Source organism: Triticum urartu, chromosome 6A (genome assembly GCF_056163025.1).
Source record: "Triticum urartu cultivar PI428250 chromosome 6A, HENAU_Tu73, whole genome shotgun sequence".
Taxonomy (NCBI): Eukaryota; Viridiplantae; Streptophyta; class Magnoliopsida; order Poales; family Poaceae; genus Triticum; species Triticum urartu.
In genome coordinates, this window is record NC_141878.1 from 149,137,922 (window position 1) to 149,210,010 (window position 72,089).

Here is a 72,089-nt window from a genome sequence, read left to right on the forward strand (position 1 = left end):
AATCTAACATTTTTAAGTTTGAGAGTCTATAAAAAATAAAATAAGATCCTAAATACCAAATATTTATCATATATAAAAATATATGTCATCATGAACCTAATGAAACAAATTTGGTGTCATAGATGTTGTAATGTTGATGTACTTTTATATAGACTCGGGCGGACTTTATGAAGTTTGTCTCGGGACAAAATATATAACTTCAATTATTTTGAAACGAATGGAGTAACCATGTTTGAAGAAAAAAATGTTCTCTAGAATTGGTCGGTAATGTAAAAGGGTTAATTTTATTTTTTGTAAGAGTCCTCAAACTCCTCATCTAAAAATTTAAGGCATTTTTTCTTTTAAAAAGAGCTTCAACAACAATTACTCTATTGACATGTGATTTATATGGTATATCATCATACTCATAATATTTTAATAATTCTAACCTAACTATCGACATCACGTTTATGGCACATAGTGCATCATAAATTAATGAAGTAATTATTGATGAAATGATCATCTCTCTGGATGAAAATACCGAAATATCCAGATCAGTAAAAGATGGTTATACAATAATTTTATCACAATTTACTGTGAATATGTACACATAAAAATAATTGGCAAGATACATATTGAAAGCTATGTCAATAACTTAGGAAAAAAAATCTTATACTCCTTTCTCTCCTCACGTGAGACTCGCCTTACTAGATGCCACGTGTCAACATGAATGTAGGACTGTTTGGGAGAACAAGCTTGCTCGGTCCACTCGAAAATGCAGGACTGTTTCGTAGTGGGCTGCTACTGGCTTGGCGTCTGCGGATGGAAAAGACCGACCAGCTAGTGGACAATGCTTCGGTGCCTTAGCATAGAACTCGGACTCCAGCTAGTGGAGCGGCGAGCGGGCGAGCCCACAGCATAGGACTCGGACTCCAGTGGATATGCCATGCCTACATTTGACGATCTTTTTCGCGGTAACTACGCGTAAATATTGTTGAGTAAATAGGCAATTTTTCGATTAAATTAATTCATGAGTAAATCACTAGCATGGCATTGACTAAGTTGATGACGTACTGACTCTGATCTAAACATGCACGTACTAAGCAAACAGTAGACAAATCTACACACACTGCTAATACTGCTAATATGAAAATAATCAGGAGCGGGATAAACGAGTTATACCCTCCAGTAGGCCACGCAGAGGCCACGGCTTTGGTGGCAGCAGCGGCGTCCTCGGCGGCCTTCTTGTCGGCTTCAGCTTTTTCGGCGGCGGCACGGTCGGCGTCAGTGAACATGGTGATGATGAAGGCGACGCGGATGTAGAGGAAGTAGACGATCGGAAGCGAGCAGTTGCGTAATCACTGCCCAAAAACCTATTCGCCCCTAACCCCGTACAGGAGCCAGAAGGGTGTGGTTTCGGAGACCTGCTCTCCTGTCGACCGTGTACGCGGCGAACGGGATGGAGTCACCGGCGGCAGCAGCAGCAAAAGAACGATGGTGGGCATGCGCGTGAGTAGCAGCAAAGGAACGACGGTGGGCGTGCGCGTGAGCAGATGTGATCTGTTCGTGGCGGCTAGGGTTAGGAGACACCATATACTTATAGGCGCAGCCGCGTGGAGAGACGTGGGCTCGACCCACGTCCGAGTCCGTGACAGCCCACGATCCTACGTTTCAGATCGTGGCCCAGCTGTCAGAAAACTCTCCGTTAGTGACTGGCAAAAATAAGCGCGTAGGTGTGAGCTCGGCTCGGCTCAATCCCGCAACCCGCGGCGCGTCGTGATGAGGCGTAGCGTGGCGAGGCGGGCGGCGGAGGAGGAATGCGCGAGGGCCTCTTCTCTTCTCAAGCTCCAATAGCATGTAGAAGAGAAACCCTTATAAGCCACTCCAACTCTCCTTCCACTTCCGGAGTGGGACTAAACTTCCCACTACACCTAGTGCCATATAACCCACATGGGCCCTTAGAGACTTTTCAGAAATTGCAATATGGGCCTAGAGCCCATCTCAGATTTCAGCAATCCCCCACCAGATCTCGAGGGCCCATTGTGTCCTCTGCTCCAATTGCTGTTTCGATATACCAGTGTTTCAGTGAAGACCTGTTAAGGTTGAACTTCACCTAGAACAAGTGGCTACACTCCTTCACAACTGAACAATGGACTATGCCTTGAATTGTCAGTTTGGCGTAAAGTTTCACTACATGTCTTACTAGTACTAGGCTGCCGAAGGCTGACCCCTCGGGTGGAGCATATAAGTCACACTCCTGGCCTATTCATGAGCTTACTAGAGATCACCCCAATCTCATAGACTGTGACCAGCAGTCGGGCTCATATAGGTGTGTTCCTCCAAAGATCGCTCTGTAGGATAGCATCTTGCTTTTATAAGCTTTGGAACACATTAAGACCGTAGTCATCCTACCATACAGTATCGAGAGTATTGCATCTCCAACGGAGTGGGTTAGTATAGTTACTCTCCTCAGTTCACCACTGGCTTGTTTTCCCTGGTCCTAGTTCACGGGATCTCCGATCACATAGGTTGGGTTACCACCATGGCAACTCATGTGGGTCTCATACCCATCTCCCTCGATGCATTATCTATCACAACACGTGATAGCCGTTTTGTAAAGGGATCTGCCAGATTCTTAGCCGTATGGACATAGTCCAACGCTATCACTCCGGAGTTTCTTAATTTTCTGACAGCTTTTAATCTCATTCTTATGTGTTTGGTGGACTTCATGTTGTCCTTTGAACTCTTCACCTTGGCGATGACAGTCTGATTGTCACAGTTCACAAGGATAGCCGGAACCGGTTTATCAACCAATGGCAAGTCCATCAAAAGATCTCGAAGCCATCTTGCTTCAACACCAGATGTGTCTAATGCCGTTAATTCTGCTTCCATTGTCGATCTCGTTAAGATCGTTTGCTTGCAAGACTTTCAGGAAACAGCGCCACCTCCAAGAGTAAACATATACCCAGTTGTGGCCTTCATCTCATCAGCATCAGAGATCCAATTCGCATCACTATACCCTTCAAGTACCGACGGGTATCCGGTATAGTGAAGTCCATAGTTCATAGTACCTTTCAGATAGCGCATAACTCTCTCAACAGCATGCAAATGTACATCACCCGGTTTGGAAACAAACCGGCTCAGTTTGTTCACAGCAAACACGATGTCAGGCCTCGTTGCGCTCGCTAGGTACATCAGTGAACCAATGATTTGAGAGTATATCAATTGATCTTTAGCCATGCCTTTGGACTTTCGAATCAATACGCTAGGATCATATGGTGTTTGAGATGGTGTGCAGTCCGAATATCCAAAATGACTCAACACCTTCTCAACGTAATGGGATTGCAGAAGTGTGATCCCACCCTCATTATCTCTCAGTAGTTTGATGTTCAAAATAACATCAGCCACACCAAGGTCTTTCATCTCAAAGTTCTGAGATAGAAACGATTTGACCTCCTCAATGACTTTGAGGTTTGTTCCGAATATCAGTATGTCATCAACATACAAGCACAGTATAACTCCTTCGCCCCCACCATGGCGATAGTATACACATTTGTCAGCTTTATTAACAACGAAACCAACAGATGTCCAATGACATCCTCCACAGAGAATTCACGCCTCTGATGTTTCAGAGTGGTGGCAAAGTTCCTCCAGGAATTAGGGAGCTTAGCGATTATGCAGCCTGCGACAAACTTGCCCGGTAACTCACACTTGAGAAGCTCAAGTTCCTTAACAATGCATATTATCTCATGAGCCTGCTCCAATACAGGACGGTTTTCAACCATCTTGTAATCGTGGAACTGCTCTATAATATACATCTCGCTCCCTGCATCGGCGGCCCCGAATTTAGATTCGAGCGCCTCCCACAAGTCCTTGGCGACATGCACATGTAAATATGCGTCGACCAGTTTATCTCCGATGACGCTAAGAACTGCTCCGAGAAACACAACGGTAGCCTCCTTGAACGCCTTCTCCTGTACAGGAGCAATCGTTCCCGTGGAGACACCGGTGACCCAGAACACGTTCATAGCCGTGAGCCATAACGTGGTATTAGTCTGCCAACGCTTGAAGTATGTACCGGTAAACTTATCCGATTTCAGTGCAGCGGCAAAGCCACTTGCCGAGAAATTCCTACACATAATAGGTTTTTGGATTGTTGAGTAAATAGGCAATTTCTCGATTAAATTAATCCATGAGTAAATCACTAGCATGGCATTGACTAAGTTGATGACATACTGACTCTGATCTAAACATGCACGTACTAAGCAAACAGTAGACAAATCTACACACACTGCTAGTACTGCTAATATGAAAATAATCAGGAGCGGGATAAACGAGTTATACCCTCCAGTAGGCCACGCAAAGGCCGCGGCTTTGGTGGCAGCAGCGGCGTCCTCGGCGGCCTTCTTGTCGGCTTCAGCTTTCTTGGCGGCGGCACGGTCGGCGTCGGTGGACATGGTGATGATGAAGGCGACGCGGACGTAGAGGAAGTAGACGATCGGAAGCGAGCAGTCGCGTAATCGCTGCCCAAAAACCTATTCGCCCCTCACCCCGTACAGGAGCCAGAAGGGTGTGGTTTCGGAGACCTTCTCTCCCGTCGACCGTGTACACGGTTAACGGGATGGAGTCACCGGCGGCAGCAACAGCAAAGGAACGATGGTGGGCGTGCGCGTGAGCAGATGTGATCTGTTCGTGGCAGCTAGGGTTAGGAGACACCGCATACTTATAGGCGCAGCCGCGTGGAGAGACGTGGGCTCGACCCACGTCCGAGTCCGTGACAGCCCACGATCCGACGTCTCAGATCATGGCCCAGCTGTCAGAAAACTCTCCGTTAGTGACTGGCAAAAATAAGCGCGTAGGTGTGAGCTCGGTCGGCTCAATCCCGCAACCCGCGGCGCGTCGTGACGAGGCGTGGCGTGGCGAGGCGGGCGGCGGAGGAGGAGTGCGCGAGGGCCTCTTCTCTTCTCAAGCTCCAATAGCATGTAGAAGAGAAACCCTTATAAACCACTCCAACTCTCCTTCCACTTCCGGGGTGGGACTAAACTTCCCACTACACCTAGTGCCATATAACCCACATGGGCCCTTAGAGATTTTTCAGAAATTGCAATATGGGCCTAGAGCCCATCTCAGATTTCAGCAACCCCCCACCAGATCTCGAGGGCCCATTGTGTCCTCTGTTCCAATTGCTGTTTCGATATACCAGTGTTTCAGTGAAGACCTGTTAAGGTTGAACTTCACCTAGAACAAGTGGCTACACTCCTTCACAACTGAACAATGGACTATGCCTTGAATTGTCAGTTTGGCGTAAAGAAGGTTCACTACATGTCTTACTAGTACTAGGCTGCCGAAGGCTGACCCCTCAGGTGGAGCATATAAGTCACACTCCTAGCCTATTCATGAGCTTACTAGAGATCATCCTAATCTCATTGACTGTGACCAGCAGTCGGGCTCATATAGGTGTGTTCCTCCAAAGATCGCTCTGTAGGATAGCATCTTGCTTTTATAAGCTTTGGAACACATTAAGACCGTAGTCATCCTACCATACAGTATCGAGAGTATTGCATCTCCAACGGAGTGGGTTAGTATAGTTACTCTCCTCAGTTCACCACTGGCTTGTTTTCCCAGGTCCTAGTTCACGGGATCTCCGATCACATAGGTTGGGTTACCACCATGGCAACTCATGTGGGTCTCATACCCATCTCCCTCGATGCATTATCTATCACAACACGTGATAGCCCTTTTGTAAAGGGATCTGTCAGATTCTTAGCCGTATGGACATAGTCCAACGCTATCACTCCAGAGTTTCTTAATTTTCTAACAACTTTTAATCTCATTCTTATGTGTTTGGTGGACTTCATGTTGTCCTTTGAACTCTTCACCTTGGTGATGACAGTCTGATTGTCACAGTTCATAAGGATAGCCGGAACCGGTTTATCAACCAATGGCAAGTCCATCAAAAGATCTCGAAGCCATCTCGCTTCAACACCAGATGTGTCTAATGCCGTTAATTCTGCTTCCATTGTCGATCCTGTTAAGATCGTTTGCTTGCAAGACTTCCAGGAAACAACACCACCTCCAAGAGTAAACATATACCCAGTTGTGGCCTTCATCTCATCAGCATCAGAGATCCAATTCGCATCACTATACCCTTCAAGTACCGACGGGTATCCGGTATAGTGAAGTCCATAGTTCATAGTACCTTTCAGATAGCGCATAACTCTCTCAACAGCATGCCAATGTACATCACCCGGTTTGTAAACAAACCGACTCAGTTTGCTCACAGCAAACGCGATGTCAGGCCTCGTTGCGCTTGCTAGGTACATCAGTGAACCAATGATTTGAGAGTATCTCAATTGATCTTTAGCCATGCCTTTGGACTTTTGAATCAATACGCTAGGATCATATGGTGTTTGAGATGGTGTGCAGTACGAATATCCAAATCGACTCAACACCTTCTCAACGTAATGGGATTGCAGAAGTGTGATCCCACCCTCATTATCTCTCAGTAGCTTGATGTTCAAGATAACATCAGCCACACCAAGGTCTTTCATCTCAAAGTTCTGATATAGAAACGATTTGACCTCCTCAATGACTTTGAGGTTTGTTCCGAATATCAGTATGTCATCAACATACAAGCACAGTATAACTCCTTCGCCCCCACCATGGCGATAGTATACACATTTTTCAGCCTCATTAACAATGAAACCAACAGATGCCAGAGTTGTATTAAACTTATCATGCCATTGCTTAGGTGCTTGTTTCAGGCCATATAAAGATTTTATCAACCTACACACCTTTCTTTCCTGACCATCTATCACAAAGCCATCAGGCTGTTGCATGTAGATTTCCTCCTTTAGCTCTCCATTTAGAAAAGCCGTCTTAACATCCATCTAATGGACGAGAAGACCATGTGAGGCCGCCAACGAGAGTAATACTCGAATGGTGGTCAGTCTAGCCACAGGTGAATAGGTATCAAAGAAATCTTCCTCTTCTTGCTGGTCATAGCCCTTGGCCACAAGCCTAGCCTTGTACTTTTCAATCGTACCATCGGGCCTAAGCTTCTTTTTGAACACCCACTTACATCCCAGTGGTTTGCAACCATAGGGACGGTCAGTGATCTCTCATGTCCCGTTAGCCATGATGGAATCCATCTCGCTACGGACCGCATCCTTCCAGTAGTCAGCTTCTGGAGAGGCATACACTTCTAAAATAGAAGTGGGAGTATCATCCACGAGGTACATGAAGAAATCATCACCAAAGGTCTTTGCAGTCCTTTGTCTCTTGCCCCTACCAAGGGTTTCCTCGTCATCCTCCTCAGGATTTCCATCATGTGTTTGTTCATAATATTCCATAGGGATGGCAGGTTCAGGAGTCTCCTCGGATTCCTGTCTAGAAGTGCTTTGCATATCTCTCATAGGAAAAATATCCTCAAAGAATGTAGCATCCTTAGACTCCATAATTGTACCGACCTTCTGGTCAGGTACCTCAGATTTCACTACTAGAAATCTATAGCCAACGCTGTTCTTAGCGTAGCCCAAATTAACGCAGTCCACAGTCTTGGGTCCAAGCTTACGCTTTTTGGGGATCGGCACGTTGACTTTCGCCAAACAGCCCCAAGTGCACAAGTGCGAGAGTGTCGTCCTTCTCTTTGACCATTTCTCATAGGGAGTGATCTCATTATCCTTTGTCGGAACTTTATTCAGGACATGACATGCCGTCAATATAGCCTCCCCCCACCATGCCTTGGATAAACCCGATGTATCTAACATGGCGTTAACCAAATCAGTTAGTGTACGGTTTTTCCGCTCGGCAACCCCGTTTGACTGGGGTGAATAGGGAGGCGTCCTCTCATGAATAATGCCGTGTTCCGCACAGAAGGAATCAAACTCACTCGAGAAGTACTCTCCACCATGATCTGACCGGACTCATTTAATTTTCTTTTCAAGTTGATTTTCAACTTCTGCCTTATAGATTTTAAAGTAGTGTAGAGCCTCATCTTTAGTATTTAACAGATACACATAGCAATATCTAGTGGAATCATCTATCAATGTCATGAAGTATCTATTTCCACCTTTAGTCAACACACCATTCATCTTGCAAAGATCAGAATGTATGAGTTCTAATGGTGCCAGGTGTCTCTCCTCCGCGGCCTTATGAGGCTTGCGAGGTTGCTTAGCTTGCACACATGGAAGGCACTTAGAACCTTTGGCTAAAGTGAAACTCGGGATTAAATCCAACTTGGCTAGCCGCATCATAACACCAAAACTAATGTGACAAAGACGTGAATGCCAAACTTCAGATTCATTAACATTCGAATGTGTATGGTTCACGACTTTATTACAAAAATCTGCGAGGGAAAGGCGGAACATCCCTCTGCTCTCATAACCTTTTCCAAAAAAGAGTCCATATTTTGTAACAACTAATTTATTAGACTCGAAAACGAACTTAAACCCTTCTCTACATAGAAGGGAGCCACTAACGAGATTCTTCTTGATGGCGGGGACATGCTGCACGTTCTTCAGCTGCATGATCCTTCCCGAAGTAAAGTTCAGATCGACCGTGCCAACACCATGAACAGAAGCACTCGCGCCATTCCCCATCAATACGGACCCGTGACCTGTGACCTGGTAAGAAGTGAACAATGAAATGTCAGCGCACACATGAACACCTGCACCTGTGTCCACCCACCAATCGTTGGGTTGAAACACTGAAAAAACAGTAAATAAATTACCGTACCCAGATGCACCATTCTCATTGTTGCCCACAATCATGTTGACAGACTTGGAGTCCTGTCCTGGCTTCTTGTACTTGTTCGGGCACTTGTTGGCCCAATGTTCAACCGAACCACAAGTAAAGCAACCCTCGTCCTTCTTGTTCTTCTTGAAGGTCTTCTTACCCTTCTTCTTAAAGTCGGTATTGTGTTGGACACCGTTCTTTCCCTTGGGCTTGTGGGAGTTGAAGTTCTTCTAGTTCACCATGTTGGCAACAGAAGTCCCTTCGGCCCCTTTTCCGTGCGAGTCTTTTGCCCTCGAATTCTGCTCAACACTCAGATGGCCAATGACATCTTCCACAGAGAATTCACACCTCTGATGTTTCAGAGTGGTGGCAAAGTTCCTCCAGGAATTAGGGAGCTTAGCGATTATGCAGCCCGCGACAAACTTGCCCGGTAACTCGCACTTGAGAAGCTCAAGTTCCTTAACAATGCATATTATCTCACGAGCCTGCTCCAATATAGGACAGTTTTCAACCATCTTGTAATTGTGGAACTGCTCTATAATATACATCTCACTCCCTGCATCGGCGGCCCCGAATTTAGATTCGAGCGCCTCCCACAAGTCCTTGGCGACATGCACATGTAAATATGCGTCGACCAGTTTATCTCCGATCACGCTAAGAACTACTCCGAGAAACACAACGGTAGCCTCCTTGAACGCCTTCTCCTGTTCAGGAGCAATCGTTCCCGTGGATACACCGGTGACCTAGAACACGTTCATAGCCGTGAGCCATAATGTGGTCTTAGTCTGCCAACGCTTGAAGTATGTACCGGTAAACTTATCCGGTTTCAGTGCAGCGGCAAAGCCACTTGCCGAGAAATTCCTACACATAATAGGTTTTTGGATTGTTGAGTAAATAGGCAATTTCTCGATTAAATTAATCCATGAGTAAATCACTAGCATGGCATTGACTAAGTTGATGACGTACTGACTCTGATCTAAACATGCACGTACTAAGCAAACAGTAGACAAATCTACACACACTGCTAGTACTACTAATATGAAAATAATCAGGAGCGGGATAAACGAGTTATACCCTCCAGTAGGCCACGCAGAGGCCGCGGCTTTGGTGGCAGCAGCGGCGTCCTCGGCGGCCTTCTTGTCGGCTTCAGCTTTCTCGACGGCGGCACGGTCGGCGTCGGTGGACATGGTGATGATGAAGGCGACGCGGACGCAGAGGAAGTAGACAATCGGAAGCGAGCAGTCGCGTAATCGCTGCCCAAAAACCTATTCGCCCCTCACCCCGTACAGGAGCCAGAAGGGCGTGGTTTCGAAGACCTGCTCTCCCGTCGACCGTGTACGCGGCGGACGGGATGGAGTCACCGGCGGCAGCAGCAGCAAAGGAACGACGGTGGGCGTGCGCGTGAGCAGCAGCAAAGGAACGACGGTGGGCGTGCGCGTGAGCAGATGTGGTCTGTTCGTGGTGGCTAGGGTTAGGAGACACCGCATACTTATAGGCGCAGCTGCGTGGAGAGATGTGGGCTCGACCCACGTCCGAGTCCGTGACAGCCCACGATCCGACGTCTGAGATCGTGGCCCAGCTGTCAGAAAACTCTCCGTTAGTGACTGGCAAAAATAAGCGTGTAGGTGTGAGCTCGGCTCGGCTCAATCCCGCAACCCGCGGCGCGTCGTGACGAGGCGGGCGGCGGAGGAGGAGTGCGCGAGGGCCTCTTCTCTTCTCAAGCTCCAATAGCATGTAGAAGAGAAACCCTTATAAACCACTCCAACTCTCCTTCCACTTCCGGGGTGGGACTAAACTTCCCACTACACCTAGTGCCATATAACCCACATGGGCCCTTAGAGATTTTTCAGAAATTGCAATATGGGCCTAGAGACCATCTCAGATTTCAGCAATCCCCCACCAGATCTCGAGGGCCCATTGTGTCCTCTGTTCCAATTGCTGTTTCGATATACCAGTGTTTCAGTGAAGACCTATTAAGGTTGAACTTCACCTAGAACAAGTGGCTACACTCCTTCACAACTGAACAATGGACTATGCCTTGAATTGTCAGTTTGGCGTAAAGAAGTTTCACTACATGTCTTACTAGTACTAGGCTGCCGAAGGCTGACCCCTCGGGTGGAGCATATAAGTCACACTCCTGGCCTATTCATGAGCTTACTAGAGATCACCCCAATCTCATAGACCGTGACCAGCAGTCGGGCTCATATAGGTGTGTTCCTCCAAAGATCGCTCTGTAGGATAACATCTTGCTTTTATAAGCTTTGGAACACATTAAGACCGTAGTCGTCCTACCATACAGTATCGAGAGTATTGCATCTCCAACGGAGTGGGTTAGTATAGTTACTCTCCTCAGTTCACCACTGGCTTGTTTTCCCAGGTCCTAGTTCACGGGATCTCCGATCACATAGGTTGGGTTACCACCATGGCAACTCATGTGGGTCTCATACCCATCTCCCTCGATGCATTATCTATCACAACACGTGATAGCCCTTTTGTAATGGGATCTGCCAGATTCTTAGCCGTATGGGCATAGTCCAACGCTATCACTCTGGAGTTTCTTAATTTTCTGACAGCTTTTAATCTCATTCTTATGTGTTTGGTGGACTTCATGTTGTCCTTTGAACTCTTCACCTTGGTGATGACAGTCTGATTGTCACAGTTCATAAGGATAGCCGGAACCGGTTTATCAACCAATGGCAAGTCCATCAAAAGATCTCGAAGCCATCTCGCTTCAACACTAGATGTGTCTAATGCCATTAATTCTGCTTCCATTGTCGATCTCGTTAAGATCGTTTGCTTGCAAGACTTCCAGGAAACAGCGCCACCTCCAAGAGTAAACATATACCCAGTTGTGGCCTTCATCTCATCAGCATCAGAGATCCAATTCGCATCACTATACCCTTCAAGTACCGACGGGTATCCGGTATAGTGAAGTCCATAGTTCATAGTACCTTTCAGATAGCGCATAACTCTCTCAACAACATGCCAATGTACATCACCCGGTTTGGAAACAAACCGGCTCAGTTTGCTCACAGCAAACTGTAACACCCTCGATGCGACTATATCTCCCACGTGTCGAGGCACGACTTAGAGGCATAATCGCATTGAAGGCATATGTCGCAAGTTAGGCAATCTTCACGACATCCCATGTAATATCAATAATAAAGGGAGATAACATAGTTGGCTTACACTCGCCACGTCAATCAAGTACATAAATAACATTACATCATCCAAACACTCATGGCCCGACTACGGCGCCAAAATAAAAGATAACCCAACATGCGACACGGTCCCGATCACCCCCAACTGGGCACCACTACTGATCATCAGGAAAGGAAACATAGTAACGTTGAGAGTCTTCGTCGAACTCCCACTTGAGCTCAAGCGCGTCTCCTGGAGCGGAATCATCGGGCCCTGCATCTGGTGTAATAGTAATCTGTGAGCCACAGGGACTCAGCAATCTCGCACCCTCGCGATCAAGACTATTTAAGCTAATAGGTAAGGCAAGGTAAATATGTGGAGCTGCAGCAAGCGACTAGCAAAAATATGGTGGCTAACTTATTCGCAAAAGAGAGCGAGAAGAGGAGGCAAAGCGCGAGCGAGAAACTAGAGGACAACCTGTGCAAGCATTACTCCAACACCGTGTCCGCTTCCCGGACTCCGCCGAGAAGAGGCCATCACGGTAACACACTCAGTTGATTCATTTTAATTAAGTTAAGATTCAAGTTATCTACAACCGGACATTAACAAATTCCCATCTGCCCATAACCGCGGGCACGGCTTTCGAAAGTTCAAATCCCTGCAGGGGAGTCCCAACTTAGCCCATGACAAGCTCTCACGGTCAACGAAGGAATAGACCTCCTCCCAAGACGTTCCGATCAGACTCGGTATCTCGGTTCTTCAAGACACTTCGACAGGTTAAAACAAGACCAGCAACACCGCCCGAATGTGCCGACAAATCCCGATAGGAGCTGCACATATCTCGTTCTCAGGGCACACTCAGATGAGACATCCTACGAGTAAAACCAACCCTCAAGTTGCCCCGAGGTGGCCCCGCAGTCTACTCGGTCGGACCAACACTCAGAGGAGCACTGGCCCGGGGGGGGTTAAAATATGATGACCCTCGGGCTCCGGAAACCCAAGGGAAAAGAGGCTAGGTGGAAAATGGTAAAACCAAGGTTGGGCATTGCTAGAAAAGCTTTAAACAAGGCGAACTATCAAGGGGTTCCCATTATAACCCAACCGCGTAAGGAACGCAAAATCCGGGAACATAACACCGATATGACGGAAACTAGGGCGGCAAGAGTGGAACAAAACACTAGGCGAGAGGCCGAGACTTCCACCCTTTACCAAGTATATAGATGCATTAAGATAACATGGCAATATAATGATATCCCAACAAGTAAATAATGTTCCAACAAGGAACGGCCTCCAATCTTCACCTGCAACTAGCAACGCTATAAGAGGGGCTGAGCAAAGCGGTAACATAGCCAATCAACGGTTTGCTAGGACATGGTGGGTTAGAGGTTTTGACATGGCAATTTGGGATGCTTGAAAGCAAGTGGTAGGCATCGTAGCATTGGCATAGCAGAAGAGCGAGCAAACTAGCATAGCAAAGATAGTAGTGATTTCGAGGGTATGATCATCTTGCCTGCACAGTTGTCAAAGTTGACTGGGTCCTCGAAAGCAAACTCAACGGGCTCCTCGTTAGCGAACTCGTCTCCCAGCTCTACCCAAACAAGACAAACAAGCAACAAGGACACAATCAACCACGTGCAAGGATCAAACAATATGATGCAAAGATGATATGCTATGCGGGATGCGATGCGGGATGCATATGCAAGATTTGACAAGGGATGCATGAACCTGGCCTCAACCTGGGAATCCAAGTGTCCACTGAAAAGATGAGATGAAGTCGCTTGAAAATGATATAAAGAACGCCGGAATCGGAGTTACGGTTTGGAAATGGCAAGCGATTCAAATATGACCACGATCTGCGATTTACAGCAAGTAGCCATCTAAATGCAACGAGATGAACATGCTACAGCACCCAAACATGGCATCAAAATACATGGCAGGGATGCATACAAGATGCTTAACAAAAGTCTAGCACTGAGCTATGGCCAATTCATCCATTAACAGGTTCAAACAAGCATGGCAAAAATGCATAGGGCAAACAGATTTCAGACTTGGTGAAATTAACACTTGTCTGGAATTTCAGATCAGGTAGCACTCTTCAAAGCAACAAAACTACATGCTGCAGGACCTGAACATGGCAAAGTAAAGCATGGCATGGAGCTACTCAAAAAGCTTAACAAAAGTCCCTTAGTGACCTTGAGCCAAAAGGGATCAGAAAATATACTAACAAGCATGTGAACATAGGAAAAACATAGTCAGTTTTCAGACTTAGTGAAAACTGGCACATGCTGAAACATATCTCAAGTAGTCATGTTTACGAGCTCGATGCACTCACTACGGTGCAAGTCATGACAAGCTAAGCATACACCCATAAAGAATACACAAAATGCAAGCTAGACATGGCAAAAACAATAACATAGCATGCACGGATCAACTACAACATCATCGGCAAAATCGCTAACTAGTAGACAATCTGCCTAGATTCACAAAGTAGCAAAAGTAGAGCTCGATTGACTCAAGCTAGGGTGCTCCATAATTGCAAACAAAGACATGGATGGATATAGCACTACAAGATTAACAAAACATCCTTACTGATAATCCTCAAAAGAGGCACGGATCACTAGGAAACAACATGAACATATGGCCATATGAGATAAACAGATCAAGGACTTGGTGGAAATGCTAAGTCCCTGAAATCAGAATTACCAAGTGCCTCACTTGGCAAGTTTGTGCTAGTCACCACACACATCACAAAAATACATGGGTTGCACATCTGGAAAGATGACAAAACCCTTAAAAAAACATATGTGGAACTGATGGGCATATCATGCACACAATAATCATGGCAAAAATGACAAATATCTAAATGGAGCAGCAGATCTGACAATTATCTCAAGTAGCCCTCTTCTAACAGCATTTCGGGCATCAAGCTGCACTCAAATGAAAATGATGCAATGGAATGAAATGATGTACTCTCTGAGATGAACATTTTGATATGCTATATGCCAAAAACGGAGTTACGGATGCGGAGATACGACACGAGGAACAGGAGCATATGGATCTGGGATTTTTAGGACTTAGAAGAAAAACCACCTCGAGATAAAAGTCAACGGTGCACGGAAGCCGAGGCGGTGGCGGATCTCGCCGGAGAGGGGGGGGGGCGGAGCCGGATCTGGCCGTGGGGGCGCCGGGTCCGGCCGGCAGCGAGGCGGCGACGGCGGTGGAGGGCGGAGCAGGGCTCCGGGCGGCTGTGCGGCGGGCGGCTCGGCTTGCTCCGGCGTCGAGCTGGGCGGCGCGGGGCGGTGGCTCGCCGGAGCGCGAAGGAACGGGGCGGCGCGGGCGGCTGCGCGGAGGAGTAGGGCGGCGGGCGGCGGTGCCTGGGAGTCGGGCCGGGAGGGCCGGGGACGGCCCCGAGCGGGCCTGGCGGCGCGGGGCGATGATGTGGTCCGGGGGCGCCACGTGGCAGCTCCCGGTTGGGGGCGGCGGCGATGTCCGACGCGCGGAGACGATTTTTAGGGTTTTGGACGAGGGGGATCCGGATTTTTCGAGGAGGACCTATTTATAGGCATAGAGGGAGCTAGGAGAGTCCAAATGAGGTGCGGTTTTGGGCCACGCGATCGTGATCGAACGATTTAGATGATGGAGAAGGCTTAGGTGGGTTTTGGGACAAATTGGAGGGGTGTTGGGCTGCAACACACACGAGGCCTTTTCGGTCCCTCGGTTAACCGTTGGAGTATCAAACGAAGTCCAAATGATACGAAACTTGACAGGCGGTCTACCGGTAGTAAACCAAGGCCGCTTGGCAAGTCTCGGTCCAATCCGGAAATGTTTAATCCCCACACACAAAACAAAGGTAGAAATGACCACCGGAGGAGAACGAAGCGCCGGAATGCAAAACGGACAACGGGGAAAATGCTCGAATGCATGAGACGAACACGTATGCAAATGCAATGCACATGATGACATGATATGAGATGCATGACAACGACAACAACACACGGAGACAAAGACCCGAACCCGAGAAAATAAAATAACTTAACACCGGAAACGGCAAGAGTTAGAGTATAAATTGGGAAAGTTACATCCGGGGTGTTACACAAACACGATGTCAGGCCTCGTTGCGCTCGCTAGGTACATCAGTGAACCAATGATTTGAGAGTATCTCAATTGATCTTTAGCCATGCCTTTGGACTTTCGAATCAATACGCTAGGATCATATGGTGTTTGAGATGGTGTGCAGTCCGAATATCCAAAACGACTCAACACCTTCTCAACGTAATGGGATTGCAGAAGTGTGATCCCACCATCATTATCTGTCAGTAGCTTGATGTTCATGATAACATCAGCCACACCAAGGTCTTTCATCTCAAAGTTCTGAGATAGAAACGATTTGACCTCCTCAATGACTTTGAGGTTTGTCCCGAATATCAGTATGTCATCAACATACAAGCACAGTATAACTCCTTCGCCCCCACCATGGCGATAGTATACACATTTGTCAGCCTCATTAACAACCAAACCAACAGATGTCAGAGTTGTATTAAACTTATCATGCCATTGCTTAGGTGCTTGTTTCAGGCCATATAAAGATTTTATCAACCTACACACCTTTCTTTCCTGACCATCTATCACAAAGCCATCAGGCTGTTGCATGTAGATTTCCTCCTTTAGCTCTCCATTTAGAAAAGCCGTCTTAACATCCATCTGATGGACGAGAAGACCACGTGAGGCCGCCAACGAGAGTAATACTCGAATGGTGGTCAGTCTAGCCACAGGTGAATAGGTATCAAAGAAATCTTCCTCTTCTGGCTGGTCATAGCCCTTGGCCACAAGCCTAGCCTTGTACTTTTCAATCGTACCATCGGGCCTAAGCTTCTTTTTAAACACCCACTTACATCCCAGTGGTTTGCAACCATAGGGACGGTCAGTGATCTCCCATGTCCCGTTAGCCATGATGGAATCCATCTCGCTACGGACCGCATCCTTCCAGTAGTCAACTTCTGGAGAGGCATACGCTTCTGAAATAGAAGTGGGAGTATCATCCACGAGGTACATGAAGAAATCATCACCAAAGGTCTTTGCAGTCCTTTGTCTCTTGCCCCTACCAAGGGTTTCCTCGTCATCCTCCTCAGGATTTCCATCATGTGTTTGTTCATAATATTCCATAGGGATGGCAGGTTCAGGAGTCTCCTCGGATTCCTGTCTAGAAGTGCTTTGCATATCTCTCATAGGAAAAATATCCTCAAAGAATGTAGCATCCTTAGACTCCATAATTGTACTGACCTTCTGGTCAGGTACCTCAGATTTCACTACTAGAAATCTATAGCCAACGCTGTTCTTAGCGTAGCCCAAATTAACGCAGTCCACAGTCTTGGGTCCAAGCTTACGCTTTTTGGGGATCGGCACATTGACTTTCGCCAAACAGCCCCAAGTGCGCAAGTACGAGAGTGTCGTCCTTCTCTTTGCCCATTTCTCATAGGGAGTGATCTCATTATCCTTTGTCGGAACTTTATTCAGGACATGACATGCCGTCAATATAGCCTCCCCCCACCATGCCTTGGATAAACCCGATGTATCTAACATGGCGTTAACCAAATCAGTTAGAGTACGGTTTTCCGCTCGGCAACCCCATTTGACTGGGGTGAATAGGGAGGCGTCCTCTCATGAATAATGCCGTGTTCCGCACAGAAGGAATCAAACTCACTCGAGAAGTACTCTCCACCATGATCTGACCGGACTCATTTAATTTTCTTTTCAAGTTGATTTTCAACTTCTGCCTTATAGATTTTACAGTAGTGTAGAGCCTCATATTTAGTATTTAACAGATACACATAGCAATATCTAGTGGAATCATCTATTAGTGTCATGAAGTATCTCTTTCAACCTTTAGTCAACACACCATTCATCTCGCAAAGATCAGAATGTATGAGTTCTAATGGTGCCAGGTGTCTCTCCTCCGCGGCCTTATGAGGCTTGCAAGGTTGCTTAGCTTGCACACATGAAAGGCACTTAGAACCTTTGGCTAAAGTGAAACTCGGGATTAAATCCAACTTGGCTAGCCGCGTCATAACACCAAAACTAATGTGACAAAGACGTGAATGCTAAACTCCAGATTCATTAACATTTGAATGAATATGGTTCACGACTTTATTACAAAAATCTGCGATGGAAAGGCGGAACATCCCTCCGCTCTCATAACCTTTTCCAACAAAGAGTCCATATTTTGTAAAAACTAATTTATTAGACTCGAAAACCAACTTAAACCCTTCTCTACACAGAAGGGAGCCACTATCGAGATTCTTCTTGATGACGGGGACATGCTGCACGTTCTTCAGCTGCACGATCCTTCCTGAAGTAAACTTCAGATCAACCGTGCCAACACCATGAACAGAAGCACTCGCGCCATTCCCCATCAATACGGACCCGTGACCTGTGACCTGGTAAGAAGTGAACAATGAAATGTCAGCGCACACATGAACACCTGCACCTGTGTCCACCCACCAATCGTTGGGTTGAAACACTGAAAAAACAGTAAATAAATTACCGTACCCAGATGCACCATTCTCATTGTTGCCCACAATCATGTTGACAGACTTGGAGTCCTGTCTTGGCTTCTTGTACTTGTTTGGGCACTTGTTGGCCCAATGTTCAACTGAACCACAAGTAAAGCAGCCCTCGTCCTTCTTGTTCTTCTTGAAGGTCTTCTTACCCTTCTTATTAAAGTCGGTATTGTGTTGTACACCGTTCTTTCCCTTGGGCTTGTGGGAGTTGAAGTTCTTCTGGTTCACCATGTTGGCAACAGAAGTCCTTTCGGCCCCTTTTCCGTGCGAGTCTTTTGCCCTCGAATTCTGCTCAACACTCAGATGGCCAATGACATCCTCCACTGAGAATTCACGCCTCTTATGTTTCAGAGTGGTGGCAAAGTTCCTCCAGGAATTAGGGAGCTTAGCGATTATGCAGCCCGCGACAAACTTGCCCGGTAACTCGCACTTGAGAAGCTCAAGTTCCTTAACAATGCATATTATCTCATGAGCCTGCTCCAATACAGGACGGTTTTCAACCATCTTGTAATCGTAGAACTGCTCTATAATATGCATCTCGCTCCCTGCATCGGCGGCCCCGAATTTAGATTCGAGCGCCTCCCACAAGTCCTTGGCGACATGCACATGTAAATATGCGTCGACCAGTTTATCTCCGATGACGCTAAGAACTACTCCGAGAAACACAACGGTAGCCTCCTTGAACGCCTTCTCCGGTTCAGGAGCAATCGTTCCCGTGGAGACACCGGTGACCCAGAACACGTTCATAGCCGTGAGCCATAACGTGGTCTTAGTCTGCCAACGCTTGAAGTATGTACCAGTAAACTTATCCAGTTTCATTGCAGCGGCAAAGCCACTTGCCGAGAAATTCCTACACATAATAGGTTTTTGGATTGTTGAGTAAATAGGCAATTTCTCGATTAAATTAATCCATGAGTAAATCACTAGCATGGCATTGACTAAGTTGATGACGTACTGACTCTGATCTAAACATGCACGTACTAAGCAAACAGTAGACAGATCTACACACACTGCTAGTACTACTAATATGAAAATAATCAGGAGCGGGATAAACGAGTTATACCCTCCAGTAGGCCACGCAGAGGCCGCGGCTTTGGTGGCAGCAGCGGCGTCCTCGGCGGTCTTCTTGTCGGCTTTAGCTTTCTCGGCGGCGGCACGGTCGGCGTCGGTGGACATGGTGATGATGAAGGCGACGCGGACGTAGAGGAAGTAGACGATCGGAAGCGAGCAGTCGCGTAATCGCTGCCCAAAAACCTATTCTCCCCTCACCCCGTACAGGAGCCAGAAGGGCATGGTTTCGGAGACCTGCTCTCCCGTCGACCGTGTACGCTGCGGACGGGATGGAGTCACCGGCGGCAGCAGCAGCAAAGGAACGACGGTGGGCGTGCGCATGAGCAGATGTGATCTGTTCGTGGCGGCTAGGGTTAGGAGACACCGCATACTTATAGGCGCAGCCGCGTGGAGAGACGTGGGCTCGACCCACGTCCGAGTCCGTGACAGCCCATGATCCGACGTCTCAGATCGTGGCCCAGCTGTCAGAAAACTCTCCGTTAGTGACTGGCAAAAATAAGCGCGTAGGTGTGAGCTCGGCTCGGCTAAATCCCGCAACCCGCGGCGCGTCGTGACGAGGCGTGGCATGGCGAGGCGGGCGGCGGAGGAGGAGTGCGCGATGGCCTCTTCTCTTCTCAAGCTCCAATAGCATGTAGAAGAGAAACCCTTATAAACCACTCCAACTCTCCTTCCACTTCCGGGGTGGGACTAAACTTCCCACTACACCTAGTGCCATATAACCCACATGGGCCCTTAGAGATTTTTCTGAAATTGCAATATGGGCCTATAGCCCATCTCAGATTTCAGCAATCCCCCACCAGATCTCGAGGGCCCATTGTGTCCTCTGTTCCAATTGCTGTTTCGATATACCAGTGTTTCAGTGAAGACCTGTTAAGGTTGAACTTCACCTAGAACAAGTGGCTACACTCCTTCACAACTGAACAATGGACTATGCCTTGAATTGTCAGTTTGGCGTAAAGAAGTTTCACTACATGTCTTACTAGTACTAGGCTTCCGAAGGCTGACCCCTCGGGTGGAGCATATAAGTCACACTCCTAGCCTATTCATGAGCTTACTAGAGATCACCCCAATCTCATAGACTGTGACCAGCAGTCGGGCTCATATAGGTGTGTTCCTCCAAAGATCGCTCTGTAGGATAGCATCTTGCTTTTATAAGCTTTGGAACACATTAAGACCGTAGTCATCCTACCATACAGTATCGAGAGTATTGCATGTCCAACGGAGTGGGTTAGTATAGTTCACCACCGGCTTGTTTTCCCAGGTCCTAGTTCACGGGATCTCCGATCACATAGGTTGGGTTACCACCATGGCAACTCATGTGGGTCTCATACCCATCTCCCTCGATGCATTATCTATCACAACATGTGATAGCCCTTTTGTAAAGGGATCTGCCAGATTCTTAGCCGTATGGACATAGTCCAACGCTATCACTCCGGAGTTTCTTAATTTTCTGACAGCTTTTAATCTCATTCTTATGTGTTTGGTGGACTTCATGTTGTCCTTTGAACTCTTCACCTTGGTGATGACAGTCTGATTGTCACAGTTCATAAGGATAGCCGGAACCGGTTTATCAACCAATGGCAAGTCCATCAAAAGATCTCGAAGCCATCTCGCTTCAACACCAGATGTGTCTAATGCCGTTAATTCTGCTTCCATTGTCGATCCTGTTAAGATCGTTTGCTTGCAAGACTTCCAGGAAACAACACCACCTCCAAGAGTAAACATATACCCAGTTGTGGCCTTCATCTCATCAGCATCAGAGATCCAATTCGCATCACTATACCCTTCAAGTACCGATGGGTATCCGGTATAGTGAAGTCCATAGTTCATAGTACCTTTCAGATAGCGCATAACTCTCTCAACAGCATGCCAATGTACATCACCCGGTTTGTAAACAAACCGACTCAGTTTGCTCACAGCAAACGCGATGTCAGGCCTCGTTGCGCTTGCTAGGTACATCAGTGAACCAATGATTTGAGAGTATCTCAATTGATCTTTAGCCATGCCTTTGGACTTTTGAATCAATACGCTAGGATCATATGGTGTTTGAGATGGTGTGCAGTACGAATATCCAAATCGACTCAACACCTTCTCAACGTAATGGGATTGCAGAAGTGTGATCCCACCCTCATTATCTCTCAGTAGCTTGATGTTCAAGATAACATCAGCCACACCAAGGTCTTTCATCTCAAAGTTCTGATATAGAAACGATTTGACCTCCTCAATGACTTTGAGGTTTGTTCCGAATATCAGTATGTCATCAACATACAAGCACAGTATAACTCCTTCGCCCCCACCATGGCGATAGTATACACATTTTTCAGCCTCATTAACAATGAAACCAACAGATGTCAGAGTTGTATTAAACTTATCATGCCATTGCTTAGGTGCTTGTTTCAGGCCATATAAAGATTTTATCAACCTACACACCTTTCTTTCCTGACCATCTATCACAAAGCCATCAGGCTGTTGCATGTAGATTTCCTCCTTTAGTTCTCCATTTAGAAAAGCCATCTTAACATCCATCTGATGGACGAGAAGACCATGTGAGGCCGCCAACGAGAGTAATACTCGAATGGTGGTCAGTCTAGCCACAAGTGAATAGGTATCAAAGAAATCTTCCTCTTCTTGCTGGTCATAGCCCTTGGCCACAAGCCTAGCCTTGTACTTTTCAATCGTACCATCGGGCCTAAGCTTCTTTTTGAACACCCACTTACATCCCAGTGGTTTGCAACCATAGGGACGGTCAGTGATCTCCCATGTCCCATTAGCCATGATGGAATCCATCTCGCTACGGACCGCATCCTTCCAGTAGTCAGCTTCTGGAGAGGCATACGCTTCTGAAATAGAAGTGGGAGTATCATCCACGAGGTACACGAAGAAATAATCACCAAAGGTCTTTGCAGTCCTTTGTCTCTTGCCCCTACCAAGGGTTTCCTCGTCATCCTCCTCAGGATTTCCATCATGTGTTTGTTCATAATATTCCATAGGGATGGCAGGTTCAGGAGTCTCCTCAGATTCCTGTCTAGAAGTGCTTTGCATATCTCTCATAGGAAAAATATCCTCAAAGAATGTAGCATCCTTAGACTCCATAATTGTACCGACCTTCTGGTAAGGTACCTCAGATTTCACTACTAGAAATCTATAGCCAACGCTGTTCTTAGCGTAGCCCAAATTAACACAGTCCACAGTCTTGGGTCCAAGCTTACGCTTTTTGGGGATCGGCACGTTGACTTTCGCCAAACAGCCCCAAGTGCGCATGTGCGAGAGTGTAGTCCTTCTCTTTGCCCATTTCTCATAGGGAGTGATCTCATTATCCTTTGTCGGAACTTTATTCAGGACATGACATGCCGTCAATATAGCCTCCCCCCACCATGCCTTGGATAAACCCGATGTATCTAACATGGCGTTAACCAAATCAGTTAGAGTACGGTTTTTCCGCTCGGCAACCCCGTTTGATTGGGGTGAATAGGGAGGCGTCCTCTCATGAATAATGTCGTGTTCTGCACAGAAGGAATCAAACTCACTCGAGAAGTACTCTCCACCATGATCTGACCGGACTCGTTTAATTTTCTTTTCAAGTTGATTTTCAACTTCTGCCTTACAGATTTTAAAGTAGTGTAGAGCCTCATCTTTAGTATTTAACAGATACACATTGCAATATCTAGTGGAATCATCTATCTATGTCATGAAGTATCTCTTTCCACCTTTAGTCAACACACCATTCATCTCGCAAAGATCAGAATGTATGAGTTCTAATGGTGCCAGGTGTCTCTCCTCCGCGGCCTTATGAGGCTTGCGAGGTTGCTTAGCTTGCACACATGAAAGGCACTTAGAACCTTTGGCTAAAGTGAAACTCAGGATTAAATCCAACTTGGCTAGCCGCGTCATAACACCAAAACTAATGTGACAAAGACGTGAATGCCAAACTTCAGATTCATTAACATTCGAATGAATATGGTTCACGACTTTATTACAAAAATCTGCGAGGGAAAGGCGGAACATCCGTCCGCTCTCATAACCTTTTCCAACAAAGAGTCCATATTTTGTAACAGCTAATTTATTAGACTCGAAAACCAACTTAAACCCTTCTCTACATAGAAGGGAGCCACTAACGAGATTCTTCTTGATGGCGGGGACATGCTGCACGTTCTTCAGCTGCACGATCCTTCCCTAAGTAAACTTCAGATCGATCGTGCCAACACCATGAACAGAAGCACTCGCTCCATTCCCCATCAATACGGACCCGTGACCTGTGACCTGGTAAGAAGTGAACAATGAAATGTCAGCACACACATGAACACCTGCACCTGTGTCCACCCACCAATCATTGGGTTGAAACACCGAAAAAACAGTAAATAAATTACCGTACCCAGATGCACCATTCTCATTGTTGCCCACAATCATGTTGACAGACTTGGAGTCCTGTCCTGGCTTCTTGTACTTGTTTGGGCACTTGTTGGCCCAATGTTCAACTGAACCACAAGTAAATCAGCCCTCGTCCTTCTTATTCTTCTTGAAGGTGTTCTTACCCTTCTTCTTAAAGTCGGTATTGTGTTGGACACTGTTCTTTCCCTTGGGCTTGTGGGAGTTGAAGTTCTTCTGGTTCACCATGTTGGCAACAGAAGTCCCTTCGGCCCCTTTTCCGTGCGAGTCTTTTGCCCTCGAATTCTTCTCAACACTCAGATGGCCAATGACATCCCCCACAGAGAATTCACGCCTCTGATGTTTCAGAGTGGTGGCAAAGTTCCTCCAGGAATTAGGGAGCTTAGCGATTATGCAGCCCGCGACAAACTTGCCCGGTAACTCGCACTTGAGAAGCTCAAGTTCCTTAACAATGCATATTATCTCATGAGCCTGCTCCAATACAGGACGGTTTTCAACCATCTTGTAATCGTGGAACTGCTCTATAATATACATCTCGCTCCCTGCATCGGCAGCCCCGAATTTAGATTCGAGCGCCTCCCACAAGTCCTTGGTGACATGCACATGTAAATATGCGTCGACCAGTTTATCTCCGATGACGCTAAGAACTGCTCCGAGAAACACAACGGTAGCCTCCTTGAACGCCTTCTCCTGTTCAGGAGCAATCGTTCCCGTGGAGACACCGGTGACCCAGAACACGTTCATAGCCGTGAGCCATAACGTGGTCTTAGTCTACCAATGCTTGAAGTATGTACCGGTAAACTTATCCGGTTTCAGTGCAGCGGCAAAGCCACTTGCCGAGAAATTCCTACACATAATAGGTTTTTGGATTGTTGAGTAAATAGGAAATTTCTCGATTAAATTAATCCATGAGTAAATAACTAGCATGGCATTGACTAAGTTGATGGCGTACTAACTCTGATCTAAACATGCACGTACTAAGCGAACAGTAGACAAATCTACACACACTGCTAGTACTGCTAATATGAAAATAATCAGGACCGGGATAAACGAGTTATACCCTCCAGTAGGCCACGCAGAGGCCGTGGCTTTGGTGGCAGCAGCGGCGTCCTCGGCGGCCTTCTTGTCGGCTTCAGCTTTCTCGGCGGCAGCACGGTCGGCGTCGGTGGACATGGTGATGATGAAGGCGACGCGGACGTAGAGGAAGTAGACGATCGAAAGCGAGCAGTCGCGTAATCGCTACACAAAAACCTATTCGCCCCTCACCCCGTACAGGAGCCAGAAGGGCGTGGTTTCGGAGACCTGCTCTCCCGTCGACCATGTACGCGGCAGACGGGATGGAGTCACCGGCGGCAGCAACAGCAAAGGAACGACGGTGGGCGTGCGCGTGAGCAGATGTGATCTGTTCATGGCGGCTAGGGTTAGGAAGCACCGCATACTTATAGGCGCAGCCGCGTGGAGAGACATGGGCTCGACCCACGTCCGAGTCCGTGACAGCCCACGATCCGACGTCTCAGATCGTGGCCCAGCTGTCAGAAAACTCTCCGTTAGTGTCTGGCAAAAATAAGCGCGTAGGTGTGAGCTCGGCTCGGCTCAATCCCGCAACCCGCCGCGCGTCGTGACGAGGCGTGGCGTGGCGAGGCGGGCGGCGGAGGAGGAGTGCACGATGGCCTCTTCTCTTCTCAAGCTCCAATAGCATGTAGAAGAGAAACCCTTATAAACCACTCCAACTCTCCTTCCACTTTCGGGGTGGGACTAAACTTCCCACTACACCTAGTGCCATATAACCCACATGGGCCCTTAGAGATTTTTCAGAAATTGCAATATGGGCCTAGAGCCCATCTCAGATTTTAGCGACCCCCCACCAGATCTCGGGGGCCCATTGTGTCCTCTGTTCCAATTGCTGTTTCGATATACCAGTGTTTAAGTGAAGACCTGTTAAGGTTGAACTTCACCTAGAACAAGTGGCTACACTCCTTCACAACTGAACAATGGACTATGCCTTGAATTATCAGTTTGGCGTAAAGAAGTTTCACTACATGTCTTACTAGTACTAGGCTGCCGAAGGCTGACCCCTCGGGTGGAGCATATAAGTCACACTCCTAGCCTATTCATGAGCTTACTAGAGATCACCCCAATCTCATAGACTGTGACCAGCAGTCGGGCTCATATAGGTGTGTTCCTCCAAAGATCGCTCTGTAGGATAGCATCTTGCTTTTATAAGCTTTGGAACACATTAAGACCGTAGTCATCCTACCATACAATATCGAGAGTATTGCATCTCCAACGGAGTGGGTTAGTATAGTTACTCTCCTTAGTTCACCACTGGCTTGTTTTCCCAGGTCCTAGTTCACGGGATCTCCGATCACATAGGTTGGGTTACCACCATGGCAACTCATGTGGGTCTCATACCCATCTCCCTCGATGCATTATCTATCACAACACATGATAGCCCTTTTGTAAAGGGATCTGCCAGATTCTTAGCCGTATGGACATAGTCCAACGCTATCACTCCGGAGTTTCTTAATTTTCTGATAGCTTTTAATCTCATTCTTATGTGTTTGGTGGACTTCATGTTGTCCTTTGAACTCTTCATCTTGGTGATGACAGTCTGATTGTCACAGTTCATAAGGATAGCCGGAACTGGTTTATCAACCAATGGCAAGTCCATCAAAAGATCTTGAAGCCATCTCGCTTCAACACCAAATGTGTCTAATGTCGTTAATTCTGCTTCCATTGTCGATCTCGTTAAGATCGTTTGCTTGCAAGACTTCCAGGAAACAGCGCCACCTCCAAGAGTAAACATATACCCAGTTGTGGCCTTCATCTCATCAGCATCAGAGATCCAATTCGGATCACTATACCCTTCAAGTACCGACGGGTATCTGGTATAGTGAAGTCCATAGTTCATAGTACCTTTCAGATAGCGCATAACTCTCTCAACAGCATGCCAATGTACATCACCCGGTTTGGAATCAAACCGGCTCAGTTTGCTCACAGCAAACGCGATGTCAGGCCTCGTTGCGCTCGCTAGGTACATCAGTGAACCAATGATTTGAGAGTATCTCAATTGATCTTTAGCCATGCCTTTGGACTTTCGAATCAATACGCTAGGATCATACGGTGTTTGAGATGGTGTGTAGTACGAATAACAAAAACGACTCACCACCTTCTCAACGTAATGGGATTGTAGAAGTGTGATCCCACCCTCATTATCTCTCAGTAGCTTGATGTTCAAGATAACATCAGCCACACCAAGGTCTTTCATCTCAAAGTTCTGATATAGAAACGATTTGACCTCCTCAATGACTTTGAGGTTTGTTCCGAATATCAGTATGTCATCAACATACAAGAACAGTATAACTCCTTCGCCCCCACCATGGCGATAGTATACACATTTGTCATCCTCATTAACAATGAAACCAACAGATGTCAGAGTTGTATTAAACTTATCATGCCATTGCTTAGGTGCTTGTTTCAGGCCATATAAAGATTTTATCAACCTACACACCTTTCTTTCCTGACCATCTATCACAAAGCCATCAGACTGTTGCATGTAGATTTCCTCCTTTAGCTCTCCATTTAGAAAAGCCATCTTAACATCCATCTGATGGACGAGAAGACCATGTGAGGCCGCCAACGAGAGTAATACTCGAATGGTGGTCAGTCTAGCCACAGGTGAATAGGTATCAAAGAAATCTTCCTCTTCTTGCTGGTCATAGCCCTTGGCCACAAGCCTAGCCTTGTACTTTTCAATCGTACCATCGGGCCTAAGCTTCTTTTTGAACACCCACTTACATCCCAGTGGTTTGCAACCATAGGGACGGTCAGTGATCTCCCATGTCCCGTTAGCCATGATGGAATCCATCTCGCTACGGACCGCATCCTTCCAGTAGTCAGCTTCTGGAGAGGCATACGCTTCTGAAATAGAAGTGGGAGTATCATCCACGAGGTACACGAAGAAATAATCACCAAAGGTCTTTGCAGTCCTTTGTCTCTTGCCCCTACCAAGGGTTTCCTCGTCATCCTCCTCAGGATTTCCATCATGTGTTTGTTCATAATATTCCATAGGGATGGCAGGTTCAGGAGTCTCCTCAGATTCCTGTCTAGAAGTGCTTTGCATATCTCTCATAGGAAAAATATCCTCAAAGAATGTAGCATCCTTAGACTCCATAATTGTACCGACCTTCTGGTCAGGTACCTCAGATTTCACTACTAGAAATCTATAGCCAACGCTGTTCTTAGCGTAGCCCAAATTAACGCAGTCCACAGTCTTGGGTCCAAGCTTACGCTTTTTGGGGATCGGCACGTTGACTTTCGCCAAACAGCCCCAAGTGCGCAAGTGCGAGAGTGTCGTCCTTCTCTTTGACCATTTCTCATAGGGAGTGATCTCATTATCCTTTGTCGGAACTTTATTCAGGACATGACATGCCGTCAATATAGCCTCCCCCCACCATGCCTTGGATAAACCCGATGTATCTAACATGGCGTTAACCAAATCAGTTAGAGTACGGTTTTTCCGCTCGGCAACCCCGTTTGACTGGGGTGAATAGGGAGGCGTCCTCTCATCAATAATGCCGTGTTCCGCACAGAAGGAATCAAACTCACTCGAGAAGTACTCTCCACCATGATCTGACCGGACTCGTTTAATTTTCTTTTCAAGTTGATTTTCAACTTCTGCCTTACAGATTTTAAAGTAGTGTAGAGCCTCATCTTTAGTATTTAACAGATACACATAGCAATATCTAGTGGAATCATCTATCAGCGTCATGAAGTATCTCTTTCCACCTTTAGTCAACACACCATTCATCTCGCAAAGATCAGAATGTATGAGTTCTAATGGTGCCAGGTGTCTCTCCTCCGCGGCCTTATGAGGCTTGCGAGGTTTCTTAGCTTGCACACATGAAAGGCACTTAGAACCTTTGGCTAAAGTGAAACTCAGGATTAAATCCAACTTGGCTAGCCGCGTCATAACACCAAAACTAATGTGACAAAGACGTGAATGCCAAACTTCAGATTCATTAACATTCGAATGAATATGGTTCACGGCTTTATTACAAAAATCTGCGAGGGAAAGGGGGAACATCCGTCCGCTCTCATAACCTTTTCCAACAAAGAGTCCATATTTTGTAACAGCTAATTTATTAGACTCGAAAACCAACTTAAACCCTTCTCTACATAGAAGGGAGCCACTAACGAGATTCTTCTTGATGGCGGGGACATGCTGCACGTTCTTCAGCTGCACGATCCTTCCCGAAGTAAACTTCAGATCGAGCGTGCCAACACCATGAACAGAAGCACTCGCTCCATTCCCCATCAATACGGACCCGTAACCTGTGACCTGGTAAGAAGTGAACAATGAAATGTCAACACGCACATGAACACCTGCACCTGTGTCCACCCACCAATCATTGGGTTGAAACACCAAAAAAACAGTAAATAAATTACCGTACCAAGATGCACCATTCTCATTGTTGCCCACAATCATGTTGACAGACTTGGAGTCCTGTCCTGGCTTCTTGTACTTGTTTGGGCACTTGTTGGCCCAATGTTCAACCGAACCACAAGTAAAACAGCCGTCGTCCTTCTTGTTCTTCTTGAAGGTCTTCTTACCCTTCTTCTTAAAGTCGGTATTGTGTTGGACACCGTTCTTTCCCTTGGGCTTGTGGGAGTTGAAGTTCTTCTGGTTCACCATGTTGGCAACAGAAGTCCCTTCGGCCCCTTTTTCGTGCGAGTGTTTTGCCCTAGAATTCTGCTCAACACTCAGATGGCCAATGACATCCTCCACAGGGAATTCACGCCTCTGATGTTTCAGAGTGGTGGCAAAGTTCCTCCAGGAATTAGGGAGCTTAGCGATTATGCAGCCTGCGACAAACTTGCCCGGTAACTCACACTTGAGAAGCTCAAGTTCCTTAACAATGCATATTATCTCATGAGCCTGCTCCAATACAGGACGGTTTTCAACCATCTTGTAATCGTGGAACTGCTCTATAATATACATCTCGCTCCCTGCATCGGTGGCCCCGAATTTAGATTCGAGCGCCTCCCACAAGTCCTTGGCGACATGCACATGTAAATATGCGTCGACCAGTTTATCTCCGATCACGCTAAGTACTGCTCCGAGAAACACAACGGTAGCCTCCTTGAACGCCTTCTCCTGTTCAGGAGCAATCATTCCCGTGGAGACACCGATGACCCAGAACACGTTCATAGCCGTGAGCCATAACATGGTCTTAGTCTGCCAACGCTTGAAGTATGTACCGGTAAACTTATCCGGTTTCAGTGCAGCGGCAAAGCCACTTGCCGAGAAATTCCTACACATAATAGGTTTTTGGATTGTCGAGTAAATAGGCAATTTCTCGATTAAATTAATCCATGAGTAAATCACTAACATGGCATTGACTAAGTTGATGACGTACTGACTCTGATCTAAACATGCACGTACTAAGAAAACAGTAGACAAATCTACACACACTGCTAGTACTGCTAATATGAAAATAATCAGGAGCGGGATAAACGAGTTATACCCTCCAGTAGGCCACGCAGAGGCTGCGGCTTTGGTGGCAGCAACGGCGTCCTCGGCGGCCTTCTTGTCGGCTTCAGCTTTCTCGGCGGCGGCACGGTCGGCGTCGGTGGACATGGTGATGATGAAGGCGACGCGGACGTAGAGGAAGTAGACGATCGAAAGCGAGCAGTCGCGTAATCACTGCCCAAAAACCTATTCGCCCCTCACCCCGTACAGGAGCCAGAAGGGCGTGGTTTCAGAGACCTGCTCTCCTGTCGACCGTGTACGCGGCGGACGGGATGGAGTCACCGGCGGCAGCAGCAGCAAAGGAACGACGGTGGGCATGCGCGTGAGCAGATGTGATCTGTTCGTGGCGGCTAGGGTTAGGAGACACCGCATACTTATAGGCGCAGCCGCGTGGAGAGACGTGGGTCAGCCGCGTGGAGAGACGTGGGCTCGACCCACGTCCGAGTCCGTGACAGCCCACGATCCGACGTCTCAGATCGTGGCCCAGCTGTCAGAAAACTCTCCGTTAGTGAATGGCAAAAATAAGCGCGTAGGTGTGAGCTCGGCTCAGCTCAATCCCGCAACCCGCGGTGCGGCGCGTCGTGCCGAGGCGGGCGGCGGAGGAGGAGTGCGCGAGGGCCTCTTCTCTTCCCAAGCTCCAATAGCATGTAGAAGAGAAACCCTTATAAACCACTCCAACTCTCCTTCCACTTTCGGGGTGAGACTAAACTTCCCACTACACCTAGTGCCATATAACTCACATGGCCCTTAGAGATTTTTCAGAAATTACAATATGGGCCTAGAGCTCATCTCAGATTTCAGCCAATATAGTGGTGTTGTTTAATTCCGATGATGTGACAAATCATACGGATTGCTTTGGAAGGGCAGCGGTGGCCGTCTGCCCCAAGAAAAGGCCTGCATGTGAGCGAAACGACATACCCGTAGAGCAGTTTTCAAAACTTTTCCACTTCATCTTTTCATAAGGGGTCAACCCTGCGTCGGGGGATGGAGCGGTCTCTAGCGCCTCCGCCGCTCACGCCTACCCAAGCTGCCCCAACCACGGCGCCAGGCGCTGCCTTGCCGTCTATCATTGATGGCTTCTCCGGTCGTGTGCTCCCATGCGTCGCGCTGCGTGAGGCAGGGGATGCCTCGGCTCTGTTCATTGACCAGGTCTCCGGGCGGATCTTCCCATGTGTGGCTCTGCGGGAGATGGGTTATGGCGAGATCCGGGTGAGTGATTCCTCCCCTTCCATTTCTTGCTCGCTGCCAGCTCCTCAGCCTTCCGCCACAGCGCCCTCCCCCCCGTCTTGGGCTGCAGCGGTGGCTGCCTCTGCCAGGCCGCGGTTGCAGTCCATCATTGTGGCGCCTGGTCGCGCAGAGGCGCATGCGCCTGGACTGGCGACCCACCCGGCGCCTCCGTCTGCGGCTTGCTCTGGGTTGGCGATTCCTCCGGCTGATCCGGCGATTCGGCCCTCGCTCGCGCCCCCTGCTCTGGCATCTAATGCGGGTGTTCTCGGTGAGGGATGGACTGAGGTCTCCTCTCGGCGTGCCCAGAAGCTGGCACGGCGCCAGGCGCGCGAAGCCGGCCAGTATCCAAAAGATCCGCGCCATTATCATCCTGCTTCATCTGTGGCTGCACAAGCTTTCAAGAGACGCTTTGGCAATGTGTGCTATTGCTGCCTTGGTTCTAGACACAAATACTTCGAGTGCCGCGACCCTATCATTTGCTACACCTGCAAACGTCCCGGTCATCTCGAGCGTGGCTGCCCTGAGCGCCTGAAGAGCAAGCAATTCTCTAGCCCTCCCCCGCAATCTGCAGTGCCTGTCGCGTCCCCGAGCTTGGCCGCGCCGTCTCCACCTGGTGCAGGTCCTGCTGCATCACCGCGCTTGGCTACGCTGTCGCTGCCGCCTCCGGACCCGTCTGCCGCGGTGCGCCGCACCGCGCCTTCAGCGGTGACCATGGCCTACATCCCCGGAGGGGCGTCGCGGAGGCCGGCCAACTCCAGCTGCACCGTGGTCAGCACCCCGGCCATGGAGGCGGAGGCCCATCGGCTCCGCTCGTCCGCGCTCATCATGACCGCGGTCGGCCACTGCTCCGGCATTACCGCCGACATGGTGGCGCGCGCGGTGGAGCGGGACTTTGGCTTCCCCCAGAGCGACATCGCCGTGGCTCCGTTCTACCCCGACGACTACCTCCTCACCACGTTCCGGCCCGCCTAGCGAGACCTTGCCCTCGAGCAGCGTAGCATCAAGGTGGCCGGCGTGCAGTTCAAATTCCGGCCATGGCTCCCCCCGCCGGGCAGTAGTCGCATTTGGCGTTACTACTGCCGTGTGGCCATCGAGAGGCTGCCTCTGACCTTGTGGGACTGGAACAGCGTACAGGAGGTGATCGGCAAGGACTGCGATCTGGACCTCATCGAACGGCAGTCCACCACCAAGGCCAACTGCTCGGCACTCTTTGCCTGGCTCTGGACATGGCATCCCGACAAGATCCCGCGCGCCTCCGACTTCAGCGTGCTGCATCGCCCTGACATCGTCCGGCCGCGAGAGTTCCTCCCCGAAGGCACACCTACTGAGGAGGGCAAGGAAGGCCCGTCCTTCCCGGTGCTGATCCACCTGGACGTGGTCAAAGATTATACACCGATCTCGCCCACGGCCTCCCCCACGGAATGGCCGTGCACCTACAGTTTCAAGGGCAAGTGGCGCTTCGGCACGCGAGATGGGAACGACAGGGCCCGTTCGACGGGTTCAAGCTCTGCTCACTTCGGCGGCCGCCGGAGTGACGATGAGGAGGGAGATGGGGGTGGCAGCAGTCGCCGCCGCGGCAAGCGCGGTGGGGTGCGCAAGCGTTTCTTCCAGAACATGCGACAGCAGGCCATGTGCAGGGACACAGCCAGCAGAGACCCAGAGCCCCGGCGCCATCGGCGTCACTCGACACTCCCGGTCGGCAAGGCTCCGGTGGACTCCGCGGCTTCGGCAGAGCCACACACTGGTGCAGGAAATCAGCCCCCCGTTGCTGTCCTTGTCACCCCCTCGCTTGAGGTGGTGCAGGTGGCCCGGACTGTGCTTCCTGGGGAACAGCCCGACAAGCATGAGGTCAACCATGAGGCTGCTGATGAGGTTGATGAGGCCATGAGCGTGGCTGCTGTAGGAACTGATGCGGGACAGGCTGATGATAGGCAGTCTGACGAGGTGCAGCCTTCAGACCTGACTCCCACTCTGCTAGCGGCCAGAGCGCTTCCCATTGGTCAAGGGGTACAGGAGAGGGCAAGTGACAAACTGCTCAACTACAACACCAAGCCGTTGTACTCACCGCCAAGGCAACAAGTGCATCTCCACCTTGGTGCTTCCGTCCCTTGGAGTGGTCCAGATTTGGGTGTGGCCTCCATCACGGCTGCTGGGATGGCCTCCCTCGCTTTGAACCATCAGGACTGCACTGAGCTGCCACCGTTGCCGCCATCGTTGGGCAACAACATGTTGCAGAGTTGGGAGCCCACTGCTGCACACCAACTGGCTACGCCGCAGGTGATGACCAGCTGGGCCATGCCGGTCCAGACGGTGGACCACTGTTGGCTGCCATGTTGGGAGACGGCTCCACTGCCCATGCCGTCGATGATAACCAGCTGGGAGCTGCCTGCCCATCCACTGGGCCCCAGTTGGACGCCACGCTGGGAGGCCGGCCAAGCCATCACGATGGAGCCAGTGCTAGGTTGGGCCGCGGGGCCGGAAGTTATCTTTGGGCCTGGGGTACAAGGGAGCCCGCTGCTGCACACCAACAAGGCCAACCTCGGTATGAAGTACGCGCAGGCCCATGTGCAATCGGTGGAGGAGAGGCGTGCCAGGAAGGCTCTAGCAGAGGCCAACCTATCAGGACCGGGGCTGGTGGCGGCGATCACGGCTCGCGTCGCCAAGCTGCACATAGATGAACAACGTACTTTCATTAGCAAGATTGCAACGCTCCTGTCGTCCTCCATTCTGGGCGCTCCGCCTGCGGCCAAGACATCGAGAGTCAAACTGAAGCACCGCCTGGCCGGTGTGGTTAAGGCTTCCAGGCACAGCTCCAGGCTGCTATGCCTGCAATCCAACTTCTCCTCGTCCAGACGCTCTCAAGCAGCAATCAGTGTTAAGCTTGGCTTCATCAGACGGGAAGAAGACTTCAACGACGACACGCTCATGGAGTACTTGCACTTCTTCCGCAGCCCGATGCCACCAGAGAATATCGCGAAGCTGGCGGAGATCGCAGGCCTGTCCTCTTCGGCGCAGCTGCGCCTGCCGGACGAAGAGCTGCAGGCCATCCTGGATGAACTTGCCTGTCGAGTCCCTTGATGCAGCCCTCGGCATCCCGCGCACTACTGCAGTTTACTTTGTTTTATGATTAGCTGCTACCTGAACTTTGTGACCATTGATGTTTGGCGCCGAGTGGCCGCCTTGTGCAAACCTTGCGCAACCAGTACCCGCCTGGCTGATTCTGTCTCTGCCAGGCCCTTTGTTTTGCAGTCCGATTTGTTTCCTTATGAATGACAATCTCTCCCTTTTTAATTGGAATGTGAGAGGCCTAAATGACAGGGCTAGACGCGCTGCTATACGCGCGTTACTGGACCGTTTCTCCTGCTCGATTATTTGTCTTCAGGAATCTAAATTGTCAAATTTCTCCGCTGCCGATAGGGTGGAAATAGTTGGGCCGCGGTTTGACGAGCATGATGTGCTTAACGCGGACGGCACGCGGGGCGGTATCCTCCTCTGTTGGCGGTCAGAGGTGTTCGCGGCCAGTAGGATTGATGTGAGAACTTTCTCTATCACGGCGTGTTTTACGCCCAGGTGCGGAGGCGAGGCTTGGTCTATGACAACAGTCTACGGACCGCATGACGATGGGAGGAAGCCCGCCTTCCTAGCCGAACTTGCTAGCATCCACAACTCCATGTCCGGGCCATGGATTGTGATCGGGGATTTCAACTTAATCAAAGACCCCGCGGACAAAAGCAACAATCGGATTTGCCGCCGCTGGATGAACAACTTCCGCCGCACCCTAAACCGATCAAGTTTGCATGAGCTCCCATTGATTGGACGCCGTTATACATGGAGCAATGAGCAGGACTCGCCTACGCTCGTCCGCCTGGATCGTGCTTTCTGCAATGTAGATTGGGAATTGTTGTTTCCGGCAGCCAAGCTACTCCCGCAAGCCACATCAATCTCAGATCACTTCCCTCTGCTCCTTGTCAATGACTCCATAATCAAAACCAATAGGCGGTTTCGCTTCGAAGCATATTGGCAGTACGTGGATGGCTTCCAGGAGGTCGTGAAAAATTCCTGGAATTTACCAACACAGAATGCTTGTCCACTGACGAGATTTAATACCAAGCTGCACCGTCTTAGCAAAGCACTCAGAGTCTGGAGAAGGACATTAGTTGGTGACATTCGCAAGCAATTGCTACTGGTGAATGAGATGGTGCTCCAGCTTGATACAACGCAAGAAACTAGGCCACCGTCACAAGGAGAGCGTGACCTGCGATCAAGATTAAAATCTAGAACACTAGGCCTGTCGGTGTTACTCAAGATCAAATTGAGACAGCGGAGCCGTGTTCTCTGGCTCAAAGCGGGGGATGCAAATACTAAATTTTTTCAGCGGAAAGCAAATGCCAGACATGCACGGAACACAATTCATGTGCTCCATGGAGTTGTAGGCTCGGTCTCCTCTCCAGACGCAATGCTTGACATGGCGCATCAACATTTCCAGCAGATTTTTGGTGAGGACCAACCGAGATCAGTAGCGCTGAACTGGGATGAACTAGGCTTGGAACAGGTTGATCTTGCTGGTTTGGATGAAGAGTTCACGATAGAGGAAATAAAGCAAGCCATCGACGGGATTCCAGCGGATAAGGCACCGGGGCCTGATGGCTTTTCCGGTGGTTTCTTCAAGCGATGCTGGGAAGTAATCAAGCTTGACTTGTTCGCAGCGCTAAACCAACTGTTCCGCATGGACAGGAGGGGCCTAGCAAGAGTTAATAAGGCCATCATTGTTCTCATCCCAAAGAAACAAGGCGCTGAGACGCTGCAAGATTTCAGGCCAATCTCACTTATACATAGTTTGCTAAAGATCTTCACTAAGCTTCTTGCGTGGCGGCTTGCACCGAAATTGAAGGATCTGGTCGATCAATGCCAGAGCGCTTTCATTAAGAAACGCAGCATACAGGAAAACTTCTTGTATGTCCAGAACACGGCAAGATACCTCCATAAGAACAAACGGCCATCAATTCTGCTAAAGTTGGACATTGCCAAGGCCTTCGACTCGATCTCCTGGACGTACCTGATTGAACTAGAGGATTCGGGCCGCGCTGGCGCGAATGGATTGCCATGCTGTTGCACACCTCGGCATCACGCATGCTGATCAATGGTCAGCAAACAGATGATATTTTGCACCGGAAAGGTCTACGGTAGGGCGACCCTTGATCCCCGTTCCTATTTATCCTGGCAATGGACCCACTTCAGCGGATGATGTCCTTGGCCACAGACTGTGGCATGTTGTCAAAGCTCCCTGGTCGACGCCGCTTGATGCGCTGCTTGTTTTATGCGGATGATGTGGCACTCTTCATGAACCCAAATGAGGTAGATGCTACTATGATCAAACTTCTACTGGAATGTTTTGCCGCAGCCTCGGGCCTACACATGAATGCCAGCAAAAGCTGGGCCCTCCCGATCAGATGTGGTGAACTTGATCTTGGCCGCGTTCTAGCGCCACTGGGCATACCGCAGACGTCCTTCCCTGTCACATACCTCGGAATGCCATTATCACTGCGGAACCTGACCAAGACTGGTCTGGACCCCCTGATAGTCAAGTTTGGCAACAAGACGGCGGCCTGGAAAGGTAGGCTAATGGCAAAAAGCGGTCGCCTTATGCTCCTTAAAACAGGGTTGATTTCGCTTGCGGTCTACATGATGATGGTACACCGGTTACCGGCGTGGGCGCTGAAGCGCATGACCTAGCTATGTCGCGCATGGCTCTGGAGTGGCGAGAGCACATGCAATGGCGGCAAGTGCCGGGTGGCGTGGAACCTTGTCTGCAGACCAAAACACCTTGGCGGCCTGGGGGTTTTGGATTTAGCGAAATTTGGGATGGCGCTACGTCTTAGGTGGCTGTGGCTTGCTTGGCAAAATCCTTCGCGACCATGGGCACGAGCACCAATTCCTTGCGCGGAGGACGAGCGCATGTTTTTCTCCATGGCCACTGAAATCAACCTGGGGATGGTCGGAAGGCTAGCTTCTGGCACGATCGATGGCTAAATGGACAATGCCCCAAGGTCATCGCCCCATCACTTTTTAAGATATCAGCACGGAAAAATCGCACGGTCAATGAGGCGTTGTACAATGAAGCCTGGCTGTCGGACTTGGCTAGCGGCCTTACTGAGCATATGACCTCAGAGCTCACCCGACTTGCGTCGCTGCTTGACGAACAGGTCCTCCATGAGAACCAAGCCGATACCATCATCTGGAGATTTACGCAATCAAATGAATATAGCGCTCGCTCTGCATATCTCCTTCAATTTGAAGGAGCAGTCCCCATGGAAGGCTATAACCTGATTTGGGCATTCTGGGCGCCAGGAAAATGCCGCTTTTTCTTGTGGACAGCGCTGCTTGGAAAGATCCTCACGGCGGACACTCTCCTGCGCCGAGGGTGGGAAAACAACTATTTTTGCCCGTTATGCGAACGAAGTTTAGAAACACCTTTGCATCTGCTCACGGAATGTCCTTGGACGCGCCGCGTTTGGACAACTATTGCCTCACTGACCAGCATGCCGGCGTTGTTGCCATCGACCTGGGGAGAGCCAAGTAGCATCAAGCAATGGCTGGGAAGCTGCTACACGAACGCCACGCAAGTTAGGAAAAAAAGAACTCTCAGTCTCATTCAGCTTACATCTTGGGAAGTATGGCGAGAAAGGAACAGGCGCCTATTTCAGAATAAGACACTGCAGCTGGATGTCTTCGTGCAGAAGGTGAGGGAGGAGATCCATCTCTGAAACTTGGCAGGAGCGGGGATCTCTTTTGATCCAGGCTAGGTTTTGGTTCGGGCTTCGCCTTTTTTCTTTTCCCCTTTTGCATCTCCCTCGGGTGCTTTACCCGCTGGGCTTCCTTGTAGCTCGTTTTTTCCTCCGATCAATGAATTTGGTAGGCCGACTACCAACATTTTTTTAAAAAAAAGCTGCAGGACAGCAGGTATCATGGACGATTTGAAGGAGAGTATGGCGTGGAGACACGACTCGGCATGCTTAAAAACACCAGTCATAATAGGAAACAGCAACACCGCCGAGTGAGCGAGCGATTTGCCGGTATGTTTGGATCTCAAGCAAGCCTTACTCTAGCCTCGCCCAGCCAGGATAGTTGTTTGGTGGAGTAGAAAAAAGCAGCTTTGCTTAGCAAAACTAGCCCGCGTGAGCTAGAAAATCCTTGCCCGGGCAGGAGAGCCGATTTGGCTCGCCTCCACCGGCAAGAATTGAACACAAGCATATTAAGCATGTAACTGCCGCTGTAATCGTGGTTTAGTGAAGGCTAGGAAAATAAACCAAACAAGTGGCCATGCTTGTATGAGCTATGCGTCGGGTGAGCTAGAATCCTGTTGCCTGGCTGAGCATGTTTTGCTAGAGAACCAAACACAGCTGCTCGCTCCATCCTTCGTGTCCAGTGACTGGTTCCTTTTATTTTGCCAGTTTTCTTATCATGGCGCTACAAAACGCGGATGATACGAGCATTTGGCAAATGGCGCGTTTGCTCTTTTTCCGAACACATTTTGCCGACCAATACTCAGGGCGGCCGGTGCTGAGAAGATAGCCGATGAGTTCGAAGCGCCGTGGGGCTCACGTGGCGGCGTGATCGATTGGTGCAGCGCGGGTGCTTGGGTCAAAGAGGGGGCTGCAATTCGGGTCCACACGAGGAGTACCCTCGGTTTTCTTATCAAAGGACACGGCCAAATTTGGTCAGAATCTCTCAGCCTCTGCTCTGGCCTGCTCTGCCCGCCGTTGAATTGGTCGCCGGCTGCATGCTGCGACCGCTCTCTCGTTCTAGTGAAACCGGGATTCTCAGAAGTATAGATCCCGAAAACGAGCTCTAGTCACGCTAGGCCGTGGTAGAGAACGTATCCGGTGCTCCCAGCTTCTAGGATGCTTCCGTACTTCATAGCCAACAATCAACCTCTGATGCTTTCGGATGTGAAGGTAAGCATTAAAATGATGAAGGGAGATGCAGCAGTTTTTGCATGGCTAGGTGGGGTATGAGAAGAAATGGATAGTCTTGAAAATTCGGAGGGGCACACAGGTGCGGTATAGAGCCGTTGATCTGCGCCATAATCTGAAAAGCTGTTTCGACAGAAATTGTCTCAAAAAGAACTGCAAATACAAAGCCCTCTCAATACCACTCGCTCCGTCCGGGTTTCATGGGCCCCCTTACATTTTGGGCTGAAGTTTGACTAAAATATTTAACTAATAAAATGTAAACTATATGTCATCAAAATTGTATCATCAGACAGCTCTTGCGAATACAAATATAAAAATGTACTTTTTGTAGCATATATTTTATTAGTCATATGTATGGTGAAAGTCCAGTTCAAAATACTAAGGGGTCTAATAAATCCGATGGAGGTAGTAGACCATATACACGTTTCTCTTGTATGAATACTTTGTCCAACCGTTTTTCTACATCCTGTACGTATAGGTGTGTCTTCTCAGGGAATCCGTTGGTGCTCCCGGGTATATTTCAAAGTGTGAAACAAATTCAAACAAAAATTTGGTGCATACATCGTGACATTATATATGTGCAAATTAAGTTTCGGAGAAAACCGATTTTTTTTTTGTGGCTTGTGTAAAAAGATAAAAGGTGTCTTGTGAAAAGCATGTTTTAACCTTGGATTTTGTTTTCTTCACACCCGGCACATAAGTTGTCGGTTTTTCGCGAAACGACTTTTGTGAGCATGTACAATATCGAGTTGTACACGCCAAATTTTTGTTTGAATTTTTTAACATTTCAAAATATGTTAAAAACACATTTTAAAAACCAGGAGTGCGCGCTCCCATGTGCCAAAACACCACTCTCGTGTCTTCCTGTTCTGTTCACTTGCTTCTCTATTCTTATCAATCACTTATTCTTTCAATCCTGTTCGAGCCCGCCATGTCACGCTTCACCTTCTTTTTACTCAGCGATTGGTTCCACCGTGACCTTTCAGTACTCGCCCCTCCCGCACCTAGCCCCTCCTGCGCCGCTGGCCACTCCGGCCACGGCGGCCACATCACATGTCGGCCGTCACTCCGGCCACCGGCAGCCACCGCTCGCGCCAGTTCGATCTGCATCTCCGTGATGGCTCTCTCTGGCCTCAAGTTCGAGCAAGGCTTGGCCTTCGAAGCCTTCATCTGGAAGCAATTTGGTGTACCAATCAATCATTTCGAAGGTGGCAAGCTCAAGGAATTCTTCCTGATGGCAGAGGTGACCCGATCTAAACTTTGTATCAATATTGATTCGGTCAGTCTCATGCTTCAATGTTGCTTTGGTGGTCATGCTTCTCGTTTGAAAGTTTCATGCCTTCAAAATTGGTCCTTCAAGTTCAGTGTTTCCTCCAAGAGTGTGGGTTTTTCTATCAAAGGGGGGAATTGCGTCAATGATCTTTTCAGTTTGGGTTTTTTCCTTTGGGGAAATGGTGGACCGGATTTTCTCAAAGAGTTCCGGTTGTATCAGCAAGGACTTGACCAGGAATGGACTGTGGTGAACCGTTCTGGTGATCGTAGGTCTTATGCTAAGGCTGTCCAAACTCCAAGGTTCTTTCCCAGCCACAACTCCACCGCTCGCTCTCCGGCTAGATCTCCGGTCAGATCTCCTGCCAGATCGTCGGTCAGATCCGCTGCTGCTCGTCCCTTGTCAGTTTCTGAATGCCTAACTCAATCAACGGCATCGTTACACCCGGTATTAAGTGCACCCAATAATGTGGCTCTCGGGAGGGCGGGATTTACGGGTATTCAAACCTCTGGGCCGGCCCAAGCTGCTAGGGAGCCCAACAGCCTTTTCTGTATTCGTTGTCTTGGTGTGGGCCATCTTCGGCCCGGTTGCAAGAATAAAATCCGTTGTAGAGGATGCCGCCGCTTGGGCCATATCAAGGATAATTGTAGGTTTGGAGGCGCGATTTCCGAGCTGACGCCTCGCATTCAACCTCCTCTTCTGCAGCAGCCACTTTTGGCTAGTGACCGAGACTCCCGTCAATCGCCACATTTAAGCCCATCTATCAAAGAGGGCATCATTTCCCCTCTTCAGTCAAATCAAGCCATTACCGCCGGTGCCTACTCGCATTCCCACCACTCTCCTTCTCCTCTGCAACAACCAGCTCTCCCTTCAAGGGTTTCGACTGAAGCAGCTGCTCTCCGGTCGCCTCAATGACTTCGTTCCCCTTCGACCCTGCGCCATTCCTCCGGGAAGGTTTCCATGCGATTGATGTGGAAGGGAGGCCTGCGCTCCACCATGTGCTTCATGGCAATCTTGTGCCAGCAAACAAAGACCTTGCCATTGCAACAATCATCCCCATGCCCCAAGGAGAAGTAAGTTTTCTCAATGTCCGTGAGATCCTCCTAGAGTTTCTGTAATCCAAGCGCATTGGTGTCTCTGATGTGATGAAGTGTCCTTTTGGGCAAGCTTTTGTGAGGGTTCGCAGTGCGGCCGATAGGGATTTTCTAAGTGAATAGAGGGCTGCATGCCTATGATGACATTCATATCGTCTTTCAAAGGCACAATGAGGGGCTGAATTGGAAGAACTTTAATCTGAATCGAGATGTATGGCTCATGGTTTTCGGTTTCCCTGCTGACTGAAGAAGTTTTCATGAACTGTCTAATGCTAGTGCAAGCTTCGGGCAGCTGATGGTCTGGGATAGATTCAAATCAAGTGATGCGGCTGTTGCACTGAAAGTGAAGGTTGACGCCCTCAAAGATGTCCCGGCTAGTCTGGTGGTTTCTGGTGCCAAGAACTTTAGTGGTCAGTCCTGGACCTGCCCTGTTGTGATAGTGGATGACAACCCTATTGGAGTGCCACCTCCTGCTGAAGATCCAGTTCCTGAAGATGGCAACCCTCACCCAAGGCCGCCAGAGCAATTCCATCACCCCAATCAAAACAATCTTATGGTTGGGCCAGTTGCTTTTCACCTACTATAGCCTGAGCAACAGATTTTGCGTGTTATCGAGGAAGCTCCAGCACATGATGATGAAGATGAAGGTTGGGGTCACTGGGCTATGCCACAGCAACATCAACCAGTTGATGTGGAAATTCAAGCTGGAGAGTTTCTGGAATTAAATGACTTGATGGGACCTCTTGAAATACAGGTTGTGCAGCCAGAAGATGATCACAGTGGTCCCACTTTATCTTTGGGACTGCCAACTGCAAATGTTAGGTCTGCCGAGTCTGCTGTTGGAGCACCAGGCATACCAGATCTGGATGAGCTTCTGGCACCCCTAGTTCTGCCTGAAGTCCAACCAGTTTTACCTGTTACACATGCTGCTTTTGTTCTTAATCAATCCATTGAACAGCTGCCCCTGGATGACTTTGCAGTTCCTGAAGTTCCTTTGCCTGCTGCTGAGAGTGACAAATTTTTTGCTGAATCTCTTCCTCGGCCTCAAAGAGAAATGCCAGTGCCAGAACCACTTATGCAACACATGCTACTGCCAGTAGATGTTGTTGCTGCTCCTTTCAATGTTGCAGATGAAGTTGGTGCTCCTACTGCTGCCTCCCTCATTGGAACAATAGTTCCAGAAGTTGCATTTGCACCTATGGTTGCAGAAGAGTTGGCTGTTGATGCTTCAAAGATTGATGACCTTGCTGCCCCTGCCCAACTACCTGACAAGGAGCCCAACTCTGATGCTTCAAACTCTCTGGCCAATGTGGAAGGTCCTGCTATTGTTTCTCAGAGACCACATGCCTCACCAACTTATCAAAATGCAGAGCATCTAGAGGAAATCAACCAAAATGTAGAAATCTCCAGTTCCTCAGCAGGTAACAGTTTGGAAGCCCCTTCTGGCTTCCCTTATCCTATTTTCAATGCAAGCTTTGCTGGCAAGGACATTCAGTTACTGCAATCTACATCCTTAGGTCAGGATGAGGAGTTTCTCTCCAAAGAAGGGCTGGAGCTTTGGAAGGCTCATTTTGCTCCTGGGGCCTCAACAGATAAAGTTACTCAGGTACCTGTTGAATGGTGCAAATTCATCGTTTTTGCTCTTTTGACTGTTGATAACTTTGACTGGGCCAAATCTTTACTTGCTTCCCGCTTATGGACTTATATCATTGAAGGTTCTACAAGTAATCAAACTCTGCCTTTTGTAATACCTGAAAAGTGTCAAAGTGATCAGATTATTTGTTGTAAGAATTCAGATGAGGAACAAGAAGTTTCTTCTAATGTTGCTTTCACACCTCAGGCACTGGACAAAAGCAACACCCCCCTCTGCCACCTGCCAGCACCTCTCTTGCTCACACCCAAAGGAAGAGGAAAGATAAACCTCCCATGGTTGAAACTGAGGTAAGAAGGAGCTTCAGATTGCAAGCTTTAAACAATGGCTTCAGGAGGAAATCATGCTCAGATAAAAACTATTTCCCCTGTTCTTCTGATCCTCCTGCTATTACTATAAAGATTGTAAAGAATCTTGCTGTTTCCTTTTGCAAGGCTGCTGCAAAGGACTGCTCTGAGGAAATGATGCACCAGCCCAAGAAGAAGAAGAAGGAGGCCAAGGCTGTTGCCAAAGGACCATCCAAGAAGCCTGCTTTCAAGCCTTAGCTAGCTTTCTGAAGTTAATTATGTTAGCATCAAGAAGTATTAGATTTGGGACTCTGTTGCACTTTTGTGATGTTCTATCAATGATACTTGTGAGAGACAATGATTTTGTAATGAGCCTGAACTCTGATATGATGCTCTATGACAGTTGCTTTATTACCTACCTATGTGTTGAATCTGCCTCTTGTACTGTGGAAAGTTGTGGTCTACTACTCTGTCATGCTGGAAGCTTGCTTGTTATCTTGCTTGCTTGGTTTTATTTGTCTGGTTTCTTCAGAAGAACAGTAATAGTTACAGACATGACATTATCTGAACATGAATAGAAACTAGAATATTCTCAATTGGAACATCAGAGGTATTAATGACAGTAACAAATGGCTTGCCTTTTGAAACAAGATTGTTGAGGCAAATGCAGATATTGTCTGCCTACAAGAAACTAAGAAAGAGCACTTTGATTTTAGATATATCAAAAACTTTTGCCCTAACAGGATAAATTGTTTTGACTTTCTACCCTCTGTGGGTGCTTCTGGTGGTCTTCTCATAGCCTGGAATGGCAACATTTTTGAGGGAGAAACTCTGTTTCAAAATGAGTTCTCTATTTCCATCAGATTTACATCTAAGCTCACTGGTGATTCTTGGATTCTTACCAATATTTATGGCCCATGCCAAGGTGCAGTTAGAGAAGATTTCCTGAACTGGTTCAGCAACATCCAAATGCCTGATGAGACCAAGTGGATGATCATGGTAGACTTCAGTTACATTAGATACCCACACAATAGAAGTAGGTCTGGGGGCAATTTCTCTGATATGTTAAAATTCAATGATGCCATCAATAGTCTGGCTCTGGTTGAAATCCCATTGAAAGGAAGAAGCTTCACTTGGAGCAATATGCAGCAAGCCCCATTACTGGAGAAATTACACTGGGTGTTCACTTCTGAATCTTGGACTTCTCACTTTCCTAACACTCTAGTTCTACCTTTGTCCAAACCTGTTTCAGATCACACGCCCTATCAGGTGCAAATTGGTACACATATTCCCAAGTCTAAAATCTTCAGGTTTGAAAACTTTTGGCTGCAAATTGAGGGTTTCAAAGATATTGTTAAGCAGAATTGGGAACATGCCATCAACATCCAAGACAGTGCAAAGAGAATTCCTGCAAAATTCAAAAGGCTCAGAAAATGTCTCAAAATTTGGGCCAAATCAATTTCTCAGCTCAATATTTCCATTAAAGCCACTAATGAAGTCATTCTTTTTCCGGATTCAATTGAAGATTTTAGAACCCTCACTTTACAAGAATGGAATGGGAGAGAGTTTCTAATGTTGGGGAACATAGTAATTTCAAAAATTTCCTATGCACACACACAAGATCATGGTGATGCATAGCAATGAGAGGGGAGAGTGTGTCTACGTACCCTCGTAGACCGAAAGCGGAAGCGTTAGCACACCGCAGTTGATGTAGTCGTACGTCTTCACGATCTGACCGATGCAAGTACCGAACACACGGCACCTCCGAGTTCAGCACACGTTCAGCTCGATGACGTCCTACGAACTCCGATCCAGCAGAGCTTCACGGGAGAGTTTCGTCAGCACGACGGCGTGATGACGGTGATGATGATGCTACCGACGCAGGGCTTTGCCTAAGCACCGCTACGATATAATCGAGGTGGATTATGGTGGAGGGTGGCACCGCACACGGCTGGAATAGATCAATAGATCAACTTGTGTGTATAGAGGTGCCCCCTGCCCCCGTATATAAAGGAGCAAGGGGGGAGAGGCGGACGGCCAAGGAGGGCGCACCAAGGGGGGAGTCCTACACCCACCAGGAGTAGGACTCCTCCTTTCCTAGTAGGAATAGGAGAGGGGGAAGGAAAGGGAGAGGAGGAGAAGGAAAGAGGGGCCGACCCCCTTGCCCTAAACCAATTCGGTTTGGGCCTTGGGGGGAGGGCGCCCCACACTCCCCTTACTGCCCTCTATTTCCACTAAGGCCCATGTAGGCCCATTAAGCCCCCCCCCGGGGGGGGGGGGGGGGTTCCGGTAACCCCCTGTACTCCGGTATTTATTCGGTAACCCCCGGAACCCTTCCGGTGCCCGAATATAACCTTCCAATATATCAATCTTTATGTATCGACCATTTCGAGACTCCTCTTCATATCCGTGATCACATCCGGGACTCTGGACTACCTTTGGCACATCAAAACATATAAACTCATAATACCGATCGTCACAGAACTTTAAGCGTGCGGACCCTACGGGTTCGAGAACTATGTAGACATGAGCATGACCGAGACACGTCTTCGGTCAATAACCAATAGCGGAACTTGGATGTTCATATTGGCTCCTACATATTCTACGAAGATCTTTATCGGTCAAACCGCATAACAACATACGTTGTTCCCTTTGTCATCGGTATGTTACTTGCCCGAGATTCGATTGTCGGTATCTCAATACCTAGCTCAATCTCGTTACCGGCAAGTCTCTTTACTCGTTCCGTAATGCATCACCCCACAACTAGCTTGGAAGAACATGCGGTGCCCCCATGTTTGGTTTTGGTAATTGATGACAATCTCTATGGACTAATGGTTGCCTTGAGTTATATTTGAAGGTTTTGTCCATAGGCTTTTCTTGGAGTACATGTGTTGGTTTCAAGGAGAGTTTGTGTCGACCAAGGTGTTATTCAAGGAATTATCCAAAGATTGGTCATGTGAGAGTTGAGCTTATTGCAAGCATGTCTTGAAGAAGAAGATTGTGTGATCATTCATGTCTACCTTCAAGACATCATTCTAATGAAGAGAATTGGAAAGGTTCAAGGATGATCAAGACTAAGTCAAGAGTGAATCAAGTTGATCAACTCACAAAGCGCAGAAGATGTACCGAGAGGGATCAAGTGATCCCATGGTATGGTAAGAATTGTCAATTACGCTTTGTGTACTAACCCATGGTCTTCGTGAGAGTTCTTTGTGGGGTTAGGTTGCGGTGTGCAAGTTCAAGTGGAGCATCACGAAGAGATCAAATGCTTGAAGCTTGCCGTCCTTTGTGGTGATAATGGACTTGTGAAGATGTGCGGAAGAGTGGCTCACCCATAGTGGAGTATGGGGGAGCAATCAACTAGTCTTCATCGAGTCAACACAATCAAGAAAGGTGGTCCAACTTGAGGGAGTCAAGATTGTCATCATCTAGCTCAAGTGGACCATGTGCAAGGCAAAGGTTTTCCCTTGATAGGTTTTCTATTTTACCGGTCTCATGATGGTAGTTGGGAGACCGGGTTATAGGATCGATTGCCGTACTATCAAGGGGCTCTCGATGAGTAGCTTGATCGTATCGTTCGTAGAGAGCTCAAACCATTGCATCCTTGCATCATCTTTCTTGGTTCTTGTTTGGTTCTCTTTGTGATTCTTAGAGCTTATGGTCATCTTGATGACAAGCTCGAGTTCATCGAAAACGGAGTTCACATGCATCTTCTATGATGTTTTCGATGTTGGAGGTTTTGCCGGTTCTTCTCGGTTGGAGGTTTCACTCCTCTATTTGTTGGCATACCTCCCCTGCCTCTTCTTACTATATCCAGTCGCTGTTTTGATGCTACTCGTCGTCTTGTTTCCAACAAGCTTGAGTTTGCTCAATTTGGAGCTCATATGCAGAAGTTATGGCAGTTCTGGTTTTCTTGAGAGTGGTTTTTGTCTGGTCCCAGCGGTAGTACCGCGTGCCCCAGCGGTAGTACCGCTTGGAGCTCTCAGCCATTGTACCGCTGCTTCCGGGCGGTGGTACCGCCAACTTGCTCAACAAAGACTTGGGCGGTTGTTCCGGCCAGGCACCGCCCAAGTACCGGCCAGGCCTCTGTTTTGATGCGGTACTCGGGTGGTGGTGGCCCGATTGGTCCGGTCGTACCGGTACCACCGGTGTCCGGAGCGGTTCTACCGCTCAGGACTTAGCCGCCCGAGCGCTCAAGGCCATGTGGTTGCACCGGCCCGGTACCGCTCGACTACCGCACTCAGGGGTGACTCCCTTCTGTTCCTATGCGGTGGTTGAGCGGTGGCTGGGCGGTTGGTCCGGTTGTTCTTCTCAACCGGTGCTACCGCCTGGTCGCCCGGTTGTACCGCCTGGTAAGGTTCTGCACGTATACTGTGAGTCCCGGTTGTACCGGGACCAGGAGCGGTAGTACCGCTCGTGTGCGGGCTGAGCACATAACGATTGGATTTTCCCCCTCCTATAAAAGGGGGTCTTCTTCCCCTTTGAACCTAACCTTTTTGAGCTCGTGTTCTTCCACCATTGTTGACCTTCTTCGAGCTTGCTAACTCTCAATCCCTCCATGGATTCTTGCTAGTTTTTGAGGGAGAAGAGAGAGGAGATCTAGACCCACATTTCCACCAATCACTTTCTCCTCTATGTGAGGGGAACTCCTTGGATCTAGATCTTGGAGTTCTTGGTGTTCTCCTTCTTGTTCTTCCTCTCATTTTCCTCCCTAGCATTAGTTGCTCCAGTGGGATTTGAGAGAGAAGGACTTGGGCACTCCGTGTGCCCTTGCCATTGCATTTGGTGCATCGGTTTGAGTTCTCCATGGTGATACGTGGAAGTGAAGTTTGAGAAGCTTATTACTCTTGGGTGTTTGAGCACCCTAAAGCTTGTTCCTCTTGGGTGCCTTGGCGCCCTAGACGGTTGGTGTTGTTCGGAGCTCAATCATTGTGGTGTAAAGCTCCGGGCAAGCGTCGGGGTCTCCAATTTGGTTGTGGAGATCGCCCCGAGCAATTTGACGGGTTCGGTGACCGCCCCCAAGGGTTGCCATTTGTACGGGTTCGGTGACCGCCCTCAAGGGTCCCTTAGTGGAATCACGGCATCTTGCATTGTGCGAGGGCGTGAGGAGATTACGGTGGCCCTAGTGGCTTCTTGGGGAGCATTGTGCCTCCACACCGCTCCAAACGGAGATTAGCATCTGCAAGGGTGTGAACTTCGGGATACATCGTCGTCTCCGCATGCCTCGGTTATCTCTTACCCGAGCTCTTTACTTATGCACTTTACTTTGTGATAGCCGTATTGTTTCTTGTCATATATCTTGCTTAGCATAAGTTGTTGGTGCACATAGGTGAGCCTAGTTGTTTTAGGTTTTGTGCTTGACAAATTAACCGCTAGGTTTATTCCGCCTTTGTTCAAGCCAAAATTGTAATTATTTTAAAACGCCTATTCACCCCCCCTCTAGGCGACATCCACGATCTTTCATAGCTCATTAGTCACATTGCTTGCAAGGCTTATAGTGATGTGCATTACCGAGAGGGCCCAGAGATACCTCTCCAACAATTGGAGTGACAAATTCTAATCTTGATCTATGCCAACTCAACAAGTACCATCGGAGACACCTGTAGAGCACCTTTATAATCACCCAGTTACGTTGTGACGTTTGGTAGCACACAAAGTGTTCCTCCGGTAATCGGGAGTTGCATAATCTCATAGTCATAGGAACATGTATAAGTCATGAAGAAAGCAATAGCAGTAAACTTAAACGATCAAGTGCTAAGCTAATGGAATGGGTCAAGTCAATCACATCATTCTCCTAATGATGTGATCTCGTTAATCAAATGACAACTCATGTCTATGGTTAGGAAACTTAACCATCTTTGATTAATGAGCTAGTCAAGTAGAGGCATACTAGTGACACTCTGTTTGTCTATGTATTCACACATGTACTAAGTTTTTGGTTAATACAATTATAGCATGAATAATAAACATTTATGATGATATAAGGAAATAAATAATAACTTTATTATTGTCTCTAGGGCATATTTCCTTCAGTCTCCCACTTGCACTAGAGTCAATAATCTAGTTCACATATTCATGTGATTAGTTCACATCTCCATGTGACTAATACCCAAAGGGTTTACTAGAGTCAATAATCTAGTTCACATCGCTATGTGATTAACACCCAAAGAGTGATCATGTTTTGCTTGTGAGAGAAGTTTAGTCTACGGGTCTGCAACATTCAGATCCGTATGTATTTTGCAAATTTCTATGTCTACAATGCTCTGCACGGAGCTACTCTAGCTAATTGCTCCCACTTTCAATATGTATCCCGATCGAGACTTAGAGTCATCTAGATCGATGTAAAAATCTTGCATCGACGTAACTCTTTATGACGAACTCTTTTATCACCTCCATAACCGAGAAATATTTCCTTAGTCCTCTAAGGATAATTTTGACCGCTGTCTAGTGATCTACTCTTAGATCACTATTGTACTCCCTTGCCAGAAAGATGCTAAGGTATACAATAGGACTGGTAAACAGCATATCATAGTTTATAGAACCTATGACTGAGGCATAGGGAATGCTTTTTCATTCTCTTTCTATTTTCTACTGTGGTCGGGTTTTGAGTCTTCACTCAACTTCACACCTTGCATCACAGGTAAGAACTCCTTGTTTGACTGTTCCATTTTGAACTACTTCAAAATCTTGTCAAGGTATGTACTCATTGAAAAAACTTATTTAGCGTCTTGATCTATCTCTATAGATCTTGATGCTCAATGTGTAAGCAGCTTCATCGAGGTCACTCTTTGAAAAACTCTTTTCAAACACTCCTTTATGCTTTCCAGAAAATTCTACATTATTTCCGATCAACAATATGTCATTCACATATACTTATCAGAAATGCAGTGGTGCTCCCACTCACTTTCTTGCAAATACATGCTTCACCGCAAGTCTGTATAAAACCATATGCTTTGATCACTTTATCAAAGCATATATTCCAACTCCGAGATGCTTGCACCAGTCCATAGAAGGATCGCTGGAGCTTGCTCACTTTGTTAGCACCTTTAGGATCGACAAAACCTTCTGGTTGCATCATATACAACTCTTCTTTTAAGAAATCCATTAAGGAATACAGTTTTGACATCCATTTGCCAGATTACATAAAATGCGGTAACTACTAACATGATTCGGACAGACTTTTAAGCATCGATACGACTGAGAAAATCTCATTGTAGTCAACACCTTGAACTTGTCGAAAACATTTTGTGACAATTCAAGCTTTGTAGATAGTAACACTATTATCAGCGTCCGTCTTCCTCTTGAAGATCCATTTATTCTTAATGACTCACTGATCATCAAGAAAGTCAATCAAAGTCCATACTTTGTTCTCATACATGGATCCCATCTCAGATTTCATGGCCTCAAGCCATTTCGTAGAATCTGGGCTCATCATCGCTAACTCATAGTTCGTAGGTTTGTCATGGTCTAGTAACATGACTTCCAGAAAGGATTACCGTACCACTCTGGTGCGGACCATACTCTGGTTGTCCTACGAGGTTCAGTAGTAACTTGATCTGAAGTTTCATGATCATCATCATTAGCTTCCTCACTAATTGGCGTAGAAATCACTAGAACTAATTTCTGTGATGAACTACTTTCCAATTCAGGAGAAGGTACAATTACCTCATCAAGTTCTACTTTCCTCCCACTCACTTCTTTCGAGAGAAACTCCTTCTCTAGAAAGGATCCATTCTTAGCAACAAAATATCTTGCCTTCGAATCTGTGGTAGAAGGTGTACCCAACAATTTCTTTTGGGTATCCTATGAAGACGCACTACTCCGATTTGGGTTCGAGCTTATCAGTTTGAAACTTTTTCACATAAGTATCGCAACCTCAAACTTTAAGAAATGACAGCTTTGGTTTCTTGCCAAACCATAGTTGATACGTTGTCATCTAACGGATTTAGATGGTGCCCTATTTAACGTGAATGCAGCTGTCTCTAATGCATAACCCCAAAATGATAGTGGTAAAACGGTAAGAGACATAATAGATCGCACCATATCTAGTAAAGTGCGATTACGACGTTCGGACACACCATTATGCTGTGGTGTTCCAGGTGGCATGAGTTTGTGAAACTATTCCACATTGTTTTAATTGAAGACTAAACTCGTAACTCAAATATCCATCTTTGCGATCAGATCGTAGAAACTTTATTTTCTTGTTACGATGATTTTCCACTTCACTCTGAAATTATTTGAACTTCTCAAATGTTTCAGACTTATCTTTCATCAAGTAGATATACCCATATCTGCTCAAATCATCTTTGAAGATCAGAAAATAACGATACCCGCCGCGAGCCTCAACACTTATCGGATCGCATACATTAGTATGCATTATTTCCAATAAGTCAGTTGCTCGCTCCATTGTTTCGGAGAACGGAGTCTTAGTCATATTGCCCATGAGGCATGGTTCGCAAGCATCAAGTGATTCATAATCAAGTGATTCCAAAAGTCCATCAGCATGCATGGAGTTTCTTTATGCGCTTTAAACCAATATGACCTTAACGGAGGTGCCACAAATAGGTTTGTAACACCCTCGACGCGACTATAGCTCCCATGTGTCGAGGCACGACTTAGAGACATAATCGCATTGAACGCATATGTCGAAAGTTAGGCAATCTTCACAAACATCCCATGTAATATAATAATAAAAGGGGAGATAACATAGTTGGCTTACACTCGCCACGCCAATCAAGTGCATAAATAACATTACATCATCCAAACACTCATGGCCCGACTACGGCGCCAAAATAAAAGAGAACCCAACATGCGACACCGGTCCCAATCACCCCCAACTGGGCACCACTAATGATCATCGGGAAAGGAAACATAGTAACGTTGTGAGTCTTCGTCGAACTCCCACTTGAGCTCATACGCGTCTCCTGGAGCGGAATCATCAGGCCCTGCATCTGGTGTAATAGTAATCTGTGAGCCATAGGGACTCAGCAATCTCGCATCCTCGCGATCAAGACTATTTAAGCTTATAGGCAAGGCAAGGTAAAATATGAGTGGAGCTGCAGCAAGCGACTAGCAAGTATGGTGGCTAACTTAATCGCAAAAGAGAGCGAGAAGAGGAGGCAAGCACGAGCGAGAAACTAGAGAACAACCTGCGCAAACATTACTCCAACACCGTGTCCACTTCCCGGACTCCGCCGAGAAGAGGCCATCACGGTAACACACTCAGTTGATTCATTTTAATTAATTAAGGTTCAAGTTATCTACAACCGGACATTAACAAATTCCCATCTGCCCATAACCGCGGGCACGGCTTTCGAAAGTTCAAATCCCTACAGGGGAGTCCCAACTTAGCCCATGACAAGCTCTCACGGTCAACGAAGGAATAGACCTCCTCCCAAGACGTTCCGATCAGACTCGGTATCTCGGTTACTCAAGAAACTTCGACAGGTTAAAACAAATCCAGCAACACCGCCCGAATATGCCGACAAATCCCGATAGGAGCTGCACATATCTCTTTCTCAGGGCACACTCAGATGAACACTACGTACAACTAAAACCAACCCTCAAGTTGCCCCGAGGTGGCGCTGCAAGTGGCTCTATTTGGACCAACACTCAGAGGAGCACTGGCCCGGGGGGTTTAAAATAAGATGACCCTCGGGCTCCGGAAACCCAAGGGAAAAAGAGGATAGGTGGCAAATGGTAAGACCAATGTTGGGCATTGCTGGAAAAGCTTTAATCAAGGCGAAATATCAAGGGGTTCCCATTATAACCCAACCGCGTAAGGAACGCAAAATCCGGGAACATAACACCGATATGACGGAAACTAGGGCGGCAAGAGTGGAACAAAACACTAGGCGAGAGGCCGAGCCTTCCACCCTTTACCAAGTATATAGATGCATTAAGATAACAAGATAATATAATGATATCCCAACAAGTAAAATAAATGTTCCAACAAGGAACGGCCTCCAATCTTCACCTGCAACTAGCAACGCTATAAGAGGGGCTGAGCAAAGCGGTAACATAGCCAATCAACGGTTTGCTAGGACATGGTGGGTTAGAGGTTTGACATGGCAATTTGGGAGGCTTGAAAACAAGTGGTAGGCATCGTAGCATTGGCATAGCAAAAGAGCGAGCAAACTAGCATAGCAAAGATAGTAGTGATTTCGAGGGTATGATCATCTTGCCTGCACAGTTGTCAGAGTTGACCGGATCCTCGAAAGCAAACTCAACGGGCTCCTCGTTAGAGAACTCGTCTCCCGGCTCCACCCAAACAAGACAAACAAGCAACAAGGATACAATCAACCACGTGCAAACTCAAACAACGCAATGCAAAGATGGTATGCTATGCGGGATGCGATGCGGGATGCGGAATGCAAGATATGACAGGAAATGCATGAACCTGGCCTCAACTTGGAAATCCAAGTGTGCCACTGGAAAGATGCGATGAAATCGCTTGAAAACGATATAAAGAATGCCGGAATCGGAGTTACGGTTTGGAAATGGCAAGCGATTCAAAAATGACACCGATCTGCGATTTACAGGAAGTAGCCATCTAAATGCAATGAAATAAACATGCTACAACACCCAAACATGACAACAAAATACATGGCAGGGATGCACACAAGATGCTTAACAAAAGTCTAGCACTGAGCTATGGCCAATTCATCCATTAACAGGTTCAAACAAGCATGTCAAAAATGCATATTGCAAACAGATCTCAGACTTAGTGAAATTAACACTTGTCTGGAATTTCAGATCAGGTAGCCCTCTTCGGAGCCACAAAACTACATGTTATAGGACCTGAACATGGCAAAGTAAAGCATGGCCTGGAGCTACTCAAAGAGCTTAACAAAAGTCCCTTAGTGACCTTGAGCCAAAAGGGATCAGAAAATACAATTGCAAGCATGTGAACATAGCAAAAACATAATCGGTTTTCATACTTAGTGAAAACTGGCACATGCTGAAATATAACTCAAGTAGGCATGTTTACGAGCTCGATGCACTCACTACGGTGCAAGTCATGGCAAGACAATCATACACCCATCAATAAGGCACAAAATGCAATCTAGACATGGCAAGAACAATAGCCTAGCATGCACGGACCAACTACAACATCACCGGCAAAATTGCAAACAAGTTGACAATCTGCCCAGATTCACAAAGTAGCAAAAATAAAGCTCGATTGACTCAAACTAGGGTGCTCCATAATTGCAAACAAAGACATGGATGGATAAAGCACTACAATATTAACAAAACATCCTTACTGATCATCCTCAAAAAAGGCACGGATCACTAGGAAACAACATGAACATATGGCATCATGAGATAAACAGCTGCAGGACTTGGTGAAATTACTAAGTCCCTGAAAACAAAATTAGTAAGTGCACCACTTTGCAAGCTTGCAGTAGTCACCACACACATCACAAAAATACATGGGTTGCACCTCTGGAAAGATGACAAAACCCTTAACAAAACACATGTAGAGCATCAGGGCATAACATGCACACATTAATCATGGCAAAAATGACAAAAACCTAAATGGAGCTGCAGATCTGACAATTAACTCAAGTAGCCCTCTTCTAACAACTGTTCGGGCATCAAGATGAACTCAAATGAAAATTATGCAATGGAATGAAATGATGTACTCTCTGAGATGAACATTTTGATATGCTATATGCATGAATCAGAGCTACGGATGCAAAGTTACGTAGCTACGAACATGAGCACTTGGACTGAGATTTTTGGGACTTTGAGAAAAATTCAACCTCCGAGTTAGGGTTCACTGTTCACCGGATCCGGATCTGGATCGCGGCACGATGCCCGAGGATGGCCGGGGAGGACCTCGCCGGAGACGGGGCGTCGGCGGCCGGAGTCGGACGGGGAGCCACGGCGGGGCGGCGTTGCGGAGGCGGCCGGAGGCGCGGTGGCGGCGGCTGGTGGTGGCAGTCGGAGGCGGCAGCGCGCGGCGGCGGCTCGCGCCGGCGGCTGTGGCTCGGAGGAGAGGGAGGTGGCGGCGCAGCGTGGGAGGAGGCGGCGCGGCGGCTCGGGCCACGGGGGCCGTCCCTGGGCCTGGCGGGCCGTGGCAGTGGAGGCGGTGGCTGCGCCACGTGGCAGCGCGTGGGTGGCTGGCGGCGGCGTGTCCGGCACCGGTGGACAATGTCCGGCGCGCGCGAGGGGTGGATCTAGGGTTTGACGAGGGGGATCCGGATTTTGGGGAAGGGGTCTATATATAGACATTGGAGGAGCTAGGAGAGTCCAAATGAGGTGCGGTTTTCGGCCACGCGATCGTGATCGAACGCTCTAGATGATGGAGCAGAGTTAGGTGGGTTTTGGTCCAAATTGGAGGGGTGTTGGGCTGCAACACACACGAGGCCTTTTCGGTCCCTCGGTTAACCGTTGGAGTATCAAACAAAGTCCAAATGATACGAAACTTGAAAGGCGGTCTACCGGTAGTAAACCAAGGCCGCTTGGCAAGTCTCGGTCCAATCCGGAAATGTTTAATCCCCACACACGAAACAAAGCTAGAAATGACCACCGGAGGAGAACGAAGCGCCGGAATGCAAAACGGACAACGGGGAAAATTCTCGAACGCATGAGACGAACAAGTATGCAAATGCAATGCACATGATGACATGATATGAGATGCATGACAACGATAACAACACACGGAGACAAAGACCCGAACCCGAGGAAATAAATATAACTTAACGCCGGAAACGGCAAGAGTTGGAGTACAAATTGGGAAAGTTACATCCGGGGTGTTACAACACTCCACCACTACGAAAGGATCTCGTCCCGAGATCTAGGACGGAAAGAACGCCGGGTACTCAGAATGGAGGTGATCCGCGCATTCCCAGGTAGCTTCACGGTCGGAATGGTGTGACCACTTTACTTTGAGAAATTTGATCGACTTGTTGCGAGTCTTGCGTTCTATCTCTTCAAGAATAGCAACTGGGTGCTCACGATAAGAGAGATCTTCTTGGAGCTCAATGTCCTCGAAGTTGACGGTGCGGTCAGGAGTCTTGAAGCACTTTAGAAGCTGAGAGACATGGAACACGTCATGAACATTTGCAAAGTTTGAAGGAAACTCGAGTTGATAGGCGAGGTCGCCTCTCTTGCTGACAATCTTGAAAGGTCCCACGTATCTAGGGGCAAGCTTCCCTTTGATACCGAAGCGACGAGTACCTTTCATAGGAGAGACATGGAGGTAAACATGATCTCCGATCTCGAAAGCCAAATCACGGTGCTTACTATCATAGTAGCTCTTCTGACGGGATTGGGCTGCTTTGAGGTTATCTCGAATGACTTTGCACATTTCTTCTGCCTCTGTGATTAAGTCATTACCCAAAAGCTGACGTTCACCGGTTTCAGACCAGTTGAGAGGGGTACGGCACTTCCTGCCATACAGAATTTCAAAAGGGGCCTTGCCCGAACTTGCTTGAAAACTGTTGTTGTAGGAGAATTTAGCATAAGGAAGACAATCCTCCCACTTCATGCCAAAGGAGATCACACAAGCCCTGAGCATATCTTCAAGAATCTGGTTGACACGCTCGACTTGACCGCTAGTTTGAGGATGGAAAGCTGTGCTGAAGCGGATGTTGGTGCCCATGGCCTTCTGAAAAGAATCCCAAAACTTCGAGGTAAAGATGCTGCCACGGTCTGAAGAGATCACTTGTGGAATACCGTGCAGAGAGACAATACGAGAGGTATAGAGTTCCGCCAATTGAGCTGCAGTGATCGACTCTTTGATAGGCAGAAAATGAGCCACTTTGGTGAGTTTGTCGATGACAACGAATATAGCATCATTACCACGCTTGGACTTTGGAAACCCAGTCACGAAGTCCATTTCAATGTGGTCAAACTTCCATTCTGGAATGGCAAGAGGTTGGAGGAGACCTGCTGGCCTTTGGTGTTCTGCCTTCACTCTTCTGCAGACATCACATTCATTCACGAATTGAGCGATCTCGCGCTTCATTCGAGTCCACCAATAAGCTTGCTTAAGGTCCTGATACATCTTCGTGCTCCCAGGGTGGATGGAGAGGAGAGAATTGTGAGCCTCGTTCATGATCACTTTACGGAGGTTACCTTTGGGTACAACAATACGATCCTCGAAGAAGAGAGTGTCCTTGTCATCAAGGCGGTAGCACTTGTACTTGGACTGACTCTTGGAATTCCCAATCTTCACCTTTTTCACCATAGCATCAAGAAGCTGGGCTTGGCGAATCTGGTCTTCCAAGGTAGGAGAGACTTGAAGGTTGGCGAGGAAACCTTGAGGAACAACTTGCAGATTAAGTTTGCGGAAAGCTTCACAAAGCTCGGGTTGATAAGGCTTAAGAATCAGACTGTTGCAGTACGCTTTCCTGCTCAAAGCGTCAGCAATCACATTGGCCTTGCCTGGAGTATACTCGATACTCGGATTATACTCTTGAATCATTTCGACCCATCGAGTTTGCCTAAGGTTGAGATTAGGCTGAGTGAAGATGTACTTGAGACTCTTGTGATCAGTGAAAATGTCCACTTTTCTTCCCAATAGAAGATGTCTCCAAGTCAAAAGAGCATGCACAACTGCCGCCAACTCGAGATCATGAGTGGGGTAGTTCTTCTCATTAGGCTTCAACTGGCGAGATGTATAAGCAACAACTTTCTTCTCTTGCATCAATACTGCGCCAATACCTTGGAGAGAGGTATCACAAAAGACCTCATACGGCTTGGATTCATCAGGCGGAGTCAGAACTGGAGCAGTGATCAATTTCTCTTTAAAAGTGTTGAAAGCAATATCACACTCCGGAGACCAAACGTACTTGACATGCTTCTGGAGAAGATTAGAGAGAGGCTTCACGATCTTAGAAAAGTTTTCAACGAATCTTCGGCAATAGCTTGCGAGACCGAGGAAGCTACGGAGTTGCTTCACGTTCTGAGGAGGTTCCCAATTCACAATTGCAGACACCTTCTCAGGATTCACCGCAATGCCCTTGGTAGAGATGATATGACCAAGATAAAGAACCTCATCGAGCCAAAATTCACACTTGGAGAATTTGGCGTAGAACTGATGTTCTCTGAGCTTATCAAGAACCAAACGCAAGTGCTTGGCATGATCTTCCTTGTTCTTCAAGAAAACCAGAATGTTGTCGAGATAGACCAAAACGTAGTCATTGGTGTAGGCGTTGAAGATGAAGTTCATCATGCGAGAGAACGTCGGAGGAGCGTTGACGAGGCCAAAAGACATGACAGTGTATTCATATGAACCAAAGCTTGTCCTGAAAGCCGTCTTGGGAATATCTTGCTCACGAATTCGAATCTGATGATAACCCATACGGAGATCAAGATTGGAGAATACTCGAGCACCTTTGAGTTGTTCGAACAGCTCATTGATGTTGGGAAGTGGGTATTTGTTCTTGATGGTCTTCTTGTTCACTGGACGGTAATCAACACAAAGTCGGTCCGTTCCATCCTTCTTCTTCACAAAAAGAACACCACAACCCCACGGAGAAGAACTAGGCCGGATGAGACCCATTTTCTCTTGAATATCGAGTTACTTCTTCAGGTCCTTCAATTCTTCAGGTCCGAGCTTGTAAGGACGCTTGCACACAGGTTCCGTACCAGGCTCAAGATCAATAACGAATTCAACTGGCCGGTGCGGAGGCATTCCTGGAAGCTCTTCTGGAAAAACGTCTTGATATTCGCAAATGACTGGAATTTGCGAAATAGCGTCCAATTCACCCTTCTCATTGAGATAAAACAGACGGATAGTATCATCACGAGCGGCAAAGACAATTACATCCTCAGACGAATGAGTCAACTAAATCTGCCTGGCTGCACAATCAAGATGTGCCTTGTGCTTAGTAAGCCAATCCATTCCGAGAATAAGATCAATATCCGAGTTTCCAAGAACCACCAAAGAAGAGAGAAACTTGTAATCGCCCAACGTGATAGAGACATCCGGGACGCAATTGTTAGAAGTCATTTGCTTGCCCGGAGACACAATCTTCAACGGAACAGGAATCCTTTCGGTCACAAAATCATGCTTGGCCACAAATGGTGTTGAAATAAAAGAAAGCGATGCACCAGTGTCAAAAAGAACTTTTGCAGGAACATCGTTAACAGGAAGGTTACCCATGATCACATCTGGTGAGTCCTCTGCCTGAGCTGCATTCAGCAAATTGACCTTGGCGTGCTTGGGGTTATGCTTGACCACAGCTGTACTTGCCGATCTGACAGGAGGAGGAGGAAGACGCCTCTGGTTGAAACACTTGTTGGCATAGTGACCCTTCTGTTGGCACTTGTTGCACATGACCTCTGAAAGCGGACGGTGATACGAAGCACTCGATCTTGGAGCTTGAGACGAAGTCTTGTTCTGAAAGCCAGGGTTGGGTGGGTGGGAAGAACCACTGCCACCTTTGCTCTTCTGCTGATACGGCTGACGGAACGGAGGAGGAGGAAGCCAAAACTTCTACTGCTTAGCCACTTGAGTAGAGGAAGAAGGAGTAACATCTCTGACTCGCTTCTTGGAAGCATCATACCTCAACTGAGCAGCCTCTTGCTTCAATGCCATGTTGTAGAACTCATCGTATCTCAACGGCTCGAAGAGGACAAGAGCGAGCTGAATTTCTTCTCTGAGACCACCCTTGAACTGATATATCATGCTCTTCTCATCAGGGACGTCCTGCTTAGCAAAGCGGGCGAGCTTCTGGAACAACTTGTTGTAGTCATAGACAGACAAAGAGCCTTGCTTCAGGTTGCGGAATTCCTCACGCTTGCTTTCAACCACGCTCTGCGGAATATGATGAGCTCGGAAATCTCGACGGAACTCATCCCAAGTGATAACACGTCCACCTCTGGAGTCCTTGTACTGCTGGAACCATTCTGCAGGTTGATCTTTGAGTTGGAAGGAAGCGAACTTGACAAAGTCCTCAGGCCTGACGTTACTGCACTCGAAATGCTTACACAGATCCACAAGCCAATCGTCAGCATCGGTTGCCTCAACACAATTGCTGAAAGTCTTTGGCCCGTTAGCAAGGAACTGGTTGAGTGTAGCAAAGTGACTCTGATTGCCGCCTTGATTCCCTTGGTTGCCTTTATTGCGCTCTTGGAGAATTTGCATGATCAACTGTGTGTTTGCATTGGTTGCAGCCATCACAGCTTGCCATGCCTCTGGAGGAGGTGGAGGTGGTGGCGGATCAGGATTCGGAGTCGTGCGCGTTGGAGGAGCCATCCTGAAGAGGTTGACCACCATTAGCACATTGACAGATAAATATTGAAGCTGAATCCAACGGAATGAAAATTGCAACATATAGTCTTCACATCCGAACAAAATGAATGAATGCATTCCTCTTGAAATGGTCACATATCCATAAATTGAGAAGCCACGTAGAATTAAGGTAGAGAAATAATTCAACAAGGTACGGATGAAGAACGAATAATCGGTAAGAAATCCCAATCTCAAACCAATATCCATGGAAGAAGAACTAGAGCTACTAGAATTCCCACCTATGAAACTCCCGAACCTTTCCGGTTATGCAATCAGGTGTTGGGGATACAGGGGAAGCATAATATCTCACCCCAACTAGCAAATCCTACATCCAGCTGTATCCATCCTTCAACACATAACCAAGAAATGTTCGGAAACCATCTACCTCAACCTTCGAAAAGCATCCATTATACAAGTTATGGCGATACTCCCGAACTCCCGCCCCAGTACTGGGTGGCGTCGAGGTTATCTCACCAACGAACTGCATAAAAGAGATTTTCGATGTCGGCGTACTAGACTCAGGTATTCCAGAACTGCAACGATAAAATTATGATGACAACACCTCAGAGCTCAACTCCCCGGGACACTTCCACTAAACCCCTGACAGGAGGCACCAAGACAATGTTCTCATCATAAAACCATCGGAACGATTCCAAGATACCCGCGTGATCCTAAATTTTTTTTAGTGAAATTTGAGAAAAGAAGAGTCAAAACTCTATGTCAGGATGCCTTACTAGAGCGATGAGGAGATTGGGAAGTAAAAAGAATTCCTAAACTCTCCGATATATAATTCCTAAAAGACTCAAAACATTTTTCTAGACACAACTCGGCCGCTAAAAAAACGATCAAGCAATGGAGCTCCTAAGGTCGGGGAAGGCTCTGATTACCAACTTGTAACACCCTCGATGCGACTATAGCTCCCACGTGTCGAGGCACGACTTAGAGACATAATCGCATTGAAGGCATATGTCGCAAGTTAGGCAATCTTCACAAACATCCCATCTAATATAATAATAAAAGGGGAGATAACATAGTTGGCTTACACTCGCCACGTCAATCAAGTGCATAAATAACATTACATCATCCAAACACTCATGGCCCGACTATGGCGCCAAAATAAAAGAGAACCCAACATGCGACACCGGTCCCAATCACCCCCAACTGGGCACCACTACTGATCATTGGGAAAGGAAACATAGTAACGTTGTGAGTCTTCGTCGAACTCCCACTTGTGCTCATACGCGTCTCCTGGAGCGGAATCATCAGGCCCTGCATCTGGTGTAATAGTAATCTATGAGCCACAGGGACTCAGCAATCTCGCACCCTCGCGATCAAGACTATTTAAGCTTATAGGTAAGGCAAGGTAAAATATGAGTGGAGCTGCAGCAAGCGACTAACAAGTATGGTGGCTAACTTAATCGCAAAAGAGAGCGAGAAGAGGAGGCAAGCACGAGCGAGAAACTAGAGAACAACCTGCGCAAACATTACTCCAACACCGTGTCCACTTCCCGGACTCCACCGAGAAGAGGCCATCACGGTAACACACTCAGTTGATTCATTTTAATTAATTAAGGTTCAAGTTATCTACAACCGGACATTAACAAATTCCCATCTGCCCATAACCGCGGGCACGGCTTTCGAAAGTTCAAATCCCTGCAGGGGAGTCCCAACTTAGCCCATGACAAGCTCTCATGGTCAACGAAGGAATAGAACTCCTCCCAAGACGTTTCGATCAGACTCGGTATCTCGGTTACTCAAGACACTTCGACAGGTTAAAACAAATCCAGCAACACCGCCCGAATGTGCCGACAAATCCTAATAGGAGCTGCACATATCTCTTTCTCAGGGCACACTCAGATGAACACTACGTACAACTAAAACCAACCCTCAAGTTGCCCCGAGGTGGCGCTGCAAGTGGCTCTATTTGGACCAACACTCAGAGGAGCACTGGCCCGGGGGGTTTAAAATAAGATGACCCTCGGGCTCCGGAAACCCAAGGGAAAAAGAGGATAGGTGGCAAATGGTAAGACCAATGTTGGGCATTGCTGGAAAAGCTTTAATCAAGGCGAAATATCAAGGGGTTCCCATTATAACCCAACCGCGTAAGGAACGCAAAATCCGGGAACATAACACCGATATGACGGAAACTAGGGCGGCAAGAGTGGAACAAAACACTAGGCGAGAGGCCGAGCCTTCCACCCTTTACCAAGTATATAGATGCATTAAGATAACAAGATAATATAATGATATCCCAACAAGTAAAATAAATGTTCCAACAAGGAACGGCCTCCAATCTTCACCTGCAACTAGCAACGCTATAAGAGGGGCTGAGCAAAGCGGTAACATAGCCAATCAACGGTTTGCTAGGACATGGTGGGTTAGAGGTTTGACATGGCAATTTGGGAGGCTTGAAAACAAGTGGTAGGCATCGTAGCATTGGCATAGCAAAAGAGCGAGCAAACTAGCATAGCAAAGATAGTAGTGATTTCGAGGGTATGATCATCTTGCCTGCACAGTTGTCAGAGTTGACCGGATCCTCGAAAGCAAACTCAACGGGCTCCTCGTTAGAGAACTCGTCTCCCGGCTCCACCCAAACAAGACAAACAAGCAACAAGGATACAATCAACCACGTGCAAACTCAAACAACGCAATGCAAAGATGGTATGCTATGCGGGATGCGATGCGGGATGCGGAATGCAAGATATGACAGGAAATGCATGAACCTGGCCTCAACTTGGAAATCCAAGTGTGCCACTGGAAAGATGCGATGAAATCGCTTGAAAACGATATAAAGAATGCCGGAATCGGAGTTACGGTTTGGAAATGGCAAGCGATTCAAAAATGACACCGATCTGCGATTTACAGCAAGTAGCCATCTAAATGCAATGAAATGAACATGCTACAGCACCCAAACATGACAACAAAATACATGGCAGGGATGCACACAAGATGCTTAACAAAAGTCTAGCACTGAGCTACGGCCAATTCATCCATTAACAGGTTCAAACAAGCATGACAAAAATGCATATTGCAAACTTATCTCAGACTTAGTGAAATTAACACTTGTCTGGAATTTCAGATCAGGTAGCCCTCTTCGGAGCCACAAAACTACATGTTACAGGACCTGAACATGGCAAAGTAAAGCATGACCTGGAGCTACTCATAGAGCTTAACAAAAGTCTCTTAGTGACCTTGAGCCAAAAGGGATCAGAAAATACAATTGCAAGCACGTGAACATAGCAAAAACATAATCGGTTTTCATACTTAGTGAAAACTGGCACATGCTGAAATATAACTCAAGTAGGCATATTTACGAGCTCGATGCACTCACTACGGTGCAATTCATGGCAAGACAATCATACACCCATCAAGAAGGCACAAAATGCAATCTAGACATGGCAAGAACAATAGCCTAGCATGCACGGACCAACTACAACATCACCGGCAAAATTGCAAACAAGTTGACAATCTTCCCAGATTCACAAAGTAGCAAAAATAGAGCTCGATTGACTCAAGCTAGGGTGCTCCATAGTTGCAAACAAAGACATGGATGGATAGAGCACTATAATATTAACAAAACATCCTTATTGATCATCCTCAAAAAAAGGCACGGATCACTAGGAAACAACATGAACATATGGCATCATGAGATAAACAGCTGCAGGACTTAGTGAAATTAGCAAGTCCCTGAAAACAGAATTAGCAAGTGCACCACTTTGCAAGCTTGCACTAGTCACCACACACATCACAAAAATACATGGGTTACACCTCTGGAAAGATGACAAAACCCTTAACAAAACACATGTAGAGCATCAGGGCATAACATGCACACATTAATCATGGCAAAAATGACAAAAACCTAAATGGAGCTGCAGATCTGACAATTAACTCAAGTAGCCCTCTTCTAACAGCTGTTCGGGCATCAAGACGAACTCAAATGAAAATGATGCAATGGAATGAAATGATGTACTCTCTGAGGTGAACATTTTGATATGCTATATGCATGAATCGGAGCTACGAATGCAAAGTTACGGGGCTACGAACATGAGCACTTGGACTGAGATTTTCGGGACTTAGAAAAAAATTCAACCTCCGAGTTAGGGTTCACTGTTCACCGGATCCGGATCTTGATCGCGGCACGCGGCCCGAGGATGACCGGGGAGGACCTCGCCGGAGACGGGGCGTCGGCGGCCGGAGTCGGACGGGGAGCCACGGCGGGGCGGCGTTGCGGAGGCGGCCGGAGGCGCGGTGGCGGCGGCTGGTGGTGGCGGCCGGAGGCGGCAGCGCGCGGCGGCGCGCAGAGGCGGCGGCGGCGGCTCGCGCCGGCGGCTGCGGTTCGGAGGAGAGGGAGGTGGCGGCGCAGCGTGGGAGGAGGCGGCGCGGCGGTTCGGGCCGCGGGGGCCGTCCCTGGGCCTGGCGGGCCGCGGCGGTGGAGGCGGTGGCTGCGCCACGTGGCAGTGCGTGGGTGGCTGGCGGCGGCGTGTCCGGCGCCGGCGGACAATGTCCGGCGCGCGTGAGGGGTGGATCTAGGGTTTGACGAGGGGGATCCGGATTTCGGGGAAGGGGTCTATATATAGACATTGGAGGAGCTAGGAGAGTCCAAATGAGGTGTGGTTTTCGGCCACGCGATCGTGATCGAACGCTCTAGATGATGGAGCAGAGTTAGGTGGGTTTTGGGCCAAATTGGAGGGGTGTTGGGCTGCAACACACACGAGGCCTTTTCGGTCCCTCGGTTAACCGTTGGAGTATCAAACGAAGTCCAAATGATACGAAACTTGACAGGCGGTCTACCGGTAGTAAACCAAGGCCGCTTGGCAAGTCTCGGTCCAATCTGGAAATGTTTAATCCCCACACACGAAAGAAAGCTAGAAATGACCACCGGAGGAGAACGAAGCACCGGAATGCAAAACGGACAACGGGGAAAATGCTCGAACGCATGAGACGAACACGTATGCAAATGCAATGCACATGATGACATGATATGAGATGCATGACAACGATAACAACACACGGAGACAAAGACCCGAACCCAAGGAAATAAATATAACTTAACGCCGGAAACGGTAAGAGTTGGAGTACAAATTGGGAGAGTTACATCCGGGGTGTTACAAGGTTGCAGTATCATTATTAACTTTGCATCTTTTGCCTTCAATATTATGAATATGTGTATCACTACAATCGAGATTCAATAAACCATTCATCTTGGGTGTATGACCACAGAAGGTTTTATTCATGTAAATAGAATAACAATTATTCTTTGACTTAAATGAATAACCGTATTGCAATGAACATGATCCAATCATATTATGCTCAACGCAAACACCAAATAACATTTATTTTAGGTTCAACACTAATCCCGAAGGTAAAGGGAGTGTGCGATGGTGATTTTATCAACCTTGGAATTACTTCCAACACACATCGTCACCTTGTCCTTAACTAGTCTTTTATTATTTTGCAACTCCCATTTCGAGTTACTACTTTTAGCAACTGAACCAGTATCAAATACCGAGGGGTTTGCTATAAACACTTGTAAAGTACACATCAATAACATGTACATCAAATATACCTTTGTTCACTTTGCCATCCTTGTTATCCACTAAGTATTTAGGGCAGTTCCACTTCCAGTGACCATTTCCTTTGCAGTAGAAGCACTCAGTTTCAGGCTTGGGTCTAGCTTTGGGCTTCTTCATGGGAGTGGTAACTTTCTTGCCATTATTTTTGAAGTTCCCTTTCTTACCCTTGCCCTTTTACTTGAAACTAGTGGTCTTGTTAACCATCAACACTTGATGCTATTTCTTGATTTCTACCTTCGCCGATTTCAGCATCACGAAGAGCTTGGGAATTACTTTTGTTTTCCCTTGCATATTATAGTTCATCACCAAGTTCTAGTAACTTGGTGATAGTGACTAGAGAACTTTGTCAATTACTATATTATCTGGAAGATTAACTCCCACTTGATTCAAGTAATTGTAGTACCCAGATAATCAGAGTACATGCTCACTAGTTGAGCTATGCTCCTCCATTTGTAGGCAAAGTACTGTCAGAGGTCTTCTACCTCTCGACACGGGCATGAGCATGAAATACCAATTCCTACTCTTAGAACATCTTATATGCTCTGTGGTGTTCAAAACGTTTTTGAAGCCCCGATTCTAAGCCGTAAAGCATGGTGCACTAGACTATCAAGTAGTCATCGTATCGAGCTTGCCAAACGTTCATAACGTCTGTATCTGCTCGTGCAATCGGTCTGTCACCTAGCGGCGCATCAAGGACATAATTCTTCTGTGCAACAATGAGGATAATCCTCAGATCACAGATCTAATCCGCATCATTGCTACTAACATCTTTCAACTTAGTTTTTCTCTAGGAACATATCGAAATAAACGGGGAGCTACATTGCGAGCTATTGATCTACAACATAGTTATGCAAATACTATCAGGACTAAGTTCATGATAAATTAAAGTTCAATTAATCATATTACTTAACAACTCCCACTTAGATAGACATTCCTCTAGTCATCTAAATGATCACATGATCCAAATCAACTAAACCATGTCCGATCATCACGTGAGATGGAGTAGTTTTCAATGTTGAACATCACTATGTTGATCATATCTACTATATGATTCACGCTCGACCTTTCGGTCTCCAATGTTCCGAGGCCATATCTGCATATGCTAGGCTTGTCAAGTTTAACCCGAGTATTCTGCGTGTGCAAAACTGGCTTGTACCCGTTGTATGTGAACGTAGAGCTTATCACACCTGATCATCACGTGGTGTCTCGGCACGATGAACTTTCGCAACGGTGCATACTCAGGGAGAACACTTGTACCTTGAAATTTAGTGAGAGATCATCTTATAATGCTACCATCGAACTAAGCAAAATAAGATGTATAAAAGATAAACATCACATGCAATCAAAATATGTGACATGATATGGCCATCATCATCTTGTGCCTTTGATCTCCATCTCCAAAGTACCGTCATGATCTCTATCGTCGCCGACATGACACTATGTTCTCCATCATCTTGATCTTTATCGACGTGTCATCACATGGTCGTCTCGCCAATTATTGCTTTTGCAACTATTGCTATTGCATAGCGATAAAGTAAAGCAATTATATGGCGCTTGCATCTTATGCAATGAAGAGACAACCATAAGGCTCCTGCCAGTTGTCGATAACTTTAACAAAACATGATCATATCATACAACAATTTATATCTCATCACGTCTTGACCATATCACATCAGAACATGCCCTGCAAAAACAAGTTAGATGTCATCCACTTTGTTGTTGCAAGTTTTACGTGGCTGCTACGGGCTGAGCAAGAACCGTTCTTACCTACGCATTAAAACCACAATGATAGTTTGTCAAGTTAGTGCTGTTTTAACCTTCTCAAGGACCAGGCGTAGCCACACTCGGTTCAAATAAAATTGGAGGAACTGACACCCGCCAGCCACCTGTGTGCGAAGCACGTTAGTAGAACCAGTCTCGCGTAAGCGTACACGTAATGTCGGTCCGGGCTGCTTCATCCAACAATACCGCTGAACCAAAGTATGACATGCTGGTAAGCAGTATGACTTGTATCTCCCACAACTCACTTGTGTTCTACTCGTGCATATAACATCTACGCATAAACCTGGCTCGGATGCCACTATTGGGGAACGTAGTAATTTCAAAAATTTCCTACGCACACACACAGGATCATGGTGATGCATAGAAATGAGAAGGAAGAGTGTGTCTACGTACCCTCGTAGACCGAAAGCGGAAGTCTTAGCACAACGCCGTTGACGTAGTCGTATGTCTTCATGATCCGACCGATCCAAGTACCGAACGCACGGCACCTCCGAGTTCAGCACACGTTTAGCTCGATGACGTCCCACGAACTCCGATCCAGCAGAGCTTCACAGGAGAGTTTCGTCAGCACGATGGCGTGATGACGGTGATGATGATGCTACCGATGCAGGGCTTAGCCTAAGCATCGCTACGATATAATCGAGGTGGATTATGGTGGAGGGGGGCACCGCACACGGCTAGAATAGATCAATAGATCAACTTGTGTGTCTAGAGGTGCCCCCTGCCCTCGTATATAAAGGAGCAAGGCAGGAGAGGTGGCCGACCAAGGAGGGCGCGCCAAGGGGGGAGTCCTACTCCCACCTGGAGTAGGACTCCTCCTTTCCTAGTAGGAGTAGGAGAGGGGGAAGGAAAGGGAGAGGAGGAGAAGGAAAGAGGGGGCCGGCCCCGCTTGCCCTAAACCAATTTGGTTTGGGCCTTGGGGGGGCGCGCCCCACACTCCCCTTGCTGCCCTCTATTTCCACTAAGGCCCATGTAGGCCCATTAAGCCCCCCCCCCCGGGGGGGGGGGGTTCCGTAACCCCCGATACTCCGGTATTTATCCGGTAACCCCCAGAACCCTTCCGGTGTCCGAATATAACCTTCCAATATATCAATCTTTATCTCTCGACCATTTCGGGACTCCTCATCATGTCCGTGATCACATCCAGGACTCTGAACTACCTTCGGCACATCAAAACATATAAACTCATAATACCGATCGTCACGGAACTTTAAGCGCGCGGACCCTACGGGTTCGAGAACTATGTAGACATGACCGATACACGTCTCCGGTCAATAACCAATAGTGGAACTTGGATGTTCATATTGGCTCCTAGATATTCTACGAAGATCTTTATCGGTCGAACCGCATAACAACATACGTTCTTCCCTTTGCCATCGGTATGTTACTTGCCCGAGATTCGATCGTCGGTATCTCAATACCTAGCTCAATATCGTTACCGGCAAGTCTCTTTACTCGTTCCGTAACGCATCATCCCGCAACTAGCTCATTAGTCACATTCCTTGCAAGGCTTATAGTGATGTGCATTACCGAGAGGGCCCAGAGATACCTCTCCGATAATCGGAGTGACAAATTCTAATCTTGATCTATGCCAACTAAACAAGTACCATTGGAGACACCTGTAGAGCACCTTTATAATCACCCAGTTACATTGTGACGTTTGGTAACACACAAAGTGTTCCTACGGTAATCGTGAGTTGCAGAATCTCATAGTCATAGGAACATGTATAAGTCATGAAGAAAGCAATAGCAGTAAACTTAAACGATCAAGTGCTAAGCTAACGGAATGGGTCAAGTCAATCACATCACTCTCCTAATGATGTGATCCCGTTAATCAAATGACAACTCATGTCTATGGTTAGAAAACTTAACCATCTTTGATTAATGAGCTAGTCAAGTAGAGGCATACTAGTGACACTCTGTTTGTCTATGTATTGACACATGTACTAAGTTTCCGGTTAATACAATTCTAACTAGAATAATAAACATTTATGATGATATAAGAAATAAATAATAACTTTATTATTGCCTCTAGGGCATATTTCCTTCATCTAAAGCAACATCTACACACACTTCTGGAAAGGCAAAGGATCTATTGGCAACAGAGAGATACAATTAGATGGGTCAAATTTGGAAAGGCAAACTCAAAATATTTTCAGGCCAAAGCCACCATCAAATACAGGGTTAATCACATTGCCAGTTTGCAGGATGATTTGGGCAACACTCATAGAGAACACAATGCCAAAGCTAATATTCTATTCCATGCTTTCAAAAAGAGATTAAATACTTATGTGCCCACTTTCAACCCTCTTAATTTGGTACTTTGTTGAATAGAGATGTGGATCTCTCTCTGTTAGAAATCCCTTTTTCTCAGGAGGAAATTGATACAGTTGTCAAAAACCTGCCTAATGGCAAGGCTCCAGGACCAGATGGTTTCAATACAAACTTCATCAAGCATTGCTGGGATATTCTGGCCCTTGATTTCTACACTTTAATTGAGGATTTTTATCATGGCAGAATCAGCTTGTAGAGCATCAACTCTTCTTTTATTACTCTCATTCCTAAGAAAGATGCTCCAACCACACCCAATGATTTCATGCCAATATCACTGCTTAACTGCTCAATTAAGATCATCACTAAGCTTTTGGCAAATAGACTCCAAGAGGTCATTTTGAAGCTTGTTCATACCAACCAGTATGGCTTCTTAAAGGCAAGATCCATCCATGATTGGCTTGCTTGGTCGTATCAATTCATTCATCAATGTAAAATGTCTGGCAAGGAGATTATTGTTTTAAAATTGGACTTTGAGAAGGCTTTTGATCTTATTGAACATCAGTCCATTAAAGATATTCTCATTGCAAGAGGTTTTGGTAACAGATGGCTTATGTGGATGGACATGCTTTTTTCCTCCGGATATTCTGCTGTGTTGCTAAATGGGGTCCCTGGGAAGCAGTTTCTGTGCAAAAGAGGAGTGAGGCAGGGAGATCCTCTCTCTCTATTACTTTTTGTGCTTGGTGCAGATCTTTTACAGTCTATTCTGAATGAGGCCATGCATAACAATTTGATCTCAAGACCACTTGAGCAGTACCATTTCCCTGATTTCCCAGTCATTCAATATGCTGATGACACTGTTTTAATTATGCCAGCCTCTGCCATGCAGGTGGAACAACTCAAGAACCTCATTCTCCATTTTACAGTTTTACAGGGCTGAGAGTTAACTTTGACAAACCAGCCATGGTGCCTATCAACACTAAGAATGAGGTCATGCAAGCTCTAGCTGCCAGATTGGGGTGCTCTATTGGCTCCTTCCCTTTCACATATCTTGGACTACCTTTGCCACTTCCCAAGCCTAAGATGGAAGACTTTTTTCCTGTCATCAAGAGGACTGACAGCAGATTGTCTGGTTGCTCAACATTTCTATCCTATGGAGACAAGCTTACTCTCATCAAATCTGTCTTCATACATATTCCTATTTTCTTCATGTGCACCCTTGATCTACCAAAAGGCATAATTGATCAAATCAATAAGCTTTAAAACACTGCTTCTGTAGGAAATATGGCATGGAGGATAGAGGTCCTGCAC

At 47.4% G+C, this 72,089-nt stretch overlaps 2 protein-coding genes across 2 annotated transcripts; both read right to left on the bottom strand.

The window, feature by feature from the left end:
* Positions 1-8,945: 8,945 nt before the first annotated feature.
* On the bottom strand, positions 8,946-19,589 carry LOC147964530 (uncharacterized). Its single transcript, XM_087530013.1, has 3 exons — positions 18,398-19,589; positions 18,277-18,290; positions 8,946-9,458 (listed from the first exon to the last, which is right to left on the bottom strand). The coding sequence occupies exons 1-3, from the start codon at positions 19,587-19,589 to the stop codon at positions 8,946-8,948; spliced, it is 1,719 nt and encodes a 572-aa protein (XP_087386139.1).
* Positions 19,590-29,186: 9,597 nt separating this feature from the next.
* LOC147964531 (uncharacterized) lies at positions 29,187-30,720 on the bottom strand. Its single transcript, XM_087530014.1, has 3 exons — positions 30,604-30,720; positions 29,324-30,477; positions 29,187-29,211 (listed from the first exon to the last, which is right to left on the bottom strand). Exons 1-3 carry the CDS (start codon positions 30,718-30,720, stop codon positions 29,187-29,189), a joined length of 1,296 nt encoding a protein of 431 aa, XP_087386140.1.
* Between the last annotated feature and the right edge of the window lie 41,369 nt (positions 30,721-72,089).

Excerpts from the sequence above, each read along its gene's own strand:
- LOC147964530 (XM_087530013.1), bottom strand. The coding sequence starts at position 19,589 with ATGTCCACCGACGCCGACCGTGCCGCCGCCGAGAAAGCTAAAGCCGAC.
- LOC147964531 (XM_087530014.1), bottom strand. The coding sequence starts at position 30,720 with ATGCCCACCGTCGTTCCTTTGCTGCTGCTGCCGCCGGTGACTCCATCC. Across the intron at positions 30,478-30,603 it reads CCTTCTGGCTCCTGTACGGG|AAAGCTGAAGCCGACAAGAA; the intron begins GTGAGGGGCGAA and ends GCCGCCGCCGAG. Across the intron at positions 29,212-29,323 it reads AATGAGAATGGTGCATCTTG|GTCACAGGTTACGGGTCCGT; the intron begins GTACGGTAATTT and ends ACTTCTTACCAG.